Source organism: Solanum verrucosum, unplaced genomic scaffold, assembly GCF_900185275.1.
Source record: "Solanum verrucosum unplaced genomic scaffold, falcon-dt-bn FXZP01000040.1, whole genome shotgun sequence".
Classification (NCBI taxonomy): Eukaryota; Viridiplantae; Streptophyta; class Magnoliopsida; order Solanales; family Solanaceae; genus Solanum; species Solanum verrucosum.
The window spans coordinates 278,159-350,247 of record NW_026020323.1 but is presented as its reverse complement, the minus strand read 5'-3'; the positions used below and the strand labels follow the sequence as shown (position 1 = coordinate 350,247).

At 33.4% G+C, this 72,089-nt stretch overlaps 3 protein-coding genes across 3 annotated transcripts; all 3 read left to right on the top strand.

The window, feature by feature from the left end:
• Positions 1-1,670: 1,670 nt before the first annotated feature.
• Positions 1,671-7,922, top strand: LOC125835519 (transcription factor JUNGBRUNNEN 1-like). The gene is given in 4 exon segments (XM_049514651.1): positions 1,671-1,722; positions 1,725-1,901; positions 6,357-6,670; positions 7,450-7,922. Coding segments are annotated over 4 exon segments (984 nt in total). The 3' UTR covers positions 7,891-7,922.
• A 36,760-nt stretch (positions 7,923-44,682) lies between these two features.
• On the top strand, positions 44,683-48,536 carry LOC125835573 (protein SRG1-like). The gene is made up of 5 exons (XM_049514687.1): positions 44,683-44,919; positions 45,403-45,650; positions 46,794-46,940; positions 47,363-47,543; positions 48,288-48,536. Exons 1-5 carry the CDS (start codon positions 44,683-44,685, stop codon positions 48,534-48,536), a joined length of 1,062 nt encoding a protein of 353 aa, XP_049370644.1.
• Positions 48,537-50,147: 1,611 nt separating this feature from the next.
• LOC125835597 (4-hydroxyphenylpyruvate dioxygenase) lies at positions 50,148-55,887 on the top strand. Its single transcript, XM_049514715.1, has 2 exons — positions 50,148-51,311; positions 55,535-55,887. The coding sequence occupies exons 1-2, from the start codon at positions 50,164-50,166 to the stop codon at positions 55,719-55,721; spliced, it is 1,335 nt and encodes a 444-aa protein (XP_049370672.1). The 5' UTR covers positions 50,148-50,163; the 3' UTR covers positions 55,722-55,887.
• The last annotated feature ends 16,202 nt before the right edge of the window (positions 55,888-72,089 follow it).

Sequence of the window (72,089 nt, the reverse complement as noted above, 5' to 3'; positions counted from 1 at the left end):
ATTGACGAGGATATTACACTTTGAATTGAAGTGGAGTCTATTAAAAGAAGCTTATATTTGTGTCTTGTGTGATAAGAATGTTCCACCAAGACTAAAATATAAGTTTTATATATAAATTAAAATGGTGGTTAAATCAACTATGTTCAATGGGGAGTGGTGTTGGCCGGTTAAGAACTCACACGTCTATAAGATGATAGTAGCACAAAAAGGATGTTAAGATGAATGTATGGTATACAAGAAGAGATAAGATTAGTAACGAAGATATATATCTTGAACAAGGTGTGTGTGAAATAAGAGGAGCAAAGCGAGACCGAGATGGTTCAGATATGTGAAGATATGAGAGGTTGTCTACACTTGGTATAAGGAGAGGTAGACCGAACAAGTATAAGGGAGAAATGATTAGACAATACATGTCATATCTATAGGTTACCAAGGACATGATCATAAATAGAAAGATTTGAAACTTTCCAGCAAGAACCAGAATTTAGTCAGGCTCAACCAGACACCGAATGAGAAAAAAAAAAGAAACTTTTATATTATAGCGTTAAAATGTGTTTATACTTAATTGATTAAGTGAGGTGGAAAATATTTGCAACGTTCCAAAGGGAAGAAGACAAGTATTTTGAAAATGAGGAAATACATAATTACTCAATTAGAATTTGCAAATTGTATGCGGGACAATGGACAGTGACATGATAATAATATCATACACACTTAAAAGATAATTGTATTTCATTGGAAAAATATCACACACAGTTAAATAATAATAGTATTTAATTGGAAAAATATCAAACTTTGGTATAAGTAGAATTTAAATCTTAGACCTTCCAATTGCGCACCTAACTCATAAATGACTCCAACCTTTTACCAAGTATTCCTTACGCACTTTTCTTTTATAGGTATGTTAGAACTTAAAAAGAATACTCTTTCAGTCTCAGTCTGATATTAGTTGTCATATTTTTTTACATATTTTTTAAGAATTTATAAATAAAAGATATTTCTTTTTACTAATTTATTTTTGTTGCTCCTTAATAAATATGTATTTTATTTAAAAACAAAGACTAAGCTCATCTTATTGATATTTGAACAATTGCCATATCAACTAATGATTACTTGTTTGAACTCTTCAAATTTATACAATATAATCAATATTGATTAATTTCAGAGCACTTAATTATATCAAAGAAAAAATAGGAAGAATTAATTAATTTTCATCTCTATTTTTGTAATATAACAAATATTTTTAATAATCTTAACAATTAATATGTGATGAAGAGAGTAACATATATGAATATTTAGAAATAATCAAATTATAAACTATCCCTTTCAATCTAAATGTGACATGATGATACAATCATAGAAATACTTGAAGCATATTAAGACCACCAAATTCAAAAAAATAAAATAAAAATTCGTTCACATAAAATAAATGGACAGAATAAAGTATATTTCTTCTAGTCATTTTTGAATAATCAACAAATTAAAATAGGCAAATTAAGTTCGGTGGTCTTTGACCAAAGCAACTACAATCTCTAGACCTTTCTCATTAAATACTATATAATTTGTCTTTCTCTTATTTATTATTATATTTTATTTTCTTCTTTGGCTTATTGACTAACAAAAACTCTATAAAATATCCATGCACTAGCTCATATGATTAATTTTAAAAAATGAGTGAAAAAAGAGTAGAAAAAATGGAAAGTACTGTAGTATGTGAAAGTAAGATAAAAATAGTGATGATGATGAAGAAAATGATTTGTTGCTTCCAGGATTTCGATTTCATCCCACAGATGAAGAGCTTGTAGGGTTTTATCTTAAACGCAAAGTGGAAAATAAAAAGATCAAACTTGATCTAATCAAAGAGGTTGATATTTACAAACATGATCCTTGGGATCTTCCAAGTGAGTATATATACAATTGACTAATTTTATGTTCCATTTATCATGAGTTTGTGTTCAAAGGTGGATCGACTTACTTGTAATTTATGGTTCATGTTAATTTATAGTAGTTTTTATTCAGGTCGTATATGGTAATTTTATGTTCTATTTTTCACAATTCTATGTCAAAAGGTGGATCTAATTGGTAATTATGATTTATGTGGATTCATAGATTTTGTTCGGATCGTATATATACAAGTTGTTTTTTGTTATCTTTTTACACAAGTCTATGTTCAAATATATTGGTTTATCTACTTAGTATCTACAACTCACGTGAATTCACAGTTTTTGCTTAGATTCTATATAGAAGTTATTTTATGTTATCTTTTTGCTATGTTCAAATAAATTGGTCAATCTACTTAATATACTTAAACTCTCGTGAATTCATAGTTTTTGCTCAAATTCTATATATACAAGTTGTTTTGTGTTATCTTTTTGCACAGATCTATGTTCAAATTGGCCAAACCATTCAGTAATCTATGATTCACATGAATTCAATAATTTTTATTCAGAACTTATATATACAAGTAGGGGTGTACAAAACCGAACCGAAAACCGAATCAAACCGCAAACCGAGAAAAAAAATCCGACTAGTGATTGGTTTGACTTGGTTTGGTATTGAAAAAAAAAACCCGACTATATTTGGGTTGGTTTGATTTTAAATAAAAAAAACCAACCCGACATTATATATATAATTTTAAAATTTTATTTTATACATAAAAATATTTACTTTGATATAATTTTTAAATATTTCTTATACTTTTCATAGTTTTTATCTTTTAATATATTATTTCAAGTTTGAAACTTAGAATTCTGAATGGTTCAATAAAGATTATAGTCCACATATGTTGGTAATTATAATAAAGCTTAAATCAAAATCAAATTAATACTAATGTAAAATGAAAATCAATTCAACACTAAGAATGACAATAATATTGAATATTTGTTCTTTGGTTTTACATTGGTTTAGACAATTCAAATACATAATCTAATTTTAATATCCTTTAATATTTAGTCATGTAACTAATACTTATTAAACTTATTTTAGCATGATTTAGTACTTTTAAATTATGATCATTTTCATTATGACTTGTTAATTTGCAATATTTGTTTTACGTGATTTCATTATTATTATTTTTTTGTTGGATATTTTAGTGTCATTACTCATATCATATTTTGTGTTATTTTCTTAAGAAACACCTTAGATATTTGTATTTTGGTAGGACTAAAGAAATATTTGAAGTACAAGTAAATTATATGTTTGTTTAAATATTTTACTGGAAAAACCCGAAAAAATCTGAAAAAACCCGAGGTTGAAAAACCCGAGTTTTGTTGGTTTGGTTTATAGATTTAAAAATCTGACACAAATGGTTTGGTTTGATATTTGAAAAACCCGAACCAATCCGGTCATGTACACCCCTATATACAAGTTAATTTATGTTAACATTTTGCACAAATCTATGTTCAAATATAATGGCGAATCTACCGTTCACGTGAATTCAAAAAATTTTGTTCAGATTTTATACTTATAAGTTACTTTATGTTACCTTTTTCTTGATTATGTTTTTTTCTTGGTTTCATTGAAAGAGATTAATAAAATACTTAGCAAATTTGTTTTAGGTCCGTAACCAGCTTAAAGATGATTAGAATTAAAGGTCAAGAAGACTAAGAAATTGTGCTAGCTTATCCGTTTCCACTACTAATAAATACATAAATTAGTGATAGATAAATTTTATAATTAAATAAAAATATATTGCTATTTTTATTTAGCTACAAATATTTAAAAATAAAATTATTAATTATGTACATATTTAGTGATAAGCCAAATTCTTTGGACAAAACATTCCTCTACGGCTCTAGCTCATCCTACTATATTTCTCAATTATGAAATTATGTGACATGAATGAAAGGAATCGATGAAAGTATCTAATCGCTAGTTGAAACAAGTAATATAAAATTTAAAAAATATTTATATATTTAGTCTCTCTGTATTTCTTCTAATTATGTGAATGTGTTTTGACTATATCTGAAATTTTAAAAAGAATTTTTCTTCTTAGGACTTGCGGCTTTAATAAGTAGGTGATGATTTGTAATTATAAAATAATGTCATTAATTAGGATAGGATAAGAAATGTAAAATTATATAATTTTAATATAATAACACATTATTCTTTTCAAAAAAATAGTTGATGAGGATGTGTATATATATTTGTTTGACCTTTTCATGCAACAATTATAGACCAAGGGGTTGGCCCCAAAGTTGTAGGAATCATAAGAATAATTCATAAAAAAAGATAATTAGAAAGTGACTTTGCCACTGTCGTCGTTGACCAAGTTTTCATTATTAGCTAATTCAAACAAGACAGCACGAATTTTTGTTTTGACTAATATAATATATAGTATCTATAATATTATAATAATAATAAAAAAAAAACAATATTACTCTTATATATAATTAATAATAATTTGCTTGAGTGTATCAGAAGCAACGGCGACGATATCTTTGTCCACATAATACGTGGTAGATAAAGAAATGCATGTTCGATCTAACTTCTGTCTCATATTACTTGTTTATTTTTCATTTTATACATTTTTAAAAGAAATTGTGAACTAAATTTTTTTTTATTAATTTATTCTTTTAATAATTCTATTTATTGTGTTTTTATCAATTTATATCAAAATTAATAATGAAGAATTTCTTTTGGAGCCATATACAATGTTTAAGCTTTCAAAAAATAATAATTTTAAGGATAAAATGAAAAATATAAATCAATTTTATCTTAATTTTATGAATTGATAAGTAATTTCAGACAATTATTTTTAATAACGCGAACAAATAATATGAGACACATAAAATATTTAACTATAAGTTAAACATAATATGTCATTCATGTAAGAGAATATGAAATCGATGAAATTTATACTTACAAAACATAAACGATGAAATTTTATTTTTAATAGACTAATACACATGAAAAACCAAGAAAATCGCGTAAATTTTATACATAACTCCATATAACTATCAATAATAATCAGATCAATATCTTGGAAAAGTAAGAAGATGATCAGTGATATGAACTAAGTGAAGTGCATTAAAGATGAGGAAGGAAAAGTATTGGTGGAAGAGACACACATGAGATAAAGATGACATACATATTTTCATAAACTCTCGAATGAAGGGGTGGCAAGAATATTGTGTTGGGTGATTTTCAACACTCCAAAAGTCGTTGAAATTCTGGATATTATAGGGACATGAGGAGGTTATTCGTAAGATATGCATGAGAAGGGGGAGGGAGACTAGACTAATGAGATTCCGGTGAAATTTTGAACGTTATAAATGCCCAAAGAATTGATGTAGAGTATAATGATTTCATTGTACAAGAACAAATGTGATATTTGGAATTACAACAACTATAGAGGTATCAAGCTGCAAAGTAACACTATGAATGTTTAGGAGAGGATGATAGAGATGAGGATGAATGTGTGTGTTTTTATCACCAAAAACCAATTTGAAGTCATACTAGGGCATTCGACTACAAAAGTCATACATCTCGTTAGAAGGTAAATGGAGTAGTGTAGATCGAGAGGAAGAGAGATTTACATATGGTGTTCATTGACCTAGAAAAAGGTTACAATAAAGTCCACATAGGTTTTTCCTGAAGGTGTTTGAAGGCTAAAGGTATACTTGTTGCTTACAATTTACATTATGGTCATTAAATATAAGTATGATGAAGTCAAAATCCAAGTGAGGATAGTGAGAAGAGAATCGGATAACTTTGTAGTCATGATGAGGGCTATGTCAAGGATTGACTCTTAGTCTATTTTTATTTACCTTGGTGATAATTTATTCACGTGACATATCGAAAGAGAGTTGTCATGGTGTATACTCTTTGTAGATAACATAGTATTGATCGATGAGACAAGCGATATAGTTAATGATAGGTTGAAGGTTTAGAGACAAACCTTGAAGTCTAAAGGGTTTAAATTGAGCAAGACTAAGATAGAATATTTAGAGTGACATACAATAATTTATGTATGCCTATTATAAATCTGCACTCCTTGAGAGCGATAACCTGTTGAATTTAATTAACCAATGAGATTAGACTTTGCACAATAGTAAGCTCAGCATCAATCAACAATTCCTAGAAATCTTGTTATACATTTGTTCCATTCCTCAACCCTTTTTTCTAGATTCACGGATAACTAATCAATCAAATGCATTTCCAACACTTTGAAAGACCTTGTGTTATATCACAACTTTTTTGCATATATAAATGTAACTATATATGAAGTCGAGAGCACGATGTAAATGTTTGAAGTTGTACATATTTTTCATTTGAGATATATGTTTGTAAGCTAATTGTTGGTTGTTGTTTTTTTTTTTCTTTCTAACTTTTGGTTGAAATTCATTTGTATGAAGAAGTGATGTGCAGAGTAGGTGATAACAAAGAATGGTATTTCTTCAGCATGAGAGGAAGAAAGTACAAAAATAGTGTAAGACCAAATAGAGTAACAGGATCTGGTTTTTGGAAAGCAACAGGAATTGACAAGCCTGTTTATTCACAAAGCAACGAGTGCATTGGCCTCAAGAAATCATTAGTATATTATAGGGGAAGTGCTGGAAAAGGTACTAAAACTGATTGGATGATGCATGAGTTTCGTCTCCCACCTATTTGGAAGACGAATACTTCAAATGGACAGCTCCCTAATCCCAAGAACATTGCTCCTGAAGCTGTAAGTTTTTCGATGGACTACTCTTGTAGTTTCTTGTTCTTTGATTTCTGTGACTATCTATTATTTCGTGTAGTTTGTTTGTAGTATTATCTTGTTGTAGTACTGTTATGTTTCTACCTGTTGTTTTGAGTCGGGGGTCTATTAGAAACAGTCACATATGAGATAGAGGTAAGGTCTGTGTATATACTATCCTCCCCAGACCTCACTATGTGAGACTACACTGATTATTAGCTAGTTGATCTCTATCATATTACCCTTTATATAGGTATGAACGAACTTGAAAATATCGTTGCCTGAGAGTTCAATAATCTCATTAATGATGTGTTCTACCAGACCTGTTCTGTAATCTAACTTTTACAAAAAAGATGCAGGATGATCTCTTCTTCATGTTTGGTACAACATGAAATTTTGGATTACTTCATCTCCGAGTATTCTGGCATATAATATACAACAACAACATACGCAGTGTAATACCACAAGTGGGGTCAGGGGGAGGACAAGATACACACAGATCTTACCCTTACCTTTGTGGGGTAGCTAGAGAGGTTGTTTCTGAATGACCTTTAACAACATGACTCAGACCCTCAACCTATCGGTCGGTGGAGGTGCTCAATCACTTCAAACTTAGCCACATTCCTGTTCCTTTTTTCAAGGAACTCATGACTTATTATGCTTAGAGGCAGATTGATATTGGATCACCTAATTAGCCAAAGCTTCTTTTTAGTTCTCTTCTTGTATATCGAATATCATTAACACTTACAAAATTCATAAAATTGCAGGAAGTTTGGACTCTCTGCAGAATATTCAAGAGGATTTCCAATTACAAAAGATTCACACCAGATTGGAAGCAGCAGCAGCCCGTTGTTAAACAAAGTTTCGGTGACACAAGTTCTAAGGCATGCAGTGTTCAATCCGAAATCAGTGATGATCACTCCAATAATGTCATCAATTTCAAAAAGATGGCATTTCCACAAAAGAACATTACAAATGCATCATCTGGAGGAAATTTAAACTATCAAGTTGATCAAAGAAACAGTTACTACAATAATAGCCAACTAATTACGACCATGCCTGAATCGCCATTCACATCATCAAATTCAATCTTTTGGAACACAAGTGCTGAAGATCAGGAGTATTTGTTTAGTCATGGAAACTGGGATGAGCTCAAATCGGTCGTTGATTTAGCCATGGATCCTCGTAGTCTTTTTGGATTTAAATAAGCTGGCTTGGAAGCAGAACAAACTTAGGACTTGTCTTTATAGGAGCACTCTTGGTATATATATATATGTGTTGAATCAGTGACAAATCCAAAATTTAGAGTCAGTAAGTTCTGTTCTTAATCGTATATGTGTTATTTCCTCCCTACACTTATTAATAGTCCGAGCTAGACGCATGCATGCAACAGATTCTGAATGAGTTGTTGAGATTGAAGTTAACACAGTATATATGCAGCTTAAGTATGATATGCCTACCTATTTTTTTTTAATCTTCATTTAGTTTAGTCACCCCTGTTTCTCTAACTAGCTTTCTAAATTTTTTGTTTATTAGGACTTACGTACATCATGTAAATTACTAATTTCCTAGAGTACTTTCTTGTTATGAATTTCATAGAATACTTTTTGTTCGGAGTAAGAGATGGTTTTATGAGGAAACAAATATTAGGTTCTTCACTATCTTTGGCGTTTATATATGAATGAAGGTTGTGATAACTTGGTTATGAAGATATCAAGAAGATATTCTAACTTGATTTGCAGGTTCTTGAGCCTCAGACCTCATGGCTCTCAACTCACTTCATAGACTAGTGTCCTCGAGAAGAAGTGTCATCATTTGCTGGATTTCTAAGTTGTGGCGAAATAATAAATAATTTAAAAGCTCGGGATATAACTAATTCAATGATCCCTACATTGTGACATCTCCATGTTTGTTTGCAGTTAATAAAGATTTTAATTTCAATATATATAAAAATTAAAAAAAAGACCTTCTTTAAGATCTATTTTGCTTCTAACACACACACATTGACTTCAATGGGAAGGAATCATTTTAGTGAGTATAATAAGAATAGAACACATTTTGTTTTCTTCTCATACCAAAAGGAGACAGAAGAATATAAACGCTTGGAGGAATTAATTGAATTGTTATATTCCCATACAAGTATTTTATTTTATATCAATGCCAAATAAGACAGAGGGAAGTAATCAACTCTGATTTTGTAATATTTATATACATACATACATAATAAATAATAACAAGAAACAACAATCTAAGATGCTCCATTTTATTATCTGTCGCTAAATTTTGTATAATTAAAGAGAAAAGAGTCTGAAAAATATTTTAACGTTGATCGAAATTAATGTAATAATCTCAAACTTTGGGAAGGGCCTATTACCAGGGCCGACTCAACAAGATTGGGGGCCTAAAGTCAAACATTAAAGAGGGGCCCTAATATTTTTTTAATTATTTTTTTTTTCAATTAAAAAGAAAATCATCTATATATTTATTAAAAATCTATTTTTCTAGCCTTTTTAGATTTGAAGTCATTAATTACTGTTTTCTAATCGATTTGTTTTAGTAAATTCTTTTTCAATTGATAATATAGCTAATGCATTCAATCTCACATTGTTGATCTTAGATAAGATTTTATCAATTTTAGTTTCGAAAAACTTCTTTCGATCGAGGAAATAGTTACAGGAATTGTTAACATTATTCTATAAGCAATATATGCATTAGGAAAAGAATCAAGCCTTTTTATTTGATTGAGTATTTCCATTAAATCATTATCTTCTACTTGTATTATTTTTCTTAATAATAACTATAACGAGAATATATATACTTACTAACTAAGAATATCAACAATAACAAAATTTCAACAAAAATTATAAAATAAAGTTAGAATAATAAAATCTGGCTCACGAATTTGATAAGTTGATATAACAATATTGAAATAGTGTTGCGTTCCTTCAATATAATGATTGCTTGTTGCACTTCTTAAGATTTTGAAGAAGACACTCAAAAGCAAATTTTGTTCTTTTTTAACTTGTAAGCAACAATAAATCATTTTTTTAGGAGAGAGTTCAATATTGAGAATAAAAATAAGAAAATAGAGAAGAAAAAAGATGAGTATAAGGTAAATAACGGAAAAGGGTCAAAATTGCCCTGAATTATGTGAAATAGACCACTTATACCTTTTGTTACATTTTGGACTAAAAAATGCCCATGCTGTTATTCTAAGAGACCACAAATGCCCTCAAGAGTTGACACCCCAAATTATTAGTGACGTGGCAAGCCACATGGGACTAATCCCTCCACCTAAGCGTTGCCAACTAGGATTCACTACAAAAGAACTTGACCTTTAGCGGCGATAACAGTTGCCACAAAAGCCCAGAAAATCGTCACTAAAAGTTTTTTACATTAAATTCTAATTTTGTGTTTTTTTCTTCATTGTTTTAAAAAAAATAAAAAATGATATCGATTAAGTAGGAGTTTTAAGACACTGTAAGTTTTATTTTTATGTCATATGTAAATGTATAAAATGTACAATGATGCATTATATAGTAGGAGATTTGAATCGCAAAGTAATTTTGATGATTTTTCGTAATAATATTGGATGTTTTTAATATTGATATGACAAGTTATTTATTTTAGAAAATTAGGTTACAATCGAAAATTAATTATCATATTTTTTTGTTGAAAAAATAGGTTTTACTAGCGAATGGTTGTTGGAGCCTTAGTCGCTGCTAAAAATCACTCATAACAATTAGTGGCAATATTTTGGGATTTTGTGGCGACTTTGTCGCCACTAAAGGTCAAGTTCTTTTGTAGTGAATCTTAGTTGGCAATGCTTAGGTGGAGGGATTAGTCCCATGTGGCTTGCCACATCACTAATAATTTGGGGTGTTAACTCTTGAGGGCATTTGTGATCTCTTAGGATAATAGAAGGGGCATTTTTGATCCCAAAATGTAACGAAGGGTATAAGTGGTCTATTTCACATAGTTTAGGGGCAATTTTGACCCTTTTCCGGGTAAATAATAATATAAGGTCAAATTTTTAGGAGATAAATAAGGAAACACAATTTCCTACTTAAGGAAATTAGTTTCAAAAAATGTTTCATTCCCTTAAAAAAGTAGGGAAAACTAACCGTTATTTTTTTTTATTTTATACTTCTTACATTTTTTTTTAATTTTAAAATACATATAATTTTAAGTAATATGTATAAGTATTTAAAAAATAAAATTGGGGCCCCCCAAAAATATGGGGACCCAAGCGATGGCTTTAGTGACCTAGTGGTTAAGACGACCTTGCCTATTACCCCCCCCCCCCTCCTCCCCTAATAGTGTATTTTAAATACATATACGTGCCCAACTGGACCATTGCATGAATACACGAGGGACAGGTGCGTAGGGCACATAATAATCTTTTTTGAGCCAATCAATAATTGCCACGTATCAATTCAGTCATTAATCTATACCCATTTCTTTTTACCGATTTATAGTTCTAATTTATAATTCATTTTACCCACTTCCTCTTTCACTCAAACACATATATGAAAGATCACCATTGTAGGGCTTAAGAGGTAAGCTTTTAGCTTAAACGAATTATTTTCTTTAAAACATTTTTTTTCGTCTTGTTTGTTCGATTGTTAATTAGGGCTTCTAATTTCTTTTCTCTGATTTCTATTTTTTTTTGTTAGGGTTATCCATGAAAGATGTAAAATTGGATTTGAACAACATTTGTTTTGATAAAGATGATCCAAAGTTGAATGAGGAAGTGCGATGCTTTCATGATTTGTTGCTCTCTTTGAAAACTTCTTGGTCTGATAATAATCCGGGTAGAAGATTTTGGTCTTGCCCATACTATGGATCACAAAAGTGTAAATAATTTCGTTGGAGGGATGATACGGTTAATGAACGATCTAAGTTCATCATTCATAGGTTGGTGAAGAAAATGAAGACATGAATGAACTATTAGTTGCAAATGTAAATAAAATGAAAAAGATAAAAGAAATCATAGGCTATAACGATAGAGAAATTACGGAGATGGAAGATCAATCTGTCTTTACCCAGTTGGAAAAACAATGTAGTGTGAAAGAGATGGAATGAGTGTTTTCAGACTGTGAAGAGGTAGAGAAACTGATTGAGGTGAAGAAGAAAGGGAGTAGTTAATGTAGCCTCACTAGAATTTTCATGTTGTGTCTCTTGATCATGTATGTTGCTGTTTGGATCAAAATAGGTAGTTGATGTTGTTGTTTGGATCATTATAGGTAGTTGAAGCATTTCATTAGGTCGTAGGTTGTTGCTTGAATCAAAATAGGTAGTTGAAGCATTTCCTTTGGTTGATGTAAGTTTGAAAGTGTTTATGTTTGCTAGTATGTATGGTAAAGTCAATGAACTTGATTTTGTGTTGGATGCAATATCCTTGTTTCTATGAATGTTTATCATGTATGTTGCTAATTTGAAACTATTTATGTTTAATGTAAAATGCATATACAAAGTACAATAGAAAGCACAATTGGATTAACACGAGTTGTTAGCACAAATAGTTAATACAAACAATGAACATAAATGCATATACAAAGTACAATAGAAAGCACAATTGGATTAACATAAGCAAATGTAACATACATTAGTTGGTTTATACAAAATCAGTGAATCAAGCTAATATAGATATTCAATTGGACCATCACAACTTCAAAACCTACAAACTTGTAAACAAGATTATATTGTTTGGCGAAATAACTTGTCCATTAACAATGTTACATCATCTTTGATCTAAAAAACTATCAACATGTTAACAGTGCTTCTATTGTTCCTTGGATTGTGAAGAAGCCTTTTTCTATATTTTGTTTACTCTCATCTCATCCCTCATCACTTTCAGTTGATTTGATGCCATTGCTTCTTTTGCCTTCCACTTTACACCAGTTCCAAGCTCCCCAGTAAAATCAGTAGGCTTGATAGGCTATTTAGAACCAATATGTAGTATCCTAGTACTTGGGAGTCCTGGCTGTAATATGTAAGAACAAAGTGAAGACATAAACATTAAAGTTAATTCAAAAGTAACAGAGGTTTTAGGACTTACATTGTATGTTGTAAAGTCATTTTCAACAACAGAACCTCCTATTCCAACTGTACCTTCTAGTAGGTACTGCATTAGATTGAGAATGAACAGGTGAAACATGTGAATTTGGTAGAGCATTTGTAGTGTAACTTGTTGGATTTTCAAACCATTCATACAAAGATGTCCTCTTTGGAACTCATATACCACTTAGAGGTTTGTTCAAACCCCTTCCCGTCCCTGGTGCTTGAACAGTTGCATCACTCTTTCCCCTACCTCTTCATCTTACACCCCTTTCAATGCATATACATCTTCCTTTTGCAGGTGTTGTATCAACCCTTTCAATGCCTATGCCTCTTCTCTTTGCAATTGATGCATCAACCTTTCTAATGCATATGCTTCTTCCTCCTGCAGGTGTTGTAGCAGCTTTTTCAAGGCCTATGTTTCTTCCTCTTGCAGGTGAGAAAGTGGTTGTAGCAGTAGTGTCTCTTACTGATGCTGCAAAAGGTTTGAAAATTAATTTATAAAAGGGCTTGAAAATAAATTGATTCAAGAGTCTTACCTCTGCCTATAGTTGATGTTGCAATAGGTTCACAAGTTCTTCCTCTGCCTCTTGCAAGTGCCTCAACATCAAAATCATTGTCTTTTTTTTGGCCTTCTCCTAGCTCTAGGAGGTGCATCAGGATTAATATTTGTTTTTCTTGGCATTCCCCTAGGTTTAAGAGCTTCTCCAACAGTAACAACTGCTTCAATAATAGTAGTAGTAGGTGTCTTTCTTGGCCTTCCTCTAGGTTTAGGTAGTGCTCTAGAAGTACTTGCTTCATTACTTGATCTAGCAGCAACAAAATCCTACAACATCAAATAGATGACAAGTCACATATATCAAATATAAACTATAAATAAGGAATAACATATAAATGACATATCTTCAAAGGACAACTTCTTTTGTTGTGATTTTTTTCATGATAGATACTACAAGTTATGTAAACATCTTTTCTTGGTAATTTTTCAGATTTTTTTTTACTCCTAACACTTTCTATTTCCAATCTTTCTTGGCCTTCCTTGCATAGATTTAAAAACTGGTGGTTCCACATGATGTTTTCTTAAATCAGGCCACATGTTCATATTGGTCACTGGTTGAAGGTAATGACAATAGATTCTTAGATAAATCTCCTTACTGTAGCAATTATCAATATAGTCAATTGGTTCCCATTTCTTGTAAAGAATGACAACAATGGCACGTGAACATGGTATTCCTTTAAGCATCCATGATCTACAATTATAGGTCCTACTCCTCATATCAATCTGTATAGACATAAGATCCATCTGAAATTTCAAAGTTTCTCTCCATTGAACTCTATATGACATTTCATTGACTTTTCTATGTTCTTTGCTAACACTCTCAATGCCATTGGAGAAATATTTGTTAACCATGTTTCTCTGTAAATTTATGAAATTGTCTTTGTCTAGTCATTACCTTTACCCTTATCTCTTCAAGCATAGTAATAATGGTTTAATGCTTTGGAGCTAAGATCCAAGCATTGAAGTTTTCAACCATATTATTATTTATGCTATCACACTTAACATCAGTCTTAAAGTATATCTTGCACCAAGTTTTTACATTGTAGTGAAGTAACTCTAGAACAATATCTTTGTTATCTAGCAATGTCATTTGAGCCAAATTTCCCTTCAATTCTCCCTCGAAGTTGCTTCTTGCACATTTCCAAAATTGATTCCTTCTTTCCAAACCTCTCCAATCTTTAGCCCAGTTAGCAAGAATGTGTCTTGCACACATCATATGCTCTACTTCTGGTAAAAGATCAATAACTATTGATGTAATCCCCTACAATGAACAACAACACATTATTGTTGCAGTAACAAAAATAGTGATGCATTAAACATAAGTAAATTAACAAAAAAAACATACCTTTTGCATGTCTGAAATGAGTCTGTAATCTCTGCCATCACCTAATCCTAAGTCCTCTATCAACAATTTTAAAAATCATGTCTATGTGTTCTTATTTTCATACTCTACTACACTCTATGCAATAGGCAACATTTGATTATTGGCATCTTCATCCACAACAACCAACAATTGTCCTTTGGTTACACCCTTCAAGAAACATCCATCTAAACCAATACATTTCCTACAGCCATCAAGAAAAGCTTTTCTGCAAGCATCAAAATATATATATAGAAACTCTGAAAAACTAGCTTATCGTTACCTTCAGAATCATTAACTTTTACTATGCATGTGTTTCATGGATTGGTGCAACGTCGCGGTGACTAAAAAAACAATCAATTTTAAAAGAATAAAAAAAATTAAAAAGGTTAAGAGGGAAATAATAATTTAAAAGGGGAAAAAGAGAGTCGCCACCTAATTTTAGAAAAAAACTAGGAAACAATTAATTAAAAATATGTACGAAACCAACAGATTCTAGGTAAGAAGTTCAAGTTATTCTGTAGGAAAGGGGTTAGACATCCTTCGAAATCCACAATTGTGAGTCCCGACTGAATTCATTTTTTTTCAAATTGAGGAGGAGATAACAATAATATACAAGTATAATAAACATAGAATATACACAAATAATAAAATAAAATAATAATATAAGAACGGCCTAAGTTTACCAAACGTCAATAATATACAATAATGAATAGAAAAATATTGTTCAAACTTCATTCGAATAGCTTTAATGGGAAGCAAATCTGGGTACCTATAAAGACACTTATAGAACTGTTATAATAAATAAATATGAATAAAAATAAACAAATTAAATAATAACTTAAAAATAAAAATCCATCTTATTAACATATAAAGAATATGAACTTAAACTAAATTCTCGTCTCTTAACATGGGGAGGCCTCCAAAACCAACGAAGAGATTTTTTCATTGGCCAATTATCAACAAAAATAGCTCAAAACTCATAAAACAAAATATAACTAAACAACTCATACAAATAAACCAAAATATTCAAAATTATTCCACTGATAACATCAATCCAAGAAATGGAAACAATTAATAAAATGCTAAAGCAAGAACATCAATAAATGAAACTAAATTTAAGGAACAATGAGTAAATGGAGCAATGATACAATAACTCAACTCTAAAATAAGCAAATTGAAAATTCACAAAGTCAATTATAATAAAGTAAAATAATGCAAATAATGTAAAATTTTAACAGTGTAACACCCCAAAAAAATTTCCGAACTAAGTTTGAGTAAGTAAGTATGAGATTGAGAAGAGTAGTTTACATGAGTTCCATGTTGTGTAGACCTTCGAGTCGAGTTGTTCATGCCCATAAATTCCGCATGAACTTCATAAGTTGAGTATCTTTGAAAGGAGTAGTATCTTCAAGTTCTAAGTCTTGAGTATTGAGTTTCTAATCTTTTTTTTTTTGAGATTATATTCCTAATCATGGGACTATTACATGTTAGCCATGAAGTCCTTGAGTTGGGTTATACATGTCCATAATTCTGCATGAACCCTATAAGTCGAGCAGTCTTGAGATGTGAAGTACCTTTGAGTCCTTGAGTCGAGTAGTTAATGCTCATAATTCCACATGAACCCTATGAGTTGAGCAATCTTGAAGTGAGTCGTATCATTGAAGTTCTTGAATTCCAAGTATTGAGTTTCATCTATGGTTATTGAAAACTTTGCATTGAGTAGTTCACGTCCATAATTCGACATGAACCATATTTTAAGAAGTCTTTTACAAACGTTTTAACTTTGTTTTAAGACTTAAAGTTCAAGTTGAGTAAAGAGTAAATAGTAAAGCTTGAAGTTCATTTCTTCAAAAGTATATGGGGACTATGTATTCCCAAAGGGTTTAAAATTTTTTCACATTTAAATAAGAAAGAAAACCTCGATTTCCAATGGGCCTTCGGGATAGTTTTCAGAAAAGAGTAATCGCTTTCTAAATGAAGCAAGAGGGGAAACTTTGATTTCCAAGATAGCCTTTGAGCTAAGTTTTTGAGCACTAATCTCAAATCACAGAAGAAATATGTTTTTTAAAACATAAAAAGTTAGTATCATATTTTGGGAGTAGTATTGAGCACCGATATGGGGGAGCGTTCAGAGAACCCACAACCCCCATAAACCATGTAGCCATAATGGGTAGAAAAGGGTCATACTTTTTGGATTAATCATTTTCGCATAGACTAGTGGATCTACTTAGTAATTTAGGTCATATACCCCTGGCAAGGTATAAGTTGCGCTGGCAGCGTGTGGGAGATCATTGTATCATCACAATAACTCTTATGTGATGGTTGTCGGTTAGAGAAACTCCCACAACAGTACTTTGTATTTTTATATACATCAGTTTATTTGTATTTTTACATACATCTCAGAGTTATTTGTATCTTTGCATACACACAGAGTTGACATCATGTTTTAAACAACTTTTCTTTAGATTGCACTTGTTTTAAACTACTTTATATTGAAATGAGTTCGGTTATGTTGAGGTGAGTTGAGCCAGGTATGTTCTTCAGTTCCTTTCAGATTCTTTTCAAGCTTATGTTTATGCTTTAGAATTCCTCTTACATGCTCGTACATTCCACGTTTTGAGCCATTTGTCCTGCATCTTCGCATGATGCAGACACATGTATTCAGGATCATCAATATGAGATTCGTTGATACATTCGGGAGTTCGAGTTAGCTATGGTGAGCCTCCTTGTTTTCGGAGGATTTCATTTACTTTTCAGTTTAGTCAAGATGTCGTGGGTCTTGTCCCGATTTCCATCTTTATCAGTTAGAGGCTTCATAGATAGTCAGTATACTTGAGAAGTCTGTATTATTTATTTTATTAAATGTTTAAAGACTTAAGTTGCCTATTTTATGGCGAGTGGAATAATTTATTTTTATTCAATTTTCTTTTAAGTTAAAGCTTGTGTTTAAGTTTCATGAATTTTATTTAATTTTTAAGCTCTTGCATGCTTGAGTTAGTCTTTCGCTTGTAGTCAACCAGGATGAGGGTTCACTTGGGGACCAACAATAATCTTCGAGTGCCGGCAATGTCCAGGGTGTAGGCTCGGATCGTGACAAACAACATGCGGAAAAATACAAAATATTCATCAATTAGGCAAGCTTTGAACAGATCTATAAAATATCAATTACTTCTATTATATAGAAGAGTGAAGTGGGAGGACGACCAAGGGTAAGAATGTAATTTCATTCTAACAAAAATCTATTAAGAAAGATAATAAATAATTCTAGAAACATCTTTCTATATATAAAGTGAATAATGATCAAGGGTAAAAATGTAATTTCAGCCAACAAAAATCTACCAAGAATGATAACAAGAAAACTAAATAGTTCTAGAAACATCCTTAGTCATTATTGTTAGTATTAACTCATTTTGTTATTTCTTCACTTTCTTTATGAGTTATGTCCTTTCCCTTGGTTCTCTTTAGACTTCTCAATTTCATGGTGTTGCTTTTCTTTTTGGATTGTAATGATAATTTTTGAAGTATCTAATTTACTTGATTTCTCTTTTTATGTATAATCCCAAAGCTTCACGTAACATATATGTCATTATATAATTTATTGAGAAACATATATTTATTTATTACTATTATTTTAACATCACATAAAATCATTTTAATCAAGTTATATATATTATTATTTTAACTACCTCATGTTAATTTACTGCAATATATATTATATTAACTTTTCTTAATATTTTTAAATTTTCATTATGTAATGATCGGGTTTCGACGTTATAGAAAAGCCAACGGGGAAAAATTTTGGGCCGAAAAACTCTTTCGTAGTCACTTGAGATTTTCCAACATAGTCCAGATTTGGATTAAATCGGAGTCTGTGAGGTCTAGGGAAATCTGGTAGCAATTGGTAATTTAATTATGATTTTGATTATATGAGTAGATAGCTAAGGCTTTAAGGAATCTATACGACTTTACGGAATTGAATTCGGGCGAGTAGAACTCTCGAAATTGATCTTAGCGTGAACGGGTAGGTTTTGAGTGTTGTTGGTTGAAGGTGTGTTGTGAAATGGGGGCATTGGAATTATTAAAATAGCTCACTGTTTCGTGCAAGTCGTTTTGACGGTAATTTCTGTCGCCAGGGCGGGACCACTGTAGTGGGCAGGACCGATATGGCGGGTCTGACGCGACTTAAGTCAGAAATAAACCCCAGGCGATTTTTGACAGTTTTCCACCATTTTTAAGGCTTAGGTTAAGGTTTTAACTCCCCAAATCCGTTTTTCGATCAGTAGAACGTAATCTAATGGGTAATTATCGATGGGGGAGGGTTTGATCTGGAAATTGTGGTGGAAACAATCCTAATTTAGATAATTGGGATCATGTGTACGATTTAGGGTTGATAAAATTGTTGGTAATCCGGGTAATTAGTGATTGTTTATTGATTTTCGTGTTATTTTGATTGTTTGTAGACCAAGAAAAAGCATAATGAATCCAGAAAGGAATGGATCAAGCTTTTTTAGGGTTTCAAGCTTGTTTTGAGGTAGGTGATGGTTGTGATTCTATGATTGTGTGATGCATGTTTGTTCTTGCTTCATTATTATACATGTATGTATGCGAATGATGCATTTTTGATGACATTAATTGTAAATGAGGATATATGAATGATGAATGCCATAAATCATGACTTGATTGTATGATTATAAGAATATACTTTGTGATTGTGATTGTGGCTTGTTGAATGGATAGGGTGTTGCATTTCGACACACTAACTTGGATCGGTTGTCATGTTTCGGTATAATTATGGGATCGGTTGCCACATTCCGGTATTCTAACTATTTGGGTTTGGGTTCCATGAGAGGACCAATGAGTTGACATAACTGTATATTGAGAATTATGTGAAATTATACGTTGTTCTTAAATGATGATGATATTATATATGTTCGATGTATGCATGTTGTTATATTGTTGTATGATTTATATATGTTGCACTTAGATGGATAGCCGAGTGATCCTACCAGTACACTTTGGTTGTGTACTAATACTGCACTTGCTCTTTCTTTGTTGAGTACAGGGCATCTTCAAGCGGCTATTGGCAGACCTCGCTTAGAAGATCAATGATCGTCATTCGAATTCAAGGGTGAGCCAGTTCTTCTAGGCTGCCATGAGTTCTCTTTCTGTCTATGTTCACATTTCAGACTTAGACTTTCTAGTTAGTTATTAGTTCATTAGTTTGGGGTTGTAGCCCTTCTTGTTTAGAGTTTTGGTTCATTATTAGAGTTTTGGTACATTGACTTTCAGATTCTAGGCATTACTTCTGCAATGTTAGTTTGTCGTTAGACTTTTGTTTGGAGTTTATGGGAACTCTACTTATTTCCTTAGCATTTAACTTGCTTCTGTAACTCAAGTGCTTTACTAATTTGATTAAGTTGGTTAGCTAATTAGTATAAATGGTTCTCCCACCGGAGAGTTAGTGTGGGTGCCAATCGCGACAGTCTGGATCGTGACAAAGTTGGTATCAGAGCCTAGGTTCGTTGATCTCGATGTAGCAAAACGAAAACAATAGTGTCTTGCGAAACGGTACAAAGACGTTTATATTTTTTCTTCGAGAGGCTATTGGACTTTAGGAAATCTCATTCCTTTCTCTTGTCTTCTTTCGTGATATAACTTGATTCCAATTGGTATCTGGTGATTCAAATTGATATCTAACCTCCTTCACTCTTCTGTCCGCAGATGGTTAACACTAGATTCAACGGCATCAGGCCCGTAGCTCCCGTCAATGCTCCAGCTGAGTAATCTGCAACGAGAGGTTGCGATCGAGGCAGGGGTAGAGGCCGAGGAAGAGTGGCGCTTACTTGAGATGGGGTACCATTCGAAAATGCTCCCTTAAATGAGGCCCCTCTTGTGCATCATAAAGAGATAGAGGAGAATGTTGAGGTTGAAAATGTTGAGGAGGTTGGACAAGAGGAAGAGGTGCAGGCTGAAACTACAGGTATTCCTCCTTTAGACCAAGTGTTAGCTCAGCAGATCATGTCATTCTTGAAATGGTTGGTTGGTCCTGGAGTGCTTCCCTCTATTCAAGCAACTCAAGCTCCTACTGATTCCCCTGTTGCTATCACTGCGCCCAAGGTAAGTGGGACTGGAGGTAATGATGCTTTCTTCTGTCCTTTGTTGGGTTCTGTTATGACTGGTAATGAGCATGAAATGTTGACTAAGTTTTTGATGTTAAAACCTCATGTATTTCTTGGTTCTGAGAGTGAGGATGCTTATGAGTTTATCTTAGATTGCTATGAGAGGCTTCATAAGTTGGGAATTGTCCATCAGCATGGGGTTGAGTTTGTGACTTTTCAGTTTCAAGGTGAGGCTAAGTAGTGGTGGAGAGCTAATATGAAATGCAGATCTTCAGCTTTACCCCCACTTTCTTGGACCCAGTTTCATGCTCTGTTTTTAGAAAAATATGTGCCTAGGACTTTGAGGGATCGCAAGAAGGATGAGTTTATGGCTTTGGAGCAATGTGGTATGTATGTGGCTGCTTATGAGGCCAAGTTCCATGCTTTATCTAGATATGTTACTCAATTGGTGACTACTGATGAGGAGATGATTCGTTTATTTATTAGGGGACTAAATTCTGAGTTGCAGGTATTATCTGTTCATATGACCTCTATAGGGAGGAGCTTTAATGAGGTAACAGACTTTGTGAAGAAAATGGATGGGGTGAGGCGAAATGGTCAGGCTAAGGCATTGGCTAAAAAGGCTAATAACTCGGGTAACTTTCAGGGTTCTTACACCAGGGGTCCGGAAGGCCAATGCTTGCAGCCAAGCCAATTCAGTCCGCTATGCCCGCATCTACAGGTAATTACTCGGGAATTCCACCTCATAATTTAATTCAGGATAGCCAGGGAGTCGCGCCTTCAACGGGCAACAGACTATCTTTTGACCGTACATGTTACAACTGTGGAGATCCTGGGCATATGAGGAGAGATTGTCCCCACCCACGAGTGTTGGATTCCGCACAGCAGCCATCTAGAGCAGTGGTACCCGCAGGAAATGGGAATAATGGTCGAGGGCGTCCACAAGGTGGGCGAGAAGGAAATCAGCGAGGCCATGGGGGTAGAGGAAATGGTAATGCATGTAAAGGTACATTGCTGCCAGGCTGGGAAGTTGATCGTCATGATGATAGAGCTCAGTGTTACGCCTTTCCGGGCAATAATGAGGTCGAGGCGTCTGACGCAATGATCATAGGTACTATTCTTGTCTGTGATCGGATGGCTAATGTGTTATTTGATCCGGTCTCTACTTATTCATACCTATCTATGCAATTTGCCTCAGAATTTGCTATGATTTGTGATATAGTTGATACTCTCATCCATGTTTCTACCCCACTTGGAAAGTCTGTCATAGTCACCCATGTCTATCGTGCATGTCCTAATTTGTTTATGAGTTTTCAGACTTGGGCTGATTTGGTAATTTTGGATATGACTAACTTTGATACAATCTTAGGCATGACTAGGTTGTCCCTCTATTATGTTGTGCTTAATTGTAATACTAAGTTTGTAACTCTAGAAATTTTGGGAAGGGAAAAGTTAGAGTGGGAAGGGATGTACAAGCCTAAGCAAGCTAAGATCATATCCTCCATTCGGGCTAGAAAACTGGTAGGGCAAAGTTGTTTGGCTTATTTAGCTCATATTAGGGATGTTGAGGTTAAGAGTCCATCTATTGAGTCTATTCATGTGGTGTCAGAATTTAGAGAAGTGTTTCCTAATGACTTGCCTGGTATGCCTTCGAATAAAGATATAGACTTCTGCATTGATTTAGAACCTGGTACTCATCCTATTTCTATCCCTCCATATCGCATGGCTCCGGTAGAATTAAGAGAGCTTAAGGCTCAAATCCAAGAGCTTCTTGATAAGGGATTTATTCGTCCTAGTGCTTCCCCATGGGGTGCTCCAGTTTTGTTTGTTAAGAAAAATGATGGTAGTATGAGAATGTGTATAGATTACGTACCGACAATTGAATCGGGTCACTATTCAAAACAAATATTCTTTGCCTCGAATAGATGATCTTTTTGACCAATTGCAAGGTGCATCAATTTTCTCCAAGATTTATCTAATGTCTGGCTATCATCAATTGAAAATTAGGCCTGAGGATGTGCCCAAGACGACATTTAGGACCCGCTATGGGCACTACGAGTTTCTAGTTATGTCATTTGGTTTGACTAATGCGCCTGCAACTTTTATGAGTTTAATGAATAGGGTGTTCAAGCCATTTCTTGATTCTTTCGTCATAGTTCTTATTAATGATATTTTGGTCTATTCGAAAAGTGAGGAAGAACATGCCGACCATCCTCATATTGTTCTGGGTATTCTTGGGAAACAAAGGTTGTATGCTAAATTTTCTAACTGTGAATTTTGGTTGACTTCTGATGCATTTTTGGTACATATAGTGTCAAAAGAAGGGGTAATGGCAGATCCTCAAAAGATTGAAGGGGTTAATAATTGGGTTCGGCCTAGCTCTATGACGATTGGGCTCGCTAGCTATTATCATCGATTTGTGAAGAACTTTTCTTCTATTGCCAATCACTTGAAAAATTTGACCAAAAAGGAAATATCATTCGAATGGATTGAAAAATGTGATGAGAACTTTCAAAACCTCAAGACTCTTTTGACCACCGCACCCATTCTAACATTACCGATTAAGGGTAAGGATTTTATTGTTTATTGTGATGCTTCACATTCTGGTTTGGGTATTGTGTTGATGCAGGATAAGAATGTTATAACTTATGCATTGCGTCAATTGAAGGTGCATGAGAGAAATTACCTAACACATGATTTGGAGTTGGTAGCGATAGTGTTTGCTCTTAAGATCTGGAGGCATTACCTCTTTGGTGTTAAGTGTGAAGTGTTTACTGATCATCGTAGTCTGCAACATGTGTTCACTCAAAATTATCTGAATTTGAGACAGCGAAGGTGGATGGAGTTACTCAAGAATTATGATGTGACCATTCAATACCATCCGGGCAAGGCTAATGTGGTGGCAGACGCTTTGAGTCGGAAAGCGATGAGTATAGGTAGTTTAGCTTGCTTGAGTATAACCAAGTGACTTTTGGCTAAGGAAATTCCAGACCTTGGAGTCTAAAATTCATGCAGTTGGGCATCTCAGAGAAAGGTGGGGTGTTAGCTAGCATTGAAGTGAGGGCCACATTCATTGGAGAGATCAAGGCTAAACAATTTGAGGATGAAAATTTGGAGGAGAAGACTGTGATTGGTAAGGCACAAGAGACCACTCTTGATGCGGAGGATGTGCTCAACTTTAAAGGAAGAATCTGTGTTCCTCGAGTTGATGATTTGATTCAGAAATTTTTGATAGAACTCGTGGTTCTCGATATTCAATTCATCCAGTGTGTCCAAGATGTACCGAGATTTGAAGCGAATTTATTAGTGGCCGAGTATGAAGAAGGATATAGCGGAGTTTGTGGCTAAGTGTCAAAATTGTCAACAAGTGAAGTATAAACAGCTAAGGCCTGCAGGTTTGCTTCAAAGAATGTCAATTCCGGAATTGGAATGGGAGAGGATAGCCATGGATTTTATGGTTGGTCTTCCCAAGACCTTGGGGAAGTTTGATTCTATTTAGGTAGTAGTTGATAGATTGACTAAGTCAGCCCATTTTATTCTAGTAAGAATAGATTATAATGCTGAACAATTGGCTAAAGTTTATGTGAAAGAGATAGTGAGGTTGCATGGGGTTTCCCTTTCCATTATCTCAGACCGTGGTACCCAATTCACATCTAATTTTTGAAGGAAATTGCACGATAAATTGGGCACACAACTCACTTTTAGTATCGCTTTCCATCCACAGAAAGACGGGCAATCGAAGAGGACTATTCAAGTGTTGGAAGACATGCTGAGGGCATGTGTGATTGATTTTGGAGGGCATTGAGATAAGTTATTACCTTTGTGTGAGTTCTCTTACAATAATAGTTATCACTCGAGCATTGATATGGCACCATTTGAGGCATTATATGGGAGGGGATGTAGATCACCCATAGGATGGTTCGAGCTGGAGATGTGAAACCTTTGGGGGTTTATTTAGTGAAGGATGCTTAAGATAAAGTGAGGAGCATCCAAACCAAACTTTTAGCAACCTAGAGTAGGTCAGAGACATGACATTTCAGACTGGTGAGAATGTTCTTCGTATCACCCATGAAAGGGGTGATGAAATTTGGCAAGAAAGGTAAGCTAAGTCTGAAATGGTCCCTTTGATACAGTGGTCCCTTTGAGGTTCTTAAATGTGTAGGGCCAGTGGCTTACATATTAGCTTTACCTCCTAACTTATCGGGAGTTCATCTGATTTTTCATGTGTCCATGTTGAAGAGATATCATGGTGACATAGATTTTATCATTAAGTGAGACTCAATTGTGTTAGAAAAAGACCTCCAATAGGAGGAGGAATTGGTTGCAATTCTTGATCGCGATGTGCGTATGTTGAGGACCAAGGAGATTAAATCCGTGAAGGTTTAATGGAAGCATCGTCCAGTTGAGGAAGCTACTTGGGAAACCGAGAGGGACATGTGAGACAAGTATCCCAATTGTTCTCGATTCAGGTACTACTTCATTTCCTTCTTTAGCCTATTTTTTTTCCTAAGTTTTCACTCGGGGACGAGTGATGGGTAAATTGGTATCTATTGTAACGATCGGATTCTGTCATTGTAGAAAAGCCAACGGGGAAAATTTTTAGGCCGAAAAACTTTTTCGTAGTCACTTGAGATTTTCCAACCTAGTCCAGATTTGGATAAAATCAAAGTCTGTGAGGTCTAGGGAAATCTGGTAGCAATTGGGTGATTTAATTATGATTTTGATTACATGAGTAAATAGCTAAGACGTTAAGGAATCCGTATGACTTTATGGAATTGAATTTGGGCGAGTAGAACTCCCGAAATTGATCTTAGCGTGAACGGGTAGTTTCTGAGGCTGCTAGTTATTCCAGGCTGCCATGAGTTCTCTTTCTGTCTATCTCCACATTTCGGACTTAGACTTTCTAGTTAGTTATTAGTTCATTAGTTTGGGGTTGTAACCCTTCTTGTTTAGAGTTTTGGTTCATTGTTAGAGTTTTGGTACATTATATTGACTTTCAGGTTCTAGGCATTACTTCCGCAATTATGGGAACTCTACTTCTTTCCTTAGCATTTAACTTGCTTCTGTAAATTAAATGCTTTAGTATTTTGATTAAGTTGGTTAGCTAATTATTATAAATGGTTCTCCCACCGGAGGGTTAGTGTCGGTGCCAATCATGATGCTCTGGGTCATGACACATTATTCGAGGTAAAACATTCATTCATCAGGTATATAAATTAATTTAGAAAAAATAATCTTACTATACTAAATTGTTCTCCTAATTTTAATGAATATAAAGACAAGATATAAAGTCATAACTTTTTCCATCCTTTCATGTGATGACCCGGAAGGTCATTTTTGAAAATTTTCACAAAATTATTGTTTTATCCCTTTCGATAGTTTTCCACGAGTCATTTTTTATCTGTCGGTGAAGTTGGTCTGAGAATTTTGAACTATTCGATAACTACAGTTAGTTCATTGGCAAAATTTATTAAATAATTAATTTATTTAGTTGATAGTTAATGGGTCAAACCCTTAATTTAATTATTATGTCATGTCACTCAGACCATATACATTAAAAATAAGTTAGTAGGGTTTAACATTTTAGTCCATATTCATAGAGAGGCGGTGGGCACGGTTTGACGCCATAAGAAAAGTGACTCGTGCTTCAGGTAAAACCTCAGGTTTATTTTGTTTATGTATTGTTGTTATAGGAAAATAGTAGTATATTAATGGTTGGATGATATGTTATATTATTATATTAATTTGCTGCTAGTATGATTGTTGACTGGCGATGCCATTGGTAGCTCTATAAGTAAAAACTGGTTACTTACTAATGATGTTGTCGGCGGCGGCTTGATTATGGAATCATTATTGTGACATGTGATTTTATTTTGTGGTAAAATAGAAGAGATAAAACTTGTAGCCAAATTAGTTGTAAAGGACGATTTGAACCATATAAAACAATTGTGGTTTTGCTTTCAATTTGTTTTATTGCGGCCAAATTGACAGAGTTTAGTAAGAAAGTAATAATGAGTTAGGTATTTGCAGGACAATGATATCTAAATATAATTGAGGATGAATTATGCGTAGTTTTCCTTGTTTTATATTTTTCTTCTTCTTCTTTGTTTGTTTGGTGGTCGAGGTTACTGATGGTGGAACTTAGCTTAAATTTTAGGAATCTTCCTATAGTTATCACATTATGATTCAAGATTTGATATATATTAGGATAGGTAATTAAATATGAATATTATTATATTTATGATATTGGAGATGTTGGAACCTAATCCTTGACTTGAAATTTGGAAAATATGAGATTTGACATGTTAATTGATATCAAGATTAGGAGCTTGATTATACATTTGAGTGAGTTTTTGGATCTAGGGTAAACCTATAGTAATATTGGGGTTGTTTGTTTCAAACTCTTATTGTGATTCTCTATTTAAATAGATTGAATTGATTTAGAAGTCCAACGAAAGGGAAAAGATAAAGTCCCGGAGTGATTGTTTGACTATTTGAGGCAAATGGATTTCTAAACCCTTGTTAAGTGTATGGAATTCGTGTATTTCCTTGTGATATGTGTTTGGGGGTAATGAGACTTGGTGATGGGTTGGCTTGTACATATTGATCATTTTCTAATGATGAAAAATGGGTAATAAAAGGCAATGTGTTTAATTGTTGAATCATTGTTGATCTTGTATCACAGTTGTATTGTTGTGAATTGTGTATTGTTATAAAAATGGTCATCTCCTCTTTATTTGTGTGAACACATCATTTCCATTGGTTCTGAGACATGGTTGTGATAAGTGTTATGTGATAAGAGGATGTACCATTTCGAGGGACGTATTGCGCACAATGATGGATACTATTTTTTGAGTGACCTATCGCGCGCCGCGATTGTTACTATTATCGAGGGTCGTATCGCGCGCCGCGATGGATGCATGGACAGATATGTCCCCAATGGGTCCCGAACTGAGAGACAACGGGTGTGTATCACTAGGTCAGACATGCATCATTATACTTGACATTGCATTGCACATATTTATAATTAGTGAACTTGATATTGTGTTTTGTTGATCTTGTGAGTGCCTTTCTGTGGAACTTTGATTGGTGAATATTAAGCTTATTGTTGAGGATATGTAATTGTTAGAGTGTTGTTGTTGAGATATGTGCTATGTGAATTGTGAACTGTTAGGTTGAGCTGGTTTTAAGCAGGTTGTAGTCGTGGAGATTGTAATTGATCAATATTGAGCTTGTTGTTGAGAATATGTGATTGTTAGAATGTTGCTATTGAGATATGTGCTATGTGAATTGTGAACTGTTAGGTTAGGCTGATTTTATGCATGTTGTAGTTGTGGAGGTTCGATTGGGGTGTAAGGAGTATCCATATTCTATCCCTTAGCTTGTGTTTAGAGGTTCACTTGCTGAGTACCGCGTGGTTTGGTACTCACCCCTTGTTACTACACTTTTTGTAGGTTGCTAGCCCGGACCTTTGTGATATATTCTCTTCTTTTCCGAGGCTTCTCGGAGATTTGTGAGGTAGCTGTTTGTCAACACAACAGAACTTCTTACTCTTATTTATGATCTTGTTATACTCTACAAACAATGTCATATGAGACTTGTATTTTTCTTTTGATTCAATTGTAATACTTTAGAGGCTTGTACACGTGATAACCAGATTTTGGGGGTATTTTTGAGTTTATTATAAAAATTTCCGCATTTTATTGTAATGGTTGATTTTTAGGCTGACTTGTCTTTGTGGGTTAAGACGAGTGCCATCACGTCCATTTTTGGGTCGTGACTAAATGATATCAGAGCCCCAGGTTCATAGGTCTCACGTGTGTACAAGCCGAGTCTAAGTAGAATTCGAGGATCGGTACGGAGACGTTTGTACTTATCTTCAACAGGATATAGTAACTATTAGGAAAACTTTTCACTTTTTGAATCTCTATCGTGCAATCTTTGTCTGTTCTAATCTGTATCACTTCATTCCACTCTCTCTCTCTCTCTGTATTATGTGATGACTCATGCATAGTTCCTCATGTGAGTATTTGGTGTGTTGTATATGTCTTGGATGTTAGATTTGTTACAAACGTGGAAGTGATAGACTTATGAAAAGGATATGTGGTCAAATATAGAATGTTAAGCGACTCGAAGGGGTTGAGTTAGGTGATGACTTGACGAAACATTATGAGGATATCTGAATGATGAGGTTGAACAATGGTTTGAGGGACTTCATGAATGACTTATATTTTTCAAGTTAGTTATCTAGAAAAAGGAATAGTACTTGGGTGGTATAGGCAATAACTCTAGTGGTTCGATAATTGGAAGTGGAATAATTAAAAGGATGGCTAGATAATGAATATTTTAACTTTGGAAGCTACAGTTAATAAAGTTGTGTAGGTATGGGTTGTTTAGTTTATGATGAGAATAATGTTGCGTTAATCGAGATCAGAATCTCTACTACAATTTTATAGATTGAGTGTACATCAAAGAGGTCATGATACAATTACTACAACTGTATTGATGTTTACTGGTTCGAGTTATAAAGTGTGTTACTTCTGTCTTTGACCTGATCTCTGAAAGAGTGCATATCGCTTTGGATGAGAGACCGAACAAATTTGGTAATGGATTGGAGTTACTTGATCGGCAGAAATGTGTGGGCTATTTGAGTTCAATCTTCTCGGTAGATATGATGTGTTCTAGTGATGGATGTAACGGACTTTCACGATGTGGTACTAGTGGTATATGGAAACGAATATGTTGATTGTTAAGCGTGAATACTAACTACATAAAGAGTTATCAATTGTATCACATGCTCGTATAATAAGGTTTGATGTCGCATTCATATTTGAGAAACCAACTAGCTTGTTACTAAAGACGAATGGGTTAAGCATTATATTGTTAGGAAAATTTTAGTGGTGGATCATTGGTACGATATTGATGTGTTTAGGTTGTGAAGTGTATCTCAAGGATTTTAAATGAGTGGTAATTTCATCGTAAGCTCCATGGAAGTGGATCGATATTAGGATGACAAACTTATAGGTAAAAGAAGTCTCAACTAGTATACTTGTATGCAGGTACTTGAGAATTTTAGTAAGAAAGTGCATATAAAATTAAGTTAGTCTTTTGAATTTGATTGATATAACTGAGTTTGAGGTATCGTCGATGACAAGGTTGACTTCGTAGTGATGGAAAGGGCTAACTAAGCATGATAGTAACAAGAGTTCGTGATAAATTATGGTTGGAATGCATCTATATGATAAGTTTTGTTGGTTAAAAGAATTTTGTATGGTGATGATGACTTTAGAATGTCTAAGGTATGGTTTACTACTATTTTGTGAGTAGTGTGGTTGTATGGTAATTTTTTATGAGGAGTTGGGATGTTGCTCGAATAGAACTTAAAGCAACTAAAGTCATAATGAAAAATATAGTGGGATGTAGTGTAGCATTCGGAAAGAGGTGAGAGCAGGAATATTTTCTCTTATTGCAAGGGCTAAAGAGGTATCTTCAAAGGGATTGAGAATTTAGGTATAGAGACATGTGGTTCCATCTGTTTTACTATGGTTATGGTGATAGTGTTACGTGTCATTCATATCAGTTGAAAGTTGTTGGATAAGATTTGAGAAAGAAGTCTATAGACGTTTGACTCGAGTGTGATGATAAGTGTTTTATTGTTGATAGATAATGGGATTGTGTTACACAGTTATATTCAAAAGTTGAGTTTATGTTCGTGATAGTATGTTTTGTCAAGGTAAGGATAGAAAAGGTAAGAAATGATCGATCACATTGAATATTGAACATTTGGAAGGACTTGTACATGATTTGAGTCATAAAGTGTGTTATTTTGGGTTTTTCAATGGACCTAAGGAAGGGTTTCATTTAACGTTTTTATTTAGAGGATAAGGTAAAAATGCCAAGGGTTGTTGGCCAAAGAATAAGATTGGTGAGTGAGACAACAAAAGGAACAAGAGTCTAGTGTATTGAAGAGTTCAAGATATTTAGAATATTATGTCATGGGAAAGATTTAAGAAAAGTGAAGGAATAAGACCTCTTGTATAAACCCTTGGTTTATAGTTGAAAGATTTATTAATTTTTGCCTATGAGTTTAGATATAACTGTGAAATGTGAACTAGTTCGGTACAGACTTACTAGGAATTATCATCAACTTTTCTAAAGATTGAGTTTTGTTTGGTTGACGAGCAATGATGTGTGGAAGATTCCATGTGGTTATGTCAAGCTAGATTGTTCAAATTATGATAGGTAACTTATTGATGATCAATAGTGTAGACCTACAGTTTTATATGATTAATGAGGATTCGAAGGGATTGAAACTACTTTATTGATGGGACGATACAAACATTTATGATATGCTACATAGGCATTTGATAGTGAGTAGGGGTTATGAGCTTATAGTATACCGAATTATTAGAGTGACTAAGAATTTCTCTAAGATTTGGCATGAGGTATATGATGGTTTGAATGGTAGTTGAAACTTGGTATGTGAAAGATTGCGTGGAGTTGACATTGTGTGTGATTCAATAGCTTTATCTCGATGGAAAGGTACTGTCAAATTTGAAATTAGTGCTACCAGCCTTGTGTGAGACTCGTATTTATCATAAAATTCTTATTTGGAAAGAGAGAGCGCCATATATAGTTTGAAAATTTTGGAGGTGATAATGTGTTTGTTAAAAGACTTTGATACTAGTAACGGTTTGAGAGTAAGGTAAATGATCAGCGTGGTTATGATGAATTGTTAGTATTAGGAGTGTTAATTTTAATGGAGTATTGTGAAGATCATGTGAGATTCAATGAATCGAGTAATGTTTACGATTGTAATGTAGATTAAACTAATTGATTGTGGGTGGCTAAAAATCAAAGAGATAGAGCCAGATGAATAAAAATGTTTGTATGGGCACTATGGAAGGAGTATCTAGTGTTATTCGACCTTGGTTCTGTATATTCTTATGTGACCATCTACTTCATTTTGAATATGGTTTGGAGTGTGATTTGTTGTCTATACCCACACGTTTTTTTTCATATCTATGGGTGAATCCCTAGTGGTGGATCGGGTGTACAGATCCTATATTTGTCCTCTTAGTAGGGTGGCATCTTGGGTAGACTTGATCATTTCAGTTATGGCAGATTTGGTGTTGTTTGAGATAGTTGAAGTATACTAGTGATTCTACACACACAACCTTGCTTATGAGAACCTATATAATAACTACTGTGAAGAATTGCACTTGTCTAAGAGTGTTGCTAGAGGTTCTGCATGTTGAAGTGTATCGCTTGTTGGGTGTTTACTTAACCATTTCCTTCTTTGGGTTGGATAAGTTTGATTCTCCCTTTGAGGAGTATGCGATGTCTAAAGATCATATTTTTATAGTTCAAGTTTATGGAAAGATTGTGTTGTGAGAAGGGAAGCTTGATAAAAATCTATGCTAGTCTGTGCAATATGAATATGTGGTGGTTGGTTCAGGGTCACTTCTAGCTATAGCCGGTATTGATTTAGAATGTTATCTTGGTTATGTGAGAAAAGATTTGTCATGATGATGGTGTTGTGGTCCAGTGGGTTTCAGTTTAAATTGGGTTCATGGGTTAGTTTATGGCTTGGTAATCAATCCTTATTTGTAGATTTGTCAAATTTTGACTCGAGAGTTCAGTTTTTAGTAGTTGCTCGTGATGGGGAATGGTCTTAAGGAAGGGCTCACTTGTAGAGATAGCCATTGACTCTGAAAATTATACCTCAAGCTTCTAGTAATGTTGGTTTCCTTCTTTATTCTTTATGTTCGAGGACGAACATGATTTTTAGTGGTGGATAATGTAATGACCCGGAAGGTCATTTTTGAACCCAAAATTATTGTTTTATCACTATCGATAGTTGCCACGAGTCATTTTTGATTCGTCAGTAAAGTTGGTCTGAGAATTTTGAACTATTCAATAACTACAATTAGTTCATTGACAAAATTTATTAAATAATTAATTTATTTAGTTGGTGGTTAATGGGTCAAGCCCTTAATTTAATTATTATATCATGTCACTCAGACCATATACATTAAAAATAAGTTAGTAGGGTTTAACATTTTAGTCCATAATCATAGAGAGGCGGTGGGCACGGTTTGACGCCACAAGAAAAGTGACTCGTGCTTCAGGTAAAACCTCAGGTTTATTTTGTTTATGTATTGTTGTTATAGGAAAAGAGTAGTATATTAATGGTTGGATGATAAGTTATGTTATTATATTAATTTGCTGCTAGTATGATTGTTGATTGGCGATGCCATCAGTGGCGGATCTATGCAGAGGTTTGGGGGTGCCACGCCACCCCCGAACTTCGACGGAAACTCTATATATACATAGGTATATATATATAATATTTATATAAATATAAAGCGTGCTACCCACAGAACAAAATTGTCTTGTGGTGCCATGGTAGGAGGGCAACTTTAGAAGGCTGATGTTACGGGTTCGAATCCCATTTGTACCTATTTTTTTGAGAAATTTGATGCAGACATTTTTTAAGAAAAAAAAAAAGGCTCCAAGCACTGGCACAATTTTTATTTTTATTTTTTTATAATTGTTATTGACTTAAATTAAATTAATTACATTATTACTCCTTTGACTTTTCTTTTATTTCATTAAATACTCAATAAAAGTGCAATATCTTATTATTTACATTTTATTGATTGATTTATGATATATATCGAAAAGACAAATAATTTAATCAAATATAAAACTAATTTAATCGATAAGTCTATTTGGCACCCACAGATTCTAAATCCTGGATCCGCCACTGGATGCCATTGGTAGCTCTATAAGTAAAAACTGGTTACTTACTAATGATGTTGTCGGCGGTGGCTTGATTATGGAATCATTATTGTGACATGTGATTTTATTTTGTGGTAAAATAGAAGAGATAAAACTTGTAGCCAAATTAGTTGTAAAGGACGATTTGAACCATATAAAACAATTGTGGTTTTGCTTTCAATTTGTTTTGTTGCGGCCATATTGAGAGAGTTTAGTAAGAAAGTAATAATGAGTTAGGTATTTGCAGGACAATGATATCTAAATATAATTGAGGATGAATTCTGCGTAGTTTTCCTTGTTTTATATTTTTCTTCTTCTTCTTTGTTTGTTTGGTGGTCGAGGTTACTAATGGTGGAACTTAGCTTAAATTTTAGGAATCTTCCTATAGTTATCACATTATGATTCAAGATTTGATATATATTAAGATAGGTAATTAAATATGAATATTATTATATTTATGATATTGGAGATGTTGGAACCTAATCCTTGACTTGAAATTTGGAAAATATGAGATTTGACATGTTAATAGGTATCAAGATTAGGAGCTTGATTATACATTTGAGTGAGTTTTTGGATCTAGGTAAACCTATAGTAATATTGGGGTTGTTTGTTTCAAACTCTTATTGTGATTATCTATTTGAATAGATTGAATTGATTTAGAAGTCCAATGAAAGGGAAAAGGTCAAGTCCCGGAGTGATTGTTTGACTATTTGAGGCAAGTGGATTTCTAAACCCTTGTTAAGTGTATGGAATTCGTGTATTTCCTTGTGATATGTGTTTGGGGGTAATGAGACTTGGTGATGGGTTGACTTGTACATATTGATTATTTTCTAATGATGAAAAAGGGGTAATAAAAGGCAATGTGTTTAATTGTTGATGTGTGATGTTTGAGACTGGGTTGAAAGGCTTGTTGAATCATTGTTGAACTTGTATCACAGTTGTATTGTTGTGAATTGTGTATTGTTATGAAAATGGTCATCTCCTCATTATTTGTGTGAACACGTCATTTCCATTGGTTCTGAGACATGGTTGTGATAAGTGTTATGTGATAAGAGGATGTACCATTTCGAGAGACGTATCGCGCGCCGCGATGGATACTATTTTTCGAGGCACATATCGCGCGCCGCGATGGATACTATTTTTCGAGGCACATATCGCGCGCCGCGATTGTTACTATTATCGAGGGTCGTATCACGCGCCGCGATAGATGCATGGACAGATATGTCCCCCATGGGTCCCGAACTGAGAGACAACGAGTGTGTATTACTAGGTCAGACATGCATCACTATACTTGACATTGCATTGCACATATTTATAATTAGTGAACTTGATATTGTGTTTTGCTGATCTTGTGAGTGCCTTTCTGTGGAACTTTGATTGGTGAATATTAAGCTTATTGTTGAGGATATGTAATTGTTAGAGTGTTGTTGTTGAGATATGTGCTATGTGAATTGTAAACTGTTAGGTTGAGCTGGTTTTAAGCAGGTTGTAGTCGTGGAGATTGTAATTGATCAATATTGAGCTTGTTGTTGAGAACATGTGATTGTTAGAATGTTGCTATTGAGATATGTGCTATGTGAATTGTGAACTGTTAGGTTAGGCTGATTTTATGCATGTTGTAGTTGTGGAGGTTCGGTTGGGGTGTAAGAAGTTCCCGTATTTTATCACTTAGCTTGTGTTTAGAGGTTTACTTGCTGAGTACCGCGTGGTTTGGTACTCACCCCTTGCTACTACATTTTTTTGTAGGTTACTAGCCCGGACCTTTGTGATATATTCTCTTCTTTTCCGAGGCTTCTTGGAGATTTGTGAGGTAGTTGTTTGTCAATTCAGCAGACCTTCTTACTCCTGTTTATGATCTTGTTCTACTCTAGAAACAATGTCATATGAGACTTGTATTTTTCTTTTGATTCAATTGTAATACTTTAGAGGCTTGTGCACGTGACAACTAGATTTTGGGGGTATTTTTGAGTTTATTATAAAAATTTCCGCATTTTATTGTAATGGTTGATTTTTAGGCTGACTTGTCTTGGTGGGTTAAGACGAGTGTCATCACGTCCATTTTTGGGTCGTGACATTTTATCACTTTGTAAAGAATGTGATGATTCATTCTAATTTTCATTAAGTAGGTCGTTATTTTTGTTTGTTAAACACCTATAAAACAAATTTTAAGTGTATTCAAAATTAATCTATATATGGATCAATAGACTTTATTGCTTCATATAGTTTATGAAAATTGTTAATATATTTAGACTCGTAATTTTAATCTATTCTCTTGAATAATTTTCAAGTAAAATAGAAAAAAAATCATTTAATTAATTATTCAATTCGAATATACATGTCTGACATGATGTTAAAATAATCACTGGAGCATGTGATATTTTATTATTGTTATTTTTTATCATGTTTATTTGAAAATGTCATAATAATTTTTCTTTTAGAAAACTAATTAAATTTCTATTATAAATATAAATAATATTGTAATATTGAGCCCATAAAATGGTTTTTCATTATATTGGGCCCGTATCACGGGCCTTAAATTATCTAGTATTACCATATACATAAATAAATACTAGATTCTTAAGGCCCGTGATACGGGCCCAATATAATCGATTATTAATCGTTATTTGACAAATATTTAAAGATATTTCTATAGCATTCTGATCAACATTAATTATTATTGATCTTGGTAAAAAAATTAGTATAAATAAAATCAAAAAATAGCCATCAAAGAATATAGCGCATCACTGCATTGAATGGTGTTTTTCCTTTCCTAATTAAATATCTTAATTTTAAGTTTTTGATATGAAAAAAATTCTTAATAGGGAGCACTATATCCGAATGGGTCCTATTTAAGAGCACATTAGAATTAATCGAACTCCAATATGAATATCGAATACTAAATAAATAATACTAAATTAAATTAACCCAAAAATATTTTAAAGTATAATTGATATTAACGATGGTAGATTCATTTTTTTGTTGTAAAACTCTCAAGTCTAATATTTACTTAATTAATTTATTACTATAAGACACAAATTTATTAAGATTCAGAGTTAATTTATCTATTAGATTGAATTATATCTTATATAAAAATCATGAATCATTATGTATTATCATCTTGAAATCTATCCTATTCATTTCAATTAATCTGTCATATTTTTTTTTTAATCTGTTAAAAAATAATGTCCCTTTTCTTTTCTTAGTTTCAACTCCACACAACATATTTAAGATCACAAGATCAAAAGGCATTTACTATATTTAACATATTTTAAATCCAAAATCAGAAGGTTCAAAAATCTTCCTTAATTTCTTAAATTTCATGCCAAGTCAATATAGAACAAACACATTGAAACAGAGAGATTAAGATTTTTATTTATCACTCATACATAAAATTTAGAACTAAGAAGCATGTTTCACTATCACATGAAGTTATATATATGCATAATTTATCTTAATGAACATAATTTTTTTAGCATGATACAAATGTGTTTTTGGTTCTCTTTTTTCATGCACAATAACTTATAGGAATATGTATTTTTGTTAATTTTATTAGTTTAGTGAAAAAATTTCAAATAATCTCAAAACATAAATGCATTTTCTCTGTTTTAAAAAAATATATTTAGAATTAAATGTTAAATTAACACGATATTTTGATACATAGATCATTACATATCATATTGATTTCGTTGTCCAGATATTTTATCTTATTCCAAAATTTATACGTAATTTTTAAAATTACTATTACGCATTTGCTATTTTTGCCATCTCTTTCTAAATATTAATCTACTTAAATTTATTTTACTTCTCTAATTAATGTATTGATTTTTCATGTGTTCCGATTCTTAACTTCTTATTTCAAACAAAAGAATAGTAATATTAAGTAAATAAAGTAAACAATCTACTATAATTAATTAAATATTATTCTGATTAATCTTAAAATTTAAAATATTCTATTATCAAAATATTCTTATCATTAATGTACGTAAATTGAACACTAAGAATACTTATTATTTCTCTTCAATATTTTTACAAAATTTTAAAACTATTTATTTAAAAATTTAGTGAGACTCTTAGTTTACTTTAATTTCATTTAATTTATCTATCCATTTTTTTTATTTTTTCATACATTTTAAATCATGTTTGTTTCTTTTTATATTTATTTTAGTGCAATAGGTAAAGGTGTTAATGTAATATAAATTGATTTAAAAATTGGGTCCCACCATTTTTAGCTAGTACGGCTAGTTTTGATATTTTTTATGCTTTTCATGATAGGAAGTACACGTGGCCATTATTGTAATAGCAATTTGGTTGGGTATTTGGGAAATTCAATAATTTTGCAGCATAAAGTACAACTGTTCTAAGCTGATAATTTTGGTAAAATGACAAAAGTGCCCTTGGTCGTCCTCCTCATCACATTTCTATATAATAGAAAAAAATAAAATTGTTGGTAAGGATATGAAGAGTTAAAAAATTATTTAAAGCATGAATGGAAATTTCTAGAGAAACATAGTTTGGCATTTATATTTGATATTTTTGCCACGTGGAAAGAATTTGGGGACAAGTACAATTATAACAAAAATTAAATAAAAAAACATTGTGTAAATAAAAAATATACCCTTAAAGATCTTTCTAGATCTAGTCCCATTAGATATCCATCTATTCTGCTTCTTCATCTTTCTTTTTCCAAACATGCACCCTCTTATTGTTGTTGTTTCTTCTTTGCATCTAATTTTACTTTCTTGATGAAATATCAATGTAAGGTTAGATTTTTGAAACAAATGGTTAACAAGGTAAGAAAAATTATGTGAATTAGTGCAGATGAGATTTTTTTATGACACAAGCCCACTCACTTTCCCTACAACTCCAAACAATTCCTTCTCTCTCTTATATTCCTATCCCTCGATCTCTAACTATATTTTTTCCTCCAAAATTATGAAAATGTTTGTCCATTTATTATTTCCTACAAAATATTTTCATCAAATTCACACCCTTCATTATATTTGGGAACAAAACTACAGAGTAATTGAAAGAGAGAACACAAGATTCTAAGAAAATTGGGTGAGTTGATGTAGACATTTTTATGGATATTGATTATAACTACAGTGTGATATTCGAATTGAGGGACATGTTCATATGGTCTTGAACAACAACCTTAATATGAATGAAGAAGAAAGCATTTGAGAAATTTGAAAGAAAAAACATATCTTGTATTACATTTGAAAATGAAATTTGATGAAAGAAAAGTCATACCTTGTATTACTTCTGGAAAAAATGAAAATTGAAAAGATCTTTTTAATTTATTTTTTGGTCAAAGAAAGAAAGAGACTCTTGCTGATTAGGAATGGAAAAGAAAGGTCCATGTCCTTCTAGAAATCCATTCTAATAGATAAGGAATAATTATTATTCTGCCCTTCAATCATATTAGATTTTCGGAATTGCCATTGGTTGTCATGGTCGTCTTCACATTTCTATATAATAGAAAAATAAAATAAAACTAACCAACAAAAAATTCACTACAACAATTAATCCACCGAGAAAATAATATCAAATAATTTGCAACCATAAAACAGAGAAGAGATAAAACTTAAAAAGAGAAAGAGTGATAGATAGGTTACCAGAGAACATTTGATGTGTTTGGGTTTGAAGTTGATGGGTTTCTTGTTGGTTCACTTGTGGCAGCGATCTGGTGGTGGTTCTGGGTTGTTGTTGCTGCTGGAGTTTTGGGGTTTTCGTGGTCATTTGGAGCTCGCTGGTAGTAACGATGAAGGTGTTCTGGAGCTCAGAGCTCTTTGCCAGAAACCTGAAAAAAAAAATCAAAAATCAAAAAATGGAAAAGGGGGAAGGAGGACTGGCAGCGTCTGCCGCTGGTTTCGTTGGGTTCTTCTTTGTTGTTTGGTTGGGGTTTAAGGGCTATTATTGATGAGCTAATGGTGGTTGGAACAAATAAATGGGTGTCGTTTGGTAGTTTGTGGTGTTAACCAAATTTGGCGTGAGGGAGGAGGGTGTGATTGGTGATTGTTTGCTGGAAAAAGGGAAAGGGGTTTTAGGATGGTTCCCCGGAAAATGCTCCGGCGAGGGTGGTGGTCGGAAAAATATGAACACTAAAGAATTTTCTTAAAGATTAAAAAATCTGAAAATTACACTCATTCTCTAAAATCTTATCCACCACCATTTACTTAATAACCAAGTAATTATTTAAATAGAAAATCGAAAATCACCTTTGTACAATACAATTATCTTAAAACTGTAGGTCAAAACCACTAATTAATAAAATATATGTGTATGTAAATATTATTCATATTTAACTGTATTTCTAGACTGTGCTAAAAATACCAAAATGAATATTAATAAAAGTAATAATAAAATGAATATTGGCAAATGTAATGAACAAAATGAACGGCATGTAAAAGATGTAATCTAACAAAAAAAAGAATGATTTAATCAAAACGAACAAATACTTGAATATATTCAACCGACTGTGACCCAAAACAATGTAAACAAAATTAACCAATAAAAATCATAATATTTTGAGAAATAAGGATAATTATCAACAAATTGCAATAAAATAGAAAAAACATGTATTTTGAATCATTTAACGAATGAAATACTTAAAAGTATTAACTTTAAAAATATCATACCAAAATTTGGTGTCAACAAATAGTTACAGCTTCAAACTCAGCATTTTCATTAATATCAACAACCCTCTCACCTACGTGGTCCCCTTGTCCCCTTCTTTATTAAAAGGTTGAAGTCATACACGACTCCTTAAAGTTGTCCTGAATTTAGCCACTTCAATTCAGCCTTTTTACCTATTGAACATCTATACTACAATAAATTTGTACATATTAAATATTTTTTGCTGACATGGCAGCATGTGTGTAATACACACACCAGAGGAGCGTGGAAGACATCTTTACATAAAAAAAAAAGATTTAAAAAAAATTAAATTAACATCTCCTCTTCTTCTTTGACTCAACTCAACCACCATTGCTACCAACTTTCCGTCATCCCAATCGTAGTGATCACCACCATTAAAGCTAATTCACATTCTTTCTTGAGGTCCAATCGTTCTTCTTCTCCACGCAATCTTATTTTTTACCAGATTTGTTGTCATCATATCCACACTTCTACTTTCCATTCTTTCTCCGGTCATCTTCTTCCTCTTTTATTTTTCAAGCCATCGTTTTCTTCCCCTTCTTTCACCACCCACCACCGATACCACCAATATCCAAATCTATTGTCGTCAAAAATAGAATCAAATTGCATCAAAAATAATTTTGACGGAACTCCATTTTTTCCGACGAATCTAAAACTATTTTCTTCGAAATCGTTAACAAATTTAAATCCTAAGGAACTCACAACATAGAAGAAAAATAAGTATCAACAAATCTTAATTAATGTTTAAGAAAATAGTGAGATTGGGAGAAATATCATTTCAATATTGAATCAGATTCAAGGAGAGGGGTAGGTGGGTGCGTCGAAAAAAAAAACTCATATAATTTAAAATTGATAGGAAAAAAGCCGAAGTGAAATGTCTATCAGAATGTGCTTCGATTTTGTGTCTTTTGGTAAAGAAAATGTGGAACGAACGTCGGGGTTGGATGGGGTGTTCTGGGAAGAAGAAGAAGAAAAGGGGAAAGAAAGGTCGTTTTTTTTAATTATTTTTTTTACTGAAAACATAGTTTCTGTTTATTTTATTTTTTAATTTATTTTTAACTGTTATTTATGGGTCCTATGTCACATGTCTCTTTTTTATTAGCTACTGTGCCACGTCAGCCGCGAGTGTATGACACACTATCTTTACTTTTAGTTGATTGTTAAAATATGTTCAATAGGTACTTTTTTTTTACTAAAAAAGGTGTTCAATTGGAACAAGCCTAAGATAAGGTGTCTAAATAAAATATGCGGACAACTTTAAGTGGGTATAGATGACTTAAGCCTTATTAAAAACACCAAAAGATTTCTCATTGGTAGGAGTGTATTCCCAAAAAATCAATGGGGCCATCCACTTGATCAACCAGGTTACAAACAGACACTTCAACAGTATCTTCATCTTTAAATCTTTGTGAAAGTTCAAAAATATCCCCATCAGTTTGTTTATCTAATAGAAAGTCACTCCTAGGTGGCCTAACATAAAATGTGCAACTTGTAGTATACCCCAACTCTTTAATATCATTAGTTAGTTCAAAGTAAGACATCTTATCCATATCGACATCAAATATTTCAGTGATTTCTCCACCCTCATATTATGATTTTCGACTTACTATTCAAAATTCTATCATGATAATATCTCATTGTTATATACGTAAAAGCTCTCATTCCTGAAGTTATGTCACAATCGCAGTACATAAATATTAGACATTGAAGAAAATAATTGGTTCTTACAAATCAAATAATTTAGGGAAATTCTAGAAAAATCCTAATTTACTAAAAAAAGTGTTCAATTGGAACAAGCCTAAGATAAGGTGTCTAAATAAAATATGCGGACAACTTTAAGTGGGTATAGATGACTTAAGCCTTATTAAAAGCACCAAAAGATTTCTCATTGGTAGGAGTGTATTCCCAAAAAATCAATGGGGCCATCCACTTGATCAACCAGGTGACAAGCATACACTTCAACAGTATCTCCATCTTTAAATCTTTGTGAATGTTCAAAAATATCCCCATCAGTTTGTTTATCTAATAGAAAGTCACTCCTAGGTGGCCTAACATAAAATGTGCAACTTGTAGTATACCCCTATTCTTTAATATCATTAGTTAGTTCAAAGTAAGACATCTTATCCATATCGACATCAAATATTTCAGTGATTTCTCCACCCTCATATAATGATTTTCGACTCTTACTATTCAAAATTTTATCATGATAATATCTCATTGTTATATACGTAAAAGCACTCATTCCTGAAGTTATGTCACAATCGCAGTACATAAATATTAGAAATTGAAGAAAATAATTGGTTCTTACAAATCAAATAATTTAGGGAAATTCTAGAAAAATCCTAATTTACTAAAAGAAGTGTTCAATTGGAACAAGCCTAAGATAAGGTGTCTAAATGAAATATGCGAATAACTTTAAGTGGGTATAGATGACTTAAGCCTTATTAAAAGCACCAAAAGATTTCTCATTGGTAGGAGTGTATTCCTAAAAAATCAATGGGGCCATCCACTTGATCAACCAGGTGACAAACATACACTTCAACAGTATCTCTATCTTTAAATCTTTGTGAATGTTCAAAACTTTCCCCATCAGTTTGTGTATCTAATAGAAAGTCACTCCTAGGTGGCCTAACATAAAATGTGCAACTTGTAGTATACCCCAATTCTTTAATATCATTAGTTAGTTCAAAGTAAGACATCTTATCCATATCGACATCAAATATTTCAGTGATTTCTCCACCCTCATATAATGATTTTCGACTCTTACTATTCAAAATTCTATCATGATAATATATCATTGTTATATACGTAAAAGCTCTCATTCCTGAAGTTATGTCACAATCGCAATACATAAATATTAGAAATTGAAGAAAATAATTGGTTCTTACAAATCAAATAATTTAGGGAAATTCTAGAAAAATCCTAATTTATCAACAATTGATACGCATATACAACTGAAACATATATCGTAATCAGTAACAAGTCAATTACAAGACAAAATTATGAATAGTAAAAACTCTAATTTATCGACAAACCCTAAAAAAAAAAATCAAAATCAACAATAACGTCAATACTAACCAAACCCTAGGTAATTTCTGATGAAGCATTCAATTCTAAGGTTAGACGACACGGAAAAAAGGATTAACCTTCTAGAACTACTGATTCGGGTCACTAGTTCATGAATAGTCACAGATCCACGATTTCAGCCACGTTATCAAAATTATGATCAAGAAAAGTTAGCACACTATCAAGAACTAACAAGAAATACGATTTGATCTTTGATGTAGGATCAACCTAAGGGAAAAGGGAAATACAATTTGTTCAAAGGTTTGGGAAAAAGAAAGGTTTGTTTGCCCAAATTTGATTTCTTCTTTTTTGACTTTAAAAATATATTACTTAAAATGAATTTATTAAACTAATTGACAAATTTAATGAATTAAATAGCGTGTGTGACACAACAACTAAGATTGACTGAGTAAATGGTCCAGTTGGACACATATATGTATTTAAAATACATTATTAAATAATTCAAGAGGGTAATAGGTCCTTCCCAAAGTTTGGGATTGTTACAATAATTTCGACCAAAGTTAAAGTATTTCGCGGACCATTTTCCCATAATTAAACGAATATGCCTCTTAACAAGAGTGTATCATCTTTATTATTATTATTATTATTATTATTAATAATAATAATTATATATATATATATATGTTGGTTTATTAGCATTTTAATATTAATATTTTGTATATTAATTTGCTAAAACTTAGTATAGTCGTTGCTGCCAACCATTAGTGGTTTTTTAGTTTGCTGCCGTTGCATATCATAACTGTTGCATTAGTGTTATTCAACATTACTCCAAATGGAGTTAGTGCATATGTTACAAAGTTTTTGGTGCAACAGCAAGCCGTTGGTGGCTTAGTGTTTCTTTATTCCATTCTTTTATTCCTCCATTACACCTTGTAACCTATGTAACTCCTAAGATCATTATCTTCACTATTTACTACACTATTATCTTTCTATTCATTGCTAGGAAGACTTCTTCTAGTATAAATAGTGGTGGTCTTCATTTGGTTTGTCATATACAATACAACAAGAAAATATAGAGTGCATAAGGTTTGTCAAAAAGAGAGTTCTTATTAGTTGAAGGGAGGTGTTTCTTTTTGTGGAGCTTTGGACTCAACTTTTGTCCAGAGTTGTTGAGTTATATTTTGTGATTAGGCTGTTGTATCCTGGAGGGGACAAGTCAAGAAGGACTACTGCTGGACCGGTGAAAACATTTGCTGCAGTGGGCTTGAATCTCCTTAAAGAGAGCGAGATATCCGCGCCTCAGCCTGAAGAGATTTATTTCTTCATTTTTTATTTTCAATTGTAATCTTGTATTTTTGTTATCTGGTAAGTTTTCACTAACAATATATATACACACACATTGCAACTCAAATTACTGCAAATTCCCAACATAATGAGCATCGTTGGAGCACCAAAACGTATTCAAGAGATTTCTGCTGAAGGGGAAGAACCTCCACCAGAGTTTTTCGTTAAAAAGGACACTATTTTTGCAGGTAACTTAGGCTCTGTTTCATCGATCCAAATACCGATCATCGATCTGAGTTTGCTTTCATTGAATCCCAATTCTGAAGCATACAAGGATGAAATCAGCAAACTGCTAGATACTCTCAGCTCCTGTGGTGTTTTTCAGGTCTAATTTAATTTCCTCTGTCATTTATTTAAATTATTATGTTATTGTACCTATTGGATCCCTATTTCTATTTCTATTTGTTCCTCCTTTAGCCTTTGACTATTGTATTTTTGTGTTTTTCTTCATCGTTGTTATTGTTATAGTCTTTTTCATTTATTGGTATTATGTGTAGTTTCATTTGATTGGATTGCCGTATTATTTGTTGTTATTATTGTTCCCTTCCCCTTTATTTATAGCAAGACTTCTACACTTTTGTATTTCCTTCACATGCTTCTTTTCATATGTTTCACTTGAACTGAGTATGTCTATCGTACTGCATATATACCACCTTATCCATACCTTACTTTTGAAATTACACTGAATATATTGAACTAGCAAGACTGCATACATATCATCTTATCCACACATCACTTGTGGATTGCACTGGATATATTATTGTTATTATTCTAATTTTCTATTTTTGATTGGGGTATTATTTATTAGGTAATAGGTCATGGGATGTCAAGTTCATATTTGGAGGAAATACGTAACCTCATCAAGAAATTCTTTTGTCTATCAATTGAAGAGAAGCAAAAATATGGTCGAGTTGCTGATGGATATGAAGGATATGGAAATGACCCAATTTTTGTTGAAGGACAAGTTTTAGATTGGTGTGATCGATTACTTTTGACAGCATACCCTCAAGATCAAATAAATCTTCATTTTTGGCCTCAAAATCCTCCTAATTTTAGGTATGTACCTCTAATTTCTTTCTTTCATAGCTTAATTTTTATGCAGATACAAATTAAAAGATATATTTATATAATTAAATGGTTGGTTAAAAATCAATTACAAGTAATTCGTAATATAAGTTTAGTTAGTCAAGTAAGCGGGTATTTTTAAGGTTGTTAATAATTAAGGGATAAAACTAATAATTTACGTTGAATTTAAAATTAAATTTAGAGGTGTTTTTAAGACTAAAAAAATAAAGTTTGGGTATAGATTCAAAGTAGTTCCTTAAATATAATTTTGAATAGTTTTAGTTCTTTAATTTTAAATAAAGTTTGGGTATAGATTCAAAGTAGTCCTTTAAATATAATCTTGAATAGTTTTACTTCATTAATTTTTCCAAAAAAGTCAGCAACTTTGGTCTATCTCAATTTTTTAAAACAAATTTCCTCGGTAGAGGGATTGTTTAAAAAAAAAGAATTAACATGAACTCACGTTAGGAACTATTTTTTTTTTTTTCGATTTTGCAATTTATGCTATTTTTAGAGTCTGATGCAGTTTTTTGAAGTGCAACTTTTACTCTTATGTGTATATATATTTATATATATATATTATGCTTACGTATGGTGTAGTGTATTATCGATTGATGGATTGTTTTGGTATTTTTGATTAAATCTTTTCTTTTACAGTTTCCTCAAATCTAACTAATTTAGTTTGTTAAATATTTATGGAAATATAAAAATCTTACTAATTTTAACAAAATTAACAAATCAAAAACTGTTTCAGATCGATCGAGTACATTTATGTTAAGGAATTATTATGAAACTATCTCAAATTAGTGGCGGAGCCAGAATTTTCAATAAGAGGTTCAAAATTTGAAGAAGTAGACACACGAAATAGTCGAAGGGGGTTCGACATCTACTATATATACCTAAAAAATTATTTTAACTATGTATAAATAATATAATTTTCCACCAAAGGAATTCGGATAAACCCCTAACTATAAGGTGGCTCCACCACTGCCTCAAACATAAGAGATGATCATTTTGTTGTTTTCTCATCACTAACTTAACTTATCATAGCACCTTAAATTATAGTGAAGATAAAAAATAAATTCATTACATGGTCAATTAGTTATATAACTTGAATCAAATATTTTATTGCAGGAATGTCTTTGAAGAATATTGTAATAAGGTGATAATATTAACAAGAACTTTGCTAAAAATATTTGCAAGATCACAAAACTTGGAGGATGATGCTTTCTCTAAAGAGATTGGAGAAAGAACATTGGTACAAGCTAGATTTAACTTGTACCCTAGGGGTCGTTTGGTTTGAAAATGAGTTATGATGGGATAAGTTATGTTGGGATAAGTTATTTTGGGATTAGTTATGATGGGATAAGTTGTGTTGGGATTATTTTTTATTGAGTGTTTGGTTTGTTGTATTCAAAATAATAAATTTTAAGAACAATTTATTTGTTTACAAAAATGTCCTTCATTAATGTAAAAAGTGATATAACAAAAGGGTTGAAAGAGACATTTTTGTCATTTACCTATTTTATCCCGGGATAAGTTATCCCGGGATTACTATATCACCCAAAGAGAGGGATAACTTATCCCGGTACTAATTATTAATCCCGGGATAAGTTATCCAAACTTGTCAACCAAACAGCAAAATAAGCGGTACTATAATTTAATCCCGGGACTATTTGATATTATCCCTCACACCAAACGAGCCCTAAATGTCCAAAACCAGATAAAATCTTGGGAGTTAAAGCTCATGCAGATGCATCAATAATCACTACTCTTTTGCAAGACAAAGAAGTTGAGGGCCTTCAAGTTTTAAAAGATGGTAAATGGTATGGAGTTCCTACTATACCCCACGCTTTACTAATCAATGTTGGTGATCAACTCGAGGTACAATATTTTTATACTATCAGATCATATTATAAGTAACGATAAAAAGTAGAACTAGTAACTTGAATAATTAAATAACAGGTTAGTATATATGGTATAACAGATTAAAATATATTGATACATAAAATATTTTTACATTATCGATCTATACGAGTTGGTTTATCTACAAGGGGTGGACAAGAGTTCTTTCAAAATTTGTCTAAAATCAAGTAAAAAAAAGGAAGATTTGACTATTTGACTATTATTTTGAGCTGTTTGTTAATTAATTAGGTTTGATAATCAATTTTTGGAATAGGAGGGGTTGGTTAAATGGAAAGTACCTCCATTTAGGGATCTGAATTAAACTGAAAAATCAAATCAAATTCTAATTTAGATTGACTTTTTTATTTGGTTTTTGATTAATAATTTACTTTATTTGGTTTCTTGGTTTAGTTTTGGATTTATAAAAATAAAAATAAAAAAAATCAAATTTTATACATATATGTACCCAAGTGTGTCGCCTAGTGGTCAATGAAGTGATTGAAAACCTTGAGGTTTCAAGTTCAAAACTCAGCGGAGAAAAAAAACACTACGTAATTCTTCTCATTTGTCCTAGGTGGATGAGAGTTACCTAGTAGTTGTTGCTGGTAGAAAGTGATAGGTACCCCGTAAAATTAATCAAGGAGCGCGAAAGTTAGCCCGATCATATAATAAAAAATTTGATGTTCATTGATGTTCTTTTCTTTTTATGTGAGGTGGTGATAGATAATGAGTAATGGAATTTTCAAGAGCCCAATTCATAGGGTGGCTGCAAATTCAGAACAAGAAAGGATAAGTCTAGCAGTGTTCTATTTCCCAGATTATGAGAAAGAGATAGAGCCCCTCCAAGGTTTAATAAATTCAGAAAGGCCCCAAATGTTCAGAAAAGTGAAAAACTATCCTGCTATCAATTTCAATTCCTTCCATAAAGGTGAAATAGCTATTGACACTGTTAGAATTTCACCTTCTCAATGAAAAATTGCAACAAATTTCCCCTTATATGTAGATTGCAAGTTAATAATAATTTTCTGTGAGGGATGGAAGATTTGACGAATTCGGTTGAAAATAACATTTTCTATCATATGTAAAATTTTATTATATTGTTCTTAAATATTATGAGGTGGTCCTCAAATATGTATCACTTTCTTTTTTTAAATGTTTACCAGTGAACTCAAAGACACTCCACCACCGGACCCATAAGCTAACATCTCCCACTTTATTCAAAATGGGCTCGATCCGTAACACATGAAACTCTTGCGAGCATGAATGTAACATTTTAAAATAAATTATGATTACATGTACTATAGAACTTATGTAGAAATTCAATCACATATAATAAGGATTAACTATTTATATGAGGATATTATTACTCGTAATACCCCCAAGATCATTTCTACTCCAGTAACAAGTTATTTGATCCCCATCCTCTAAAGGGGTGAACAAGAAGCAATGTTTAACTTTATATCTATAGAACTATACTTGATACCTATATTGTAACTGTAATAACCGGCCTATAGATATGAATTAAATTATTAATTTAAACTATCTTTCCTTCCTATTCGAGTCTCTTTATTTCAAATCAATTGTTTTCCTAGTCATGCACTATACTATTGAATCATTCATGGTTGTTAGTGACATGTTAATATAGAAACATCAATTGAAACTTTTAAGAAACAGTTGAAGGCCAAATGGTGTTCCAAAGACAATTTAATGCAACTTTTTGGGATCTCACACAGAGAAAGCAGAAAATTATTCTTCCATTAACTCGTTGGTCTTCTAACACAAGTGATACAAAATACGTGCTACAATTTTCTCATTTTATATTGATCGATACACGTGTCTTTTTAGATATGCATTATATTATCGAATCAGTCATGTTTGTTAGTCATGACATGTTAATATAGAAACACCAATTGAAACTTTCAGAAACAATCGAAGGCTAAAGGATGTTCCAATAAAAATTTAATGTAATTTTTTGGGGCCTCACAAAATGAAGAAGCATAAATTCATTCATCCATTGATTCGTTGGTCTCTTGACACAAGTGATATGAAACATGTGCTACAATATTCTCGTCTTATATTGATACGTATGTCTTATCTTTTACTCATTCAACATTGTACATATCGTGGTTTGGCCGTTTGGTACCTTTAAATGTCCAGCCTAAGCTTCACCCTTTTATGATCTTCAAATCCATCTTATTAGAGAAACTCATCCAGCTAACAAAACAAGTCATAAAACTCATCTCTTCACGTTTTTTTATGTAAGAGACAGTTGCTCGTGTGAGAGAGCCACTATGATGAAAACACATTATCGCATGAATACATTGAGACATGAACAGAAATTCAAAAGTCAAATATTGATGAACATAATATAACACTCAAGTTATCGTAAAGTGATAAGTATTTATTCGTTTTTAATCTCCAAATTTTATCTAATTCTAATTCGAATATAGGATATCGGAAGGGAACCAAATGATACACGTGTACTACGTACTACCAAGTTCCAAAAATCCATTCACTTCAAAGAGTTTCATATGTACAAAGTCTGCTCTGCCACACTCTCATTATTCCACAAAACACAGTACAATACCACAAACAAGTCATGGGCAAACAAGTCGCCACCGCCACCGCCACCGCCGATGGCCAACAACTCCCCGCCGACAGTGAAGATAAATATAAGCTAGTGGGTTTCAACAATTTCGTTCGTACTAATCCCCGTTCAGATTTATTCAATGTTAAACGCTTCCATCACATTGAATTTTGGTGCGGCGACGCTACCAATACTGCTCGTCGCTTTTCTTGGGGTCTCGGTTTGCCAATTGCTGCTAAATCTGATCTTTCTACTGGAAACTCCGTCCATGCTTCTTATCTTCTTCGTTCTTCTTCTTCTTCCCAACTTCAATTCCTTTTCACTGCTCCTTATTCCCCTGCTATCTCTACCCCTTCTTCTTCATCAATTCCAACTTTCTCCGTCTCTTCTCACCGATCCTTCACGGCTACCCACGGGCTCGGTGTGAGAGCAATAGCATTGGAAGTTGAAAATTCGCGTTTGGCTTTCTCGACCTGTGTTTCTCATGGGGCAAAACCCGTTTCGGAACCAGTAATTTTGAATGATGAAGTTTTGATTTCGGAAGTTCATCTCTACGGCGACGTCGTTTTGCGTTTTGTAAGTTTTTTGAAAGATTCGAATAGATTTGTTTTTCTTCCGGGTTTTGAATTGGTGGAGGGAGCCCAACTTGACTATGGCATTCGCCGGCTGGACCACGCCGTAGGGAATGTCCCGCAGCTGGGTCCGGTTGTTGAGTATATCAAAAGCTTTACTGGGTTTCATGAATTTGCGGAGTTTACGGCTGAGGATGTTGGGACAACTGAGAGTGGGCTGAATTCTGTGGTGCTGGCTAACAATGATGAAACTGTTTTGTTTCCGCTGAATGAACCGGTGTATGGGACTAAAAGGAAGAGTCAAATTCAGACGTATTTGGAGCACAATGAAGGGGCAGGGGTGCAGCATTTAGCATTGGTAACTGAGGATATATTTAGAACTTTGAGGGAAATGAGGAAAAGGAGTGGTATTGGGGGATTTGAGTTTATGCCTTCGCCTCCTCCGACGTATTATAAGAATTTGAAGAGCAGGGCAGGGGATATACTGAGCGATGAGCAAATAAAGGAATGTGAAGAATTGGGGATTTTGGTGGATAGGGATGATCAGGGGACTCTGCTTCAGATATTCACAAAGCCTGTAGGGGATAGGTATGCTAATTCACTTCTCTTCTTCTCCTCGGCTTGTACTATTCAATTAGAGCGCTTTGCTATTTGTTACAATTATTATACTTCGGGATTGTTTAGTAGTAGTGTACTAAAATAGTACTGAATAGAGTGTATTAGTTTAGTAGTAGTGTATCAAAATAGTACTGAATAGAGTGTATTAATACTGCTGGCAATTGAGATTAGTAATGCTAGGATTAGGATTAGCTATGTTGGGATTATTTCCTTATCTACTGTATGATTTGGTGTATTAAGGGCAGTACATTCTACCAAACGACCACTACGAGTGCTATCTAATTAGTCTCTATTATGCAATGTAAATATATCTTGAAGATAGGGTCCTATGATTTATCAGGATTAGTATTGTTATTTGGTTGAAAGTTCATGCAAAATTTTGTTGAGGGCAGAGGAGGTGATGTTGCAGAATGGTATGTACCTTTATAGTCTATCATATGAGAGAACTTATGATGAGAAGGGTGGGATCTAATGAGAACTTTAGGCGGCCTGCTGAAAATCTAGTTGCTTTTCCCAATCCTAGCCAGTGGAGCTCCATAGGGATTAGGGACATAAGTTAAGCTGAGTGTGTGGCTTTTGGAAGCATGAGATCAGTAATTGACTCATTAGGCACCAGGTTAACCAGGTGATTTCGTTTGCTTGTCCAAGTATCTAGTGTCCATCTCAGGGCATGTTCATATGTGTGTTGGTTGGGGAGCTTGAGTTGGAGAAGAATTTGAGCTGACTGGAATATGGTATAGCAGTCTGAAATTTGGAAAAGAGTCCTCTGAAATGGTAAGAGCTGGATTAGCAGGCCAACATCAGGAAGCAGTACTGGAGTCACTGAATAATGTGACCAAAAGAAATAGGGATTTTGACGGAGGCAATGTGGTCTCTGAATATGAGCAGTCTCTTTGTGTGTACCCTTTCTGTTTTCCTATTGTTTATTATTTGGATATTCGTGATTAAATTTCATAATAAACTATACATTGTTGTCAATTTAGCACATCAGGAACACTTCACTGACTTCTGTGATTAGGATATTTCCCTTCTGCCTCCAGCTATCCAATTTTTAGTTGATTTTGTAGTAACATAATTTGGAACACTCATCAAATGGAATGGTAATTTATGATGTCCTTATTGTTATTCATATCGTGGATGGCAACTTTGGAGCTTTCGCGCCATGTTGGTCCTTTCCACACTCCACTACTTAGTACTCCTTCCTTAAGGACCTCAGCATTTCTATTTGTGACATCTTTATAACCTTATTGGGGTCATTACCTATCATTGCTGTTCTTTAATAAGCATTGAGTTATTATATGTGATAATATTGCACCCTTTACATGTTCTTCTTTTGAAATGGTTGGACCATTTACCTGTTCTTTCCTGTTGCATTTTTTATTATACATGCTTTTGTTCTTTATTTTATTTCATCGTCTCTCTTCATTCCTAATTATGATCCATGATTGGCTAGAGATCTTGCAAGACTTTTTATATCAACTTTATTCAGTTAAGATGATTCAATTCATTTTCCTCTATAAGACTGTGTTATCCTTTGAACCGAAGTTACTTTATATTCGAAGCACCTTGTGCATTTGTTCTTCCAACTTCTCTACTCTTGCCATTATTGGTCCTGGCATTGCTTTTTCCTAAAGGTTCTTTACCTTAAATTGTAGTGTGTCCGACCATCATAATTTAGTCTACATATTTCTGTCCCATGCAAAAAGGATGAAATGTTTCCAGAAGACGTAGCTATCAGGAAGGACACATTTAGTGATGACAGCACAAAGTCAATTTGATTGCACGATTGAAGTCACTGGAAATGAAGGGGCAGAATATCTGAATGATGTTCTCGATGCCATGTGGATAACCTTTTTATTTCCTGTTATTTTAACAAGCTATGATAATTGTCTCCGAGTGTCTTTCGCCACTTCAAAAGGAGAAAGCATTGTTTTCTTGTTGAGTGGTGATTGCACCTCCTTGAACCTATCTCTATGGAATACTGACCACATTAACCATGACAAAATATTGTTTGCTTTGAATGTCTCGATTTCAGACTATAAGCGAAACTTCAGACTTAGGAGATTCCATCGAGGAAGGTTGTAGTTGTGAGAATTGATTAAGCAGGGAGCATGACACATATTCTGCCAAACACTAGCCATTGCTTCTATTTAAATTATTTCTATACTTCTGCTATCATTCTTGTTTCACCACTGGTTTGTTTTTTCCTTTTGGCCTAGCTGCATTTGATATTAATTTTTTATTGTTAGCTACATTGGATATACTAACATCATGCTTCTTAATATGTTAGCATTGAGTTCATTTTGACAAAGCTTTTCTAAGTTCCATCTATGAATATCCCTCAGTTTTCATTGAGCCAATTTATCCAATATAACACTGGGAGAACTGCTTCATTTAGCTCGGTCTTATCCCACACTTTTTGTCTTAAGTTGCTTTGGTGGATAGTTATCTTGAATTTTTTGCTTTTAGAGAATCAGGGGCACCGATGATTCTGCGCCAGCTAATGTGCTTTGAAATACTAAAAAAAGCAGGAGTGGGAAGTGGGAAGCAGAAGGAACTGAACCTTTTGGCTCTTTGAAAAGCATGAGACATGCTTTTGAATGATTAGCTGAGCAAAATGAGTCGGTGATTGACAACTCGTGAATATACTTGACGTTGGTTTTTCTGAGTAACATTTGAAATATTATTTTTTTTGTTATACATTGGCTTACTTTTCTAATGGATAGGATTGAGCCAAGAAGTAGCTAGGCATTCTTAGCTCATTGGACAATTTAGGAGAAGAAAGCAAAAACAAAAAATGTATTAATCTACAGAAATTAGTATGATAAAATATGCTAAATTAGTTAAAATGCTTATTGTAATGCCTTTCCTAAAGATTCTAAGAAGCTTTTAGACTGTCTTTAAAAACTTGAATGTATTATTGTCAAGTTGGACGAGTTACCAATTTACATGAGATATACCAAAATAATTTATACCCACGCCTGGCATTTTTCCTGGAGGATGTCCGCCCTTCAATAGCTAAAGACCTTGTTGTAGCCTTACAAAACACTGGGATAAACACAGTGCTAGAGATCCATCCAGAAGGAAAGTTGACCAAGCTTTGGTTCATTACTTGGTCAATTGTATCTTTTTTATTTTAATCCTCATCTTCACACATTTTAAGGGCCATTAACTATCATGATATTTGTATCTGGTATCGTTTTATTACAACATACCCAGTGTAATCCCATTTGTGGGATCTGGGGAGGGGTAGGATGTGCATAGAACTTTTCCCTGCCTTTTTGGGGTAGAGAGGTTGTTTTCAATAGTGCCTCGGTTCAAAAAAGTGCACTCAAAGTAGGAAACAACAAAATAGCAAGATAAAAAAATAAATTGAAGTAATAGGTAGTAGTAAAAATGAAGAATAAGATACTATATGAATACTGGGTAAACTACTAAGTACAGAGAAGAAGAGAAGAGGAGACTAGTTTCTTGCTTCTCCCTCGTAAGAGTTCTACAACACATGGCTACCTACTATCCTTCTACCCTAATCCTTGACCATCAAATCTTCCTATCTAGTGTGTCATGTCCTGTCTGATCACCTACATTGGTTCTTCTTTGGCCTACCTCTATCTCTGCTAGAACTTGTATAGCTAAACTATCACACCTCCTTAATGGTGTCTCCGCGAACCTCCTCTTCACATGCTCGAATCAACTCAGTCTTGCTTCCCTCATCTTGTCCACCATTGAGGCCACTCCCACCTTGTCCTGTATAACTTTGTTCCTAATCCCGTTTCTTCTAGTATGCCCACACATCCATTTGAGTATCCTTCATCTTTTGAACGTGTGTGATCTTAACGAGCCAGCACTCTGCCCCTATATAGAGTATCTAACCACTACTCTGTAGAACTTACTTTTAAGCCTTGGTGATACATTCTTACGTGCAGTACAAAAGCAGTTGTCTATTGTCTTGACAGTTACTCCTAGATGCTTGATAGAAATGGCTATAGATGATTGCAGTTATCTCAGATTGTTTAGTCTGGGGATTTTATAGATGATGCGCATGATGAAAATAGCACACAGTGGTTGGAAAACTTTCTTTTTCTCCTGCTGGCCGTTGTCAAGACTCTAATTTAACTGTACGCTTTAGCAACTTTGTGTAAATTAGTTTGGTGATCATAATTTGCTTGATTAATCGCGTTTGTTTCCTGTAGGCCTACAATTTTTCTCGAAATAATCCAGAGAATAGGGTGCATGCTGCAAAACGAGGAAGGTGAGCTTTATCAGAAGGGTGGATGTGGAGGCTTTGGCAAGGGAAATTTCTCAGAGCTCTTTAAATCCATTGAAGAATATGAAAAGACACTTGAAGCTAAACAAAACCCTCAAGTAGCCATTGCTTGAGCTTGCGCTCGTCTCCCTGTATAATCAACGTTAAGGATGAGGCATCGGAGTTGCAGCATAGCTTCCATTTTATGTCTCATTATAAATGAAAAATAGTTTTACATGTATATGTTTAAATCATCTGCTATTGTACAAAGAGACATTGATTATTTAATGGGAAGAAGCAGAACTCTTGGATCAACAGCCAAGATATAATTGGCATATATGTTTATCCGATTTCGCAGAAAAAGCGATCAACATTAACGTTATTCATTATTCTCAAATTACCAATGATGATTTCAAAGATAAATTTTTCATGTATTAAATTATCCACCTTTGGCAAGTTTTGGATTGATAAATTTATTTATTTATTTTGGGGAGGCACATAAATGGCTTCTATAAGCAGATTGATGCAGCAAGTGTGGTGACATTTATGACACCAAATATTGATATATTTAATTAATTAATTGATGCAAGTAATATCATGAATTCTTAATTTCGATGGCATGAATAATTCATGGCACTAAGCATGCTTGATCATACCAAATGTTATGACATAATCTTTTGAGTAATCCCTTCATTTTCTGACCATACAATTCCATTTTTTTCTTCTCCAAAGTAGTTAGGCATGACGAAATATGTTTAAAACATAATGCTTTCTAAGTATCTTCATTTGGTGTTTTTCAAATTCCTAATTTCCAAGTTAAAAAACTAGGTCTAGATCTCTCGAAATTCAGTCTCTTGAAACTGATAATTCTATGAGTAAAATCTATTGAAAATTATAATTGAGTGACCATCTAAAATATTATCTCAATACACCATTTCAAATTCTAGAGGTCATGAGCATATCTATATGAGAAAGGCACATTGCATTTTTTTCATTATAAGCTCAACAACACTTTTCTTTTACTCTTTTTCTTTTTAACAAATAATAACTGCAGACTGGGAATGATTATGATTAAAAAAAATTATTCGAGCAATACTCTTTTTATTTAAACCAAGGGTAATGCTAAATGACCAGAAAATTTATCCAGAAATTGGCCAGAAATTTTAAAAAACTATAATATTTTTTTAATTTTAAAATAAACTGATCTTTTTTCATTTTTAGTTAAAAGGTGTTAAAGTTAAAAGGGTAAAAAAAATATTTAAAAAAGTAAAATACCATTCTGGCCAAATTTCTGGTCGGATTCTTCCTTAAACCAATAGTCAAAAGTTGATTTTTTACTTCCAAAGCTAAACTACTATCGTAATTCGTAAACCATAAGATTCTTATTATCATTAGTCAATTACTCCAAGACTTAGTTTTGCGTGTTATATTTTTAAATGGGTTGGGTCGCGTGAATAACCATGAATTTTACCATCATTTTGATACATTACAATAAAAATAATATTTAGCGGCAATAAATATACTCATTAACAAAGAGTACTAAAGCATTAATTATCGACATTAGTTAATTGTCATTGAATTCAATATCGCTATAGGCTTTAGAAACATTTACAAAGAGTGTTGATTGTCACTAAAAATACATATTTAATAGAGATTAAGCTATTATGGTTAATTAATTGTTGTTGTGCTAGCCCTATTCTAGCTTAGTCCATATGTCCTTGTCAATATCAAACTAATTAACTAACTCAAAAGAAAACTATTTGGAGTTGGCTATAAATAATAAAAATCTCAAATATAAACTACTTGTAATATACTAGCAAGCAAAAAAGAAATACATATCACCTAATTACTTGATGCATGATTCACCAAAATCATTTTATTTAAAGATTGAAATCTTTGTAGTATGTTCCGACATGACTTGGATTTATTTATATATACGGGGTCAATACTCAAAGCAATTAAAAAGAATAATCAACAAGATTTGAAATTTAATATATAAGCATAGTCGAGGCATAAGAGATCTCTAAATAAAACATATGAAATCTTTGAATGATCCTTCTTTTTCTATTTAAATTGTAAGTGGCCATAGGAAATTAGTTTTTTCTACAAAAGGGAAGATTGATTTTGTGTATATAATAAATGTTAGTTTAGTTATATAACTATTCCTTTCGTTTCAATTTGTGTGACACTTTTTACTTTTCAAGAGTCAAGTTGACCAATATTTGAAGTTAAATAATTAGATTAAATCAACACAATATTTTGAAATTAAAATTTTAAAATTCAAAAACTATAAAAAAAAAAAAAAAAAGTATATTATAAGTTGCAATTTTTCTTATGCCAATTTGATGAAAAAATACATTCTAAATATTGGTCAAAATTTACATAATTTGAATCTCAAAAAAATGAAAAATATCGTATAAATTGAGACGTAGGGAGTATATTCATAAGAAAATGGCAAGACATAACACAATAGGTCAATACACCTGCAGTGCGCAATCTGAATTTAATCGAGGCTCCGAGCAGACTACTCAACAAAAACCAAAACACACAAGATAGATATAGTCTCTTCTATTCCAATTGTAGGTGATTATAGGAGATGATCATTTCCTTGCTTAATAAATATATAACAATATAATTTATAAAAGTTTTAGAGTGATGACACATGGAATAATATATAGTTTCATCCAATAATTAATTAAACGGTATCTTAGAAAAGATTATATACATATTTCTTTAACCACTTAACTTTCTTTGAAGCGCATTTTGCTTTCGTATATATAAGTACATTCAAGTGGTCATAAGTGGAGCTTAACCTAGCAAGTTCTAACTAATTTTATAACCTATAGTTATAGTAATTTTTTCTCGTCATCAAAATGGTGAAAATAATATCAAGGATGAGATCATTCGGATCGAAAGAGAAGAAACTATCGACTGATTATGTGAGAAGGAGTGACGATGATCATGTCAATATTCGAAAAGGGTACATCCCCGTGCTTGTAGGACATGAAGATCAAGAAATGGAGAGAGTGATGATACCAATGAAGTTGATGAAGGATCCTTGTATTGTAACCCTACTTGAAATGTCTGCTCATGATCTTGGTTACAATCAACCTGGAACCTTAAGGATTCATTGTCAACTTGAACATTTCAAAAGAATTCTACATACCATCTCCAAAAGAAAGTGACTTGCTTTTAAGGGGAGACCCTGAGTCTACAAAATTAACTTTGTTATCTGATGACAAGGCGTGGATTGTTAGAGATTATGTATGTTGATTTATTCAATATGGAGTAAGAGATTTTTGCTTGAACATGTAATACCAATACTAGTAGACATCCTAGGACATAGAGTTAACTATCTAATATTTAGAAATTTTAGCACTTTATCTCATATATGATATATGTATATCTAGAACTCTTAGTTAGCCCTTATCTTTATGTAAGTGATATACATATCTTTCAGTATATATATATAGTCTTTAACATTACTATTGAGAAACATAGATATGAAATTGTGAATAATGAATTTCACTTCTAAGACAGATTTTTTCCAAGTAAAATTGATAACTCATACACAATTCAACTTTCAAATAGTAGTTCTTTCTTTTTCAACTTTACCTAAATATTGTCTATACATAAAAAATTTTCACTAAAATCGGTAAAAATCATTATATTTCATTATTTCTTGCTTAATAAGTACACAATTCATATTTAAAAACATGTTATATCAAATTTTTATTGTCAATTTTTCTTAAATGAGCACATTTATTGCACCACTATATTCTAAGTTAGGAAAGGAACGTAAAAAAACTTTTCCTTATAAGAAAACCAAAGTCGCTCCCATGTTACTTCAATTTTTAAAAACAAAGTTCAATTTACTACTTTGATAATGTTTAAAATGTTGTTTTTGTTCTTGATTTCATGTACAATTTATTTGGAATACTGCAATAATTTGAAAGTTTTTCCTTCTAATTTCTAGTGTTGGGTTGAATATGGTGTTCTCTATGGATTTGGTGGAATCGGTTCACTAAGGGGTTTCAAATATAAAAAGTAAACAGATGAAGAGATCAAAGAGGTTTTTTTTTGTTTGGTAAATAACAGATATTATTACCAAAGAGCCATGTAAGTACAAAGAAAATGCAAATCTGGACAGCCCCAGCCTTGCAGATCAAATCATTCAACCATTCTAACTAGCTATGGATAGTAATCTAGACTACTCAAAGCACTTACTAGTTTTGCCTTCCTCCCTTCTCTAATGTGAATTCATGGACAATCTTTTGTATAAGAACACCAACTGGCCTCAATTCGTTCTGAAATATTCTATTGTTCCTCTCCTGCCACACTGCATAAATACTTGCTGCTAGAGCCATTCGAAATATTTCTACTAATGCATGTTTTCCTTTAAAATGCCTCAGTGCCCATGTTATTTCCTCTTTCCACCCCAATATTTGTCTGTCTGTGCATCCATTGCAAGATCTTCCTCCTTAATGTTGTCGAATACTTGCATACAAAGAACAGATGCTCACTACTATCCATCCCTGAGCTGCACAATACACATCTCGAGTCATCCACTATTCCCCAAGCAGCTAACCTTTCTCTAGTTTGTAGTCTCTCATTTAGGGCCAAGTATAGTATGAAGGTCCACCTTGGTGGTGCTGCATTGTTGCATATTAATTAATCTTCTCCACTCTACTTTCGGGAACTCCCCTCTCATCCTTATATACATCTTCTTTACAGAGAAGATTGGCCATCTCAAGATCTCCTCTTCATTCCATCCAACCTCTTCATAGTACTTTTTAGCTTTGAGAAATCTTCTGAACCATCCAAGATGCTTGTTTTGGTTGTGCCTCCCATATTGACCCATTCTTACCATAATATATATGCACCCATTGAATCCACATTTTATCTTTTTTCTTGCTAAGACTCCACAACAGTTTACATACAGCTGCATGCCTTATTTCATGTGGCAATGTCTAGGAAATTCAGCCCTCCGACAACTTTGGGCCATAGCACAATGTTTCTCAGGCAATCAGTGTTTTCCTGGACGTATCAGCTCCTCCAGACCAAAGAAATTTCCTGCATATGGATTTTATACACTTGATCACCTTCTTTGGCATAACAAATATTTGAGCCCAAAAAATTTAAATTGAAAAGAGCACACTTTTAATTACTTGAACCCTGCATGCATATGATAGAAATCTGGATGTCCAACTCTGAACACTTACCATAATATTTTCAATCAGACTTTGGAATTGGACAATAGATGTTCTATTGGAACTAAGAGGACCCCAAGGTATCTTATAGGTAGTGTATCTTGTACAAAGCCCAAAATATTTAGTATTTCCTGTTGTATATCTTGTGCCACACCCTAAAATAAACAGAGCTCTTATCTTCATTTGCTTCTATGCCTGAAGCCTTCGAGAATGTAGTAAAGAGTTCAAATAATAGTGTTACTAATGTGGTGTCTCCTCTGCTGAATAAAAGCAGGTCATCAGCAAAGCTTAATTGTATCACATTCATCCTGACACACCTTGGGTGATAGTTAAAATCTGAATTGTGCTTAAGTTGCTTTAAAAGTCTAGTGAGATACTCCATAGATAACACAAATAGGAATGGTGATAAAGGATCACCCTACCTCGGGCCCTTTTTAGCATTCAAAGGTACACTAGGATGCCCATCAATCAAAATGGAATAAGAGACAGTTATTACACATTACATGGTCCAATGTCTGAACTGTTCAGGAAATTGTAAGCATTCCATCACTTGATCCAAAAACCTCCATTCAATTGAGTCGTATGCTTTTCGCATATCTACTTTCATCATGCACCTTGGGGAGATATTCTTCCTTCCATGTCCTTAGACCAGTTCATGGCTAACAATAATGTTATTATTGATTAGTCTTCCAGGAACAAAAGTTGATTGGTTCCTGTCCACTAGGCATTCCATCACTTGTTGTACTCGATTTGTCAATACCTTCGAAATAATCTTATAAAGAAGAGTGCAACATGATATTGGCCTATACTGAGTGATCCTATCAGGATTTGGGATTTTAGGAATTAAAGTGACAGTAGTGCAGTTGATTGCCTTGTATATGACTCATGTTTGGAAGAATTCTTGAACAACTTCTATTATGTCTTCTCCAATCATAGGCCATGCCTTTTTGAAAAATAGTGCATTGAATCCATCACACCTCGGAGCTTTCAGATCATTTATCCTCTTCAAAGCATCCACCACCTCCTCTTCAGATACAGGTTGTAACACCCCGTAACTAGAAAGAAGTTAAAAAATGGAAATAGTCATTTTTGGAAAGAATATAAAAATCTGGAAGATTTTTGGTCAACTTAAAACAATCATAACTACTAACTCAAGATGAGTTAGGTGTGTTTCCAGATATCGTAGGAAAGAGCTTGAAATAATATTTCTAATGCCACCGAGTTTGCATGATTCCGAGTTCGTATGAGTGAGATATGCCTATTTGAAGTTGGGTTGTTCCAATAAGGAAAGTCTAATTCAGATTTTAGAAGGGCATTATGGTCTTTTCTTTACCCAATTATTTTATTTCGTTTTTGGATAATTAATTGGGGTCAAATCAGATTTTAGTCAGTTTAGAAAAGTTGAAGTTCACGCTAAGGCTTGGAGAAAAGAGAAAAGAAGAGCAAGGAGAAGAAAGTTCAAGATTTGTCATCTTCGTAAGGAATCGCTTGTGGATTTCGTCAAGGGGTGATCCCTACGAGGTATGTGAGATCACATAGCGTTGGGTTAGTTCACCCATGCGCCAAGCATATTTAATTTAGCGTATTTTCGTCCTAAAAAGATTGAGAATTTGATGTTTTTGATAGTTGTTCTTGAATATGAGTTGATATTAAAGTGTTGTTTCTTGATAATAAAGTGTTGTTTCCTTGAGTTGTTTGAGTTAGATGTTGTGTATGTGCCTTGGGTATCTGATTCTAAAGTGAATTTGAGAAAAGGAATCAGAATTAATCGATTTAAGATCAGAAAAAGAGACCAAAAGTTCGTTAGATTTTGCCTGAAGGAAAGGCTGGCGCGACGCGCCCCCATAGCACCAAACATGTAACACCCCGTATTTTACGTGTACAAGTCCTACACATATGGAACTTGATTTAGCTTGGTGGTATAAGTAATGAACTTGATTTCCTAGATGAATGGTGATAATAAAGAAGTTATAAGGGTAACTCACGTACATTGCAATATTGCACGATCGAGTGAACGTCAAATTTTAGAAGTATTTAAATTCTAGATCGAAGGGCTATATGTAAGCCTAAAAGTTAAGGTGATCAAGTGTATATAAGTTTTGAGTTAAACTAAGGAGATTGCGCTCGGAAAACGAATAAAAGAATTGAGGTGCTTGTTGGACTTTATAAAGCTAACAAGTGTCACTTACTTGCTTAGCTCAATTGGGCTAGGTAGATGGGGAAGATTAGTTCATGCATTAGTAGGCTCACTTGAGGCCCAAATTAAATAAAAAAGAAAAGGAAATGGAGATGAGGCCTCACACCAATCTGTCCAAGTCCAACCACTTGAGCCCAATAAAGACTAAGGCCCAAATTAAGGGTATAATTCTGGCCCATGGCTTAATATTAGAAAGGGGAAAGATTGCAGCCCAAGATGAGTACATAAAGGGCCCATTTTATGTATATATAATTCCAAGCATATGCATCACCTACTTTGACCAATTTGACAAATTAGTGGCTAATATTAAAACTTAAGAGGGGGGAAAAGTAAGACCTTTATAATCCCCAAGTTGCTGGCCATTTCCTCACTTTTAAGAATAAATAAAAATCAGATTTCTCTCTAAACTTCTTCTCTCTCTTTCAAAGCATAGCAGCAGCCACAAATTTCCTAGGGTTCTTGGATAAACCCAAGCCCTTGCAAGGTAAGATAGTGGAATTACTAATGGATTTAGCCTAATTCTCTCATGGAATGCTAGATAAACATGTTAATTAGTTAAGAACAAGCAGATGACTGAATCTGTCAAAAGTTTAATTGCTCACTTTCCTTTGTTATTGAGAGGCTTTTCTCTTTTTCTTTGGCTTATGTGAAGGGAAGCTCAAGTTATTGAAGAGTTTAAATTAAAAGAAAAACGAGTTATAAGAATTAAGGTAAAGTGACTATCCTATCTTTGTCTTCCTTAAACACGAGTCTAAGTATGATATTTTAAGTGTATTGTTGATAAGAACTCGTGGGATGATGATAGGAAACTATGGTTTCACGTCCTCTATTGTATGTTGGATTGTTAGGACTGTTTTTGGAACAGGCTGATGTATAAACATACTGGGGACACCTTGGTTGATATCTGGAAAGGGTGTAAATTGCTGATATTGAAATAATAGTTGTGTAGTGTACAAATGCAATAAAAGAAGGCGGGGATTGAAAGAACAACCTTAGTTTGGTAATTACGGGTTTGCTGCCCGAGAATTATTGTTGAGTGAGATTGGACTGCCTAAGCATGTTTAGTAACTACTAATACTAGTTTATCACCTACTCTATTGTAGATAAGTATTTGAAAAGAAAGGAATGTACTTCAAGGTAACTACAAGGTGGTACAGCAAGGTATGTAAGGCTTTTCGATTTCCTATTAATTGGCATGAAATCTAGACTCGTCCTCGATACATAGAGGCAGCCTACCAGCTCCAACACGACTTATGACCTTGTTCTCACTCTTTAACATGTCTGCACGTTCCAATACATGTTCATTGTCAAATCTGTACATATACATTGAATACCCTGCACGAGTTCTCCTTTTAACTAAATAAGGTTCATATGTTATTTCAGCTCCTATACATTTCACTAATTGTGTAACTACTCTCTACTTTGTTATTCTTACATTATATGATTATTACATGTCACTTGTTGACTACATAGTCCCATAACTCAAAAATGCTATGACCACCAAAAGAATCATCTTAAATGTTAATGGAAAGATATTAAATGAATCTGCTTATTGATGGGTGGTATCCCAGGGGTGGAAGAATCACCTAGCATGGGTCGATCCCAATATTACGGGTGGTATCCCAGGGGTTAAAGGAAAGCCTAGCATGGGTCGATCCCAATTTATATGTCTACCACTAATCAGCTGGTCATTTGTATTATATGTTGTGCAGAGTGTAAAGTAAAGAAAAGAATGTAAAGTACCTGATTTCATAATATGAGAAAAGGTGGTCTTGTATTCTTACATTGGTATATGATTTCATTTGAGTTCTTATTTCACATACAGTACTTTATGCCTTACATACTCAGTACATTCTCCCGTACTGACGTCTCTCTAGGGGGACCTGCAATTAATATTGCATGTACAGGAGCTAGTAGACCTCCCCTAGTAAGAGAGCAGGACATCCAGCGGCTATTGGTGAGCTCCAGGTTGATTCGGGACTTTCCGAGTCTATAGCATGTATTTTGGTATTGTATAGTAGCTTAGTGTAAGGCGGGGCCCTGTCCCGACCTTAACCCCATAATGTTTTATCATTTAGAGGCTTTGTAGACTATGTATAGTGAAGTGTGGTTGTGCTTCGTGTCTTAGACATCATGGTCCCAACGGCCAAGTCATGTGCATTTTCTTTTGGCTTGTTAATACTGTCTACTTTCATGAAAACATGTTATCCACTATGGCAGCACCTTTAAATGTTCATAGATAGAGCATGATTACAGGTTGGTCCTCCCGAGCCTTCTCGGCAACGGGTGTCGGTCCGCCTTAATGGGATTTTGGGCGTGACAAAGCAGGCTTGGACAGCGCGCCAGCAGTGCGCCATTTTGGAGCCCCAGTAAGTTAGGGACGCGCTCGAATCGTCGTTTTCCACCAGTTTTTTGTCGTTTAAGCGGTTTAAGTCTTTATAAAGTGTGCTAACACTTTCTATTGATTCTAACTACTCTAAATGACTTCTAAACATCTATAAATCATCCAGAAACATGAATCATAACCTTAAATTCATACATTCAAATTCAAGGAAAGTTAAGAGCCAAGTCTAGGAAGTTCTTAGAGTCCTTTTAAGAAGTCTTTTGCAAATGCTTTTAACTTTGTTTTAAGACTTAAAGTTCAAGTTGAGTAAAAAGTAAAGAGTAAAGATTGAAGTTCATTTCTTCAAAGAAGTATATGGGGACTATGTATTCCCAAAGAGTTTAAAATGTTTTCACATTTAAATAAGAACGGAAACTGAGATTTTTAGAGAGCCTTTGAGCTAGTTTTCAGAAAAGAGTAAATGCTTTCACAATTAAGCAAGAAGGGAAACTTTGATTTCCAAGATAGCATTTGAGCTAAGTTTTGAGCAATTATCTCAAACCACAGACAGAAGTATGTTTTTAAACATAAGAGCTAGTATTATATTTTCGGATCGGAGTAGTATTGAGCACCGATATGGGGGAGAGTTCAGACAACTCATATCCCCATAAATCATGTAGTCATCATGGGTAGAAAAGGGTCATACTTTTTAGAAGATACCTTTAGTACTTTTTAGCATAGACTAGTGGATCCACTTAGTAGTTCATGTTCTATATGATCGACAAGGTATAAGACGACTCTGGAAGTGTGAAGCAAAACATTGTATCATCACAATAGCTCTTAAGTGATGGTTGTCGGTTAGACAAACTCCCACAGAAGTAATTGTAGTCTTATATACATAGTTTAATTGTATTTTTAACATACATCTTAGAGTTATATTTGTATCTTTGCATACATATAAAGTATTATTGTATTTCCAAAATACACAGACTTGACATCCATATTTTAAACAACTTTTCTTTATATTGCACCTGTTTTAAACTGCTTTATATTGAAATGAGTTCATTTAAGTTGGAGTTGAGATGAGCCAGGTAAGTTCTTATGTTCCTTTCAAGCTTATGTTTTATTTTAGAATTCCCCTCGCATACTCGTACATTCAATGTACTGATGTCATTTGGTCTGCATCTTCTTATGATGCAGACACAGGTAACCAGGATCAGCATCCAGTGCATCGTTGATCCAGTTGAGCACTCAGAGTCTTGTGGTGAGCCTTCTTGCTTTTCGGAGGATCCCTTTTATTGCTTTCAGTTTTATTATTAGTTCATTAGGATGTCGTGGGTCTTGTCCCGACATTCATCTCAGTTGTTCTAGAGGCTTCATAGACAGTCAAATGTTAGCTCTTTAGTCTTTTCATTGTCATTATCTTATATTGAGACTTGAGTTTGCCTTAATTGCCAGTTGAATGTTCCTTTATAACATTCCAATTTATTACATAGATTTATCTTTGTTGAGTTAAGTCTTCCGCTGAGTAAGTAAGTCAGGCCAAGGGTTCGCTTAGGGCCATTAATGGTTTTTGAGTGTCAGTCCCGCCCAGGGTGTAGGCTCGGGGCGTGACACAGGCTTCACTAGTAGCATTTGTTGGTCTCTATTCAATACTTCTCCATCTTTCATTATTAAAGGAATGACTATAGGCAATTGTTCAACACAAGATCCTAAGAGTGATTTATAATATCCAATAACTTTTTCTGATATTTGTGTATGTTGAGTTACCACCACTCTTGTTGATGTTGTTAACCTTTTGTTCCTGACCTTTGCTTCAAGTTTGCATGGAAAAATGTTGTGTTCGCATCTCCTAATTTAAGCCACTGCACCTTTGATTTTTGTCTCATGATACTTTCCTCAACTCAGTTTCTGTTGGAGTACCACTATTCACGCTATCCTCCACTGCTCTAATTGCATTATAATCCCCCATGGCAAGCCATGGTTGTTACTGCTGGATGTGGATGCTCCGCAAATCATTTCATAGTCCCATTCTGTCACCTTGTGTATGTAACCATATACAACAGTAAAAGTAAATGTGAGGCTAGAGGTTTTAATTTGAACTGCAGTGTGTATGAATTGTGCAGACATAGATTCCAAGCTAATATGGGTGTATGCAGGATTCCATATCACCCATATTCTTCCCCTGTCACTATAATCCTAGTTGTCCAGCCACGACCATCCAGGCGCAATCTTTATCATAACCTTGCTTACATGTTGCTCTTTTATTTTATGTTCTATCAGTACTAAAATACTAACATTATTAGTAGTAATGAAATTTCGAACCTCTTGTTGCTTGTAGACTTTATTCAGCCCCCTTATATTCCATGTAACTAGCTTCATGTAGGTAACGATTGTGGAGTTGCAGTGATCACCACCCAGAATAGCTATATTGCCATCTTCCCTGATCATCTAGCACATTGAAATCATTCACACTATTAACACCAGGCACTAACAAAGGTCTCTGCACACATCTTGCTGCAGATTTTTCTCTTACCTCCCTCCATTTATCGTCCTCCTTTTCTTTGGTCAGCTCCACTTGTCTCTGCCTTAAGTTCACTGCTGGTATGTGCATTTCTACCGGGGGCGTTTGGCACTCATTCAACTGTAACCCTGTAGGATCAACAGGATTTGGTAACTTGGCCTGGTCATCCCGTTTAGGTTGCCATTCTTGAGGGACTTGTGGCTTATTCTTCTGAACAATGGGTTTGGTTTGTCAATTAGTTGTGCATTTATGTCCAACCTGGAGACATTTTGGACAATATGCGGGTATCCATTCATAAATCACCTTCTGATCAAACACTCTTCCATTTGGATCCTCCACTCTAACTGAAAGTGGGAGTTCCTTTGTGATATCAAGCTCAATCAAAACTCTGGCAAAGAAGATTCTAGCTACCTTCGTTGTGCATTCATCAGCATACAAAGGCAATCCCAAACCACTACTAATTCTGCTCAATGATTGTATCCCCCAGCAGTTTAAAGGAAGATTTGGGAATTTTACCCAAATTGGAATTGTTTGCAGGACCTCTTTACTAGGATCAAAATCTGGAGACCAAGTTTTCGCAATAATCGGCATGTTGTTCAACATGTGTGGTCCTGAGTATAACACCTCGTCTCTATCATCTAAGCTAGCAAATCGTACAAGGAAATACCCATCATTGTGATAATACACAGTAGGTTTAGTAATGTAGTTCCATTGTGCAGCAATGTATCTCTCCAGACTTGCAATTGTAGGAGTTGCACCAACTACATACAAGATCAGGGCATGCTTCCATTTCTGCGTCTCCAACTCCACCTCCTCCTTATAGAGTTTCACCACTTTTTCCCCATTCTGCAGCATTGGTGCGATAAAATTCAGCGTCATCCCTTTAGCAGCTAACCGATACTCTGAAATAGATTCGTCCAAGCTTCTTTTCCTTTTTCAGTCTCTGGCTGTTCCTCCAGCACTAGTGGTTGCATCCCACTTCCCCCCGCTGGCATTTGCTTCCCCACACTCTTTGTGGACAACATAGGCCATGGATCTCCTGTATGCTGAGCAGGAGTTTGTTTTAGTGATTGGTTGTCCATTCCACGATCTTCCTGACTGTTGCTCTGGTTCGACGTCGACATTTGGATCAAAGAGGTTATATCTACTATATATATGTAAAAAGTAATTTAACCATATATAAACGGTGTGATTTTCTATCGAAAGAATTCGGATGAACCTCCTCAGCCCTTGCTAGCTCTGTGCCTTGTTAATATGGAATCATCATCAGAAGATGAGATGATGAGTAAGACAATGAACTAGTTAACAAAAGGCAATATATATTTTCGTAGGACTTGAGTCACAAATTGCTATTTTTATTTCTCGTTCTAGTGCTTATCATCTTGAATTAAATGGGATCCTACTCCACCATTGGCTTCTAAGTTGTAATAATGAATTTGTTATTATGTTTTTGGTTAGTAATAATAAATTTGTTATTATGTTCTTTTTTCCATTAATAATTTTAGCAAATTTATATGGTTATTTTCTATGAATTCCAAAAATGAGATTATATCATATTTTAATACTTTAAAATTCAAATCGAGAAGTTCATAACAAATATAGAAAATTATTCACCTTTTATATTGTTGAAACATGTTTAACACTTCTCGCTTATACATATCTTTCAGTGACCAAATTATATTGTTGAAATAGTTTTAACACTTCTCTCGTATACACCTATGTTCTAGCGACCGAGTAGTTCTTGTTAGTTTGTCTTTGATTCAACTCTAAATCCATGATTTCTTGCTAGTAATTCTCACTTCCAAGGATAGCATTACCCTTCTTTCCTATCCGGAAACTAATCCAGTGAAAGCACAAAAAAGCCCGGGTGAGAGCCACTCAGTGACTTTCGTGGTCCCCCTAACTAAACCAACTTGAATTTGAACTACTATTTGCGCTCACCTCATCGTAACCTAAATTTGTATTCACCTCTCCTACATCACCTGATTTCTATATATAATGCCCTCCTCCAAAATGGTATTTAGTACTTCACAAAATATGTCCTTCCATGTTACTTGTCCTTCCCAGTGGCGAATTTAAGCATAAAAAATGGGTCACTTGAACCCGTGGTCATCCAACAAAACTCGATGTATTACTTGTATAATTCTTAAAATATATCAAATTGCAACTGAATGAATCCATGAACACAAACAACTGGATGGTTCACTGGTTTGAGTGTTAGTTTTCCACTTTGAGGTTGAGGGATCAATTCCCAGATGCTGACTTTTTCTTATAATAAAATTTATTTATTTTGCAAATGTATTTAATATTTTTCTTATAAAAAACCTATATTTATTATTGCTAAAATAAATAAGGCCCCTCAAATTTGAAAGCCTAAATTATTTGCCTTTTTTCTTAAAGGGACAGAGCCCCCGACAATGGTGCACCCGTCTTCTTGATATTCTAGATTCGTCTCTGGTCCTTCCTACTCGGTAATTCTAATATTGAGAAAAAACTCTTCCATGAAATAGAATTGAATTTTATCATCCGCATACCATTTTTATACTAACAACCACTTTTTTTTATGACATTAGTTCTTTAACATTCTATTGAACTCTTCTTTTTATAATTCTCACCAAAAATCATAACAATTTGAGATCTACATTGAGATCAACATACATATAGCTTTGATTTAAAAAGTCTCAAATCATAGATTTGTTACATATATTCTTAATATGTGATGTTAGATTAATTTCTATATTACTACATAACAAAATGTGTTCTATTATGATATATTTTACAAAAAATTAAAGAATTTTTTTTTCTAACTAATTATCTATAGAATCTGATCAGTTAATATGATACATTAGGAATTGATTATTAAAAGAGAAAAGGCATAAAGTCACCACTGAAGTTGTCCTGAATTTTAAAAAAAATATCTTAACTTTGCAATTGTCCTATTACCCCACTAAACAATTTTGAACAGATATTATTATATCATTTTTCAATCAGCCCCAGATTTTAAGAAGCAAGTGTGTTCATACATCAATCATTAGATGACACGTGTTAATTTAATTAAAAATATTTTTTTTTTCATTTTAAGTTTTTTCTTTATCTTTTTGTTTTCTTTCTCTCTCTCTCTCTCTCTTTTACTTTTTGACAAATTTTAATTTTGATTTCATCTTAAATTTCATTTCATCTTCCACCTCTCACTTTCAAGTGATCCATCCCTCCATTTTCTTTCTTTTTCTTCACCTCCCATCCTCACCCCACCCACCACGTCAAGTTGAACTCCACTCCCATTTTTTTTTCTTTTCTTTTTCTTCTTCTTCTCTGGTCAAATTCTTTATAGAACTCATACTATTTTTTAGACTTTATTGAATTATTGATAACATAATTAATTATTTTTCTAAGAAAATTTAAAATTTTGAAGATATCATCAACTACTCCTTTTCATATAACTTCAAAATTAGAAATTATAATTTTAAAAGAATCAATGAATTCCCCAAAAATTGAAAGAACTTAATTGAAATCGGATAAAAAAAAACTATATGATACTTCCTAATCATCTTGAAATCTAATGGGTTAACAAATTGTTCGAAATGTAAGAAAATATTTAGTTAAAGTTTTAAAATTAAAGAGAGTAAAACTAATAGTAGTAAAAAAAGGAAGGTGAAGTTGTGATAAAAATGATGACATTGAAAGTGAGAAGTTTCAATGAAGATGACAATGAATTTTTGAATAAGAAAGAAGAAAGAAAGAGAAAAAAATAAAAAGGAAAAAAAGTTAAAATAATAAGGAAAAATAAGAAAATATATTTTATAATAAAGTACTTGTAAAAATAAACTTATATTAGTTTATTTAGGTTGTTCACTCTCTTTGAGAGAGTGCACACCACTCTCTATGTCAGGTGGACGAAAAATGATATAATAATACATGTTCAAAATTGTTTAGTCGGGTAATAGGACGATTGCAAAGTTAAGGTGTCTTTTTGAAAATCTAGGACAACTACAGTAATGTCTTTATGTCTTTTTTCTTATTTAAATGATCACTGAATTTATAATAATTGATTATTTGAATGATCACTCAATTTAGATCATCAAAGTGACTTAACTTTTGTTCGTCTTCCAAGAAGTTAACTAACTTTGTCTAGTTAGAGTCTAGTCATTTTAGCTTGAAACACATAGTTAATGAGGAGAAAGTTATATAACTTTTGAGAAAATTAATACTTGAATTAGTTTAGGATCCAACCCAATTTTAAACTGACAA

Excerpts from the sequence above, each read along its gene's own strand:
- LOC125835597 (XM_049514715.1), top strand. The coding sequence starts at position 50,164 with ATGGGCAAACAAGTCGCCACCGCCACCGCCACCGCCGATGGCCAACAA. Across the intron at positions 51,312-55,534 it reads ACAAAGCCTGTAGGGGATAG|GCCTACAATTTTTCTCGAAA; the intron begins GTATGCTAATTC and ends TGTTTCCTGTAG.
- LOC125835573 (XM_049514687.1), top strand. The coding sequence starts at position 44,683 with ATGAGCATCGTTGGAGCACCAAAACGTATTCAAGAGATTTCTGCTGAA. Across the intron at positions 44,920-45,402 it reads GCTCCTGTGGTGTTTTTCAG|GTAATAGGTCATGGGATGTC; the intron begins GTCTAATTTAAT and ends ATTATTTATTAG. Across the intron at positions 45,651-46,793 it reads CAAAATCCTCCTAATTTTAG|GAATGTCTTTGAAGAATATT; the intron begins GTATGTACCTCT and ends ATTTTATTGCAG.